This window comes from Pinus tabuliformis, chromosome J, assembly GCF_031772625.1.
Source record: "Pinus tabuliformis cultivar Carrire ecotype Pingquan chromosome J, CPIR1, whole genome shotgun sequence".
Classification (NCBI taxonomy): domain Eukaryota; kingdom Viridiplantae; phylum Streptophyta; class Pinopsida; order Pinales; family Pinaceae; genus Pinus; species Pinus tabuliformis.
In genome coordinates this window covers 541,169,991-541,242,079 of record NC_142295.1, presented here as the reverse complement: position 1 = coordinate 541,242,079, position 72,089 = coordinate 541,169,991, and the positions used below count along the sequence as shown (strand labels likewise).

The window sequence follows — 72,089 nt, the reverse complement described above, 5'->3', positions numbered from 1 at the left end:
AAAAAACGGGTATAAGTTCACTTTCTCGTTTGATCAGTAACAGGCTGAGGACCTTGATTTTCCTGTTACAATGGGGGCACTGGAAGGCACACTGAAATGGTTTAAGAAGGACAAAAGCCTTGAACCGGATGGTTGGCTTATTCAATTTTATCTTGCATTTTTCGATGTATTGGCAAATGATCTCCTTCAGGTCATTGAAGAATGCAGGATGGGGGGGGAATGTATTATGCATTTAACTCTACCTTTATTTCTCTTATCCCCAAAACAGAAGATCCTCAAACTTTCAACGATTTCTAGCCTATTTCACTCTGCAATTGCATATACAAGATCATTGAAAAGAGCATTGCAAATATCCTCAAGCCCATCTTATCTGAGTTTATATCTCCGGAACAATTTGCTTTTCTCGACCATAGGAAGATCCATGAAGCAGTTGGCACTGCACAGGAGGTCCTACACTCCATCGAAACAAAGAGGCTAAAAGGTATGATCCTCAAGATTGATCTGGCTAAGGCATTTGACAGCACTAGTTGGCTCTATCTGAGGATGTTATTGACTCGTCTAGGCTTTCCTTTATCTTTCATTCAATGGATTATTTAATGTATTACTAATGTCTCTTACATTGTTATTATCAATGGTTTTGCCTCATATTTTTCCATGCTAAGCAAGGCCTCAGACAAGGTTGCCCCCTCTCACCTCTTCTCTTCTTACTTGTCATGGAAGGGATGAATCGATATATATCATAGTAAAAAAGACAAGGAAGATTGATGGGCATTAAGATCACAAATACTTGCATCCTTACCCACCTCCTATTTTTTGACGATGTACTCATGTTTCTGAATGGATTGATTAGAGATATTACTGCAATCTCCTATGTCTTCCAATCATTTTGCTTCGCCACAGGCATGGAATGCAGTCATCTCAAATCTACATTGACTAGTATTGGATGCACTCAAAATGAAATCCACTTTGCGTAACACCGATTCCCGTACACCTTTATCCCCTTTGATGAAGGGCTCCAGTATTTGGGATTTCGGCTCAAGCCTGCAAAATATAAGATTATTGATTGGGTTTGGCTTGTGGCTAAGATCGAAAGGCAACTGAATATTTGGCATCATAGATGGCTTTCTAGGGTGGGCAGACTTGTCCTCATCACTGGAAGCTACTCCAGTATACTGTATGTCACTTATTTGGATTCCAAGAGGTATATTACACAGAATACAATAGTTGTGCAGTAGATTCATATGGAATGGCAAACAAGAAGGGCATATTTTTTCTTTGGCTAGATGGTATATACTTGTCCTCCCCAAAAAATGGGGAGGATGGGGCATGAAAAAATTAGAAGTTTTTTCTAATTGTCTAGCAGCTAAATTGGGGTGGAATGTTCTTACCTCCAGGAATCTCTGGGAAGAGGTAGTCTCCCAGAAGTATATATCCTCACTCCATCCCCTTGATTGGATTCGAAAACCTACTTGGGACAGATCAAACATTTCTATGGTTTGGAGGGCGGTCCTTAACTCGCTTGCATATATCAGAGATGGACTGACTTGGAAGATTTGCAATGGAAATTTGGTTCGTATTGGTTTGGACCCATGGACTGGATGCAGGAATGCTTATCAATTACCCTAGGAACTGCTACACTATCTCACCAATGATGGTTTTACTAGACTTTCCCATATTGTTGATCAGGGAAACTCTTCTATCTTCAAACAAGCCTGGAAATCTTTTGAATTGTTAGGCATCCCCCCATATGGCATAACAACTGACAATATTAAACAAATTCTCTTTCAAAATCTCATGTCCGGATCACTAAGGGGGAGGATGAGCTTATATGGGTTCACTCTTTGAAGGAAAATACTCTCCAAAGTATGGTTACCTTCATATTTTTTCAGATCACAAGCCCCATGTCCTTGCTTGGTGGTGGAAGGTTCTCTGGAAATTTAAGGCACCACCTAGAGAAAAGTTATTTATGCGGTGCATTCTCTGAAATAAGGTTCCTACTGGGGATAATATCCAAAAGAAAACCTATCATGGCCCATCCCAGTGTTCTTTATGCAAACAGGACTCGGAAATTGTTGATCACCTATTTCTTACTTGCCCTATTACTACTGCTTTCTGGAAAGAAGTACTTACACTTATTCATCTTCAATTTAGATGGCAAGGGGAGGATATCTTGGAGGCCTGGCAATTGTGGTGGTCGACAGCAAAAACACGCATGATCTGAAATCTTCCCATACTGATCTGCGAGAGTATTTGGCTACAAAGGAATAAAATCATTTTCTCTGGCACCTTACCTTGTTGGCCACATGTTTCTGCTCACCTTATCTCTTTATATCATTGCATCCCAGAGGAATACCGACCCCCCATAGCGTGCAACATCTATGCTAAGATTATTGACAGGAATACATCATGGGCATATTTTGATGGCTCGTCTCAGCACCATGGTTGTGGCGAGGGCATCCTTTTTCACATCACTAGTAATCACTACTATAAGATATAAATGGGTTTGGGGGATGGGACAAATAATTTTGTTGAAATTATTTCTTTCCGTCATTTATTATATTTTGCACTTGAGAAAGGATGTCACCCATTATAGATCTTTGGTGACTCTAAACTAATCATAAAATGGTTTAATCATCAATCTACATGTCACATTCACACACTCTCGCATATTTTGACTATATCTCTTGTCATCATATATACAGGGAATGCAATCAAATTTGTGATCAACTATCCAAAGAGGCCTCGCACCAGCCACGGGGGCTCAGTTTGATACAGGAAAAGTCAGATCAGGACTACTACAGCTACTACCATCAGCCATATGAGGATCAACAGCAGAATGGAGCCAACAGGCCCTGATTTTATTGTCTTATCTAAATTTTTTATGTATTTAATCTTTTTTCTATGTACATCTCATGTCTATATTTTTACAAGAACATATCATATGTAATTATTTAACAGTATCCCAACCATGGGATAGATATATTTTTTGGATAGAACATCATAGACAGAGCCCACTCATACAGCATATGCTTCTAACATCTATAGCATGTAATTTTCAAATATCAATGAAAATTACGATTTTTCCTCGGGGGAAAAAAAAACTTACGTTTGGCAATGAAATCTCAACATTTCTAAGCTACTCTCATTAATGTGATATCAAGTTCAATGGGAGTAATAGATTGTCCATGTGTACTAATACAACACTTGTGTATCCCATTTGAGGAAATAACTTGGAACCAATATCTTTAATATATTTCTCAAATTCAAGAGAATACAACTCCTCAAATCACTAATAGTGCATGAAAAGATGTTTCATCAAAAGAGGATTAAATAACCCTTTGTAAGGTGTCAAGCACCTTTTCCTTCTCCCCTAATTCATTCATAGCCTTTTGAGATTAAGATGTAAATTCTCTTTTAACTTTTGTATAATGTTTTAACTAAGGTCACACTTTTAATGGACTTGTTATTTTCACTCCAAACTATTGAAGCAAGGATCATGCTCATTTTTTGGGTCACGTTCCCATGAAAGAGTGATAGTGTCACACCATAAAATAAACTAACCACAACACAATGCCAAATAATATAGTCATGCAATGTATTGACCTCATCATATAGTTGAATAATGACTTTAGGGATTGACTTATTCATTAAGATTATCATTAAATCCATACAAAGGAAAAACACATTCATTAAATCTTGTACTAAATTCCACAACTAGGAAATAGTATCATAAAATGAAGCAATAAGGATATGAATGAGTAAACTTTAGTAGTTCCATAAAAATCTTTATCATAATCTCAAGAGCGATTCAGTTGTTGAATAGCCAATGTTCTTTGATTTTTTATAAAGGTTCACTAACAACTTAAAACATCTCTTCATACTTCTCTAGTTTGTTGTAGTGTCTACAAGTTTCTTTTCAAAGCATTTAATTTCTTTCTACTTTGATTATGCTTGACATTGGGATTTATTTAGACTTTAAAATCCAATTTTATTTTTATTTTCCAATGTCTATTTGAGAATTTTCTTCAGAGCCTATCTTATCCAAATTTATTAATTTGTTGTCTTCTTCAATTGATGTATTCTAGAAGGTATCAAAATCCCTAGTAGAATAAACTATACTAGACAAGTTATTTATAACGTAAGAAATGGAAATAAAAAAAAATAAAAAAAAATCCATATAGAGCATGCCATTTTTGGAGGATGATTTCAATCACTAAGATGTATTTTTCTTTTTTAATTTTATACCACACCTCCAATTGTAGTAGCCACACCTTGATTCAGGCTATGTAATCATCATATTGGCAAATTACTTAAGGATCTAATTACATAGATTCATTTTCAAGAAAGCCCCATTATGTTTTAGGAATAACCTCAAAAATGTGTTTCATACATTTGTTGTTTTTTTATTCTTGGCATGGAACTGTACCTATTTCAATACATTCTTACATATGAGTCCACAAGCTTCAACCCTTCTTTTAAAAAAGCTTCCTTTTTATTATCAACTTTTGAGTTCCTTCTCATCTCTAACAATAATTTCCCATCATTTGTGCATATGGACCTCTATCATGTCTTCCCTCCATATATTATAGTTCGAGTTTGTAAATATATGCCATAGGTTGTGGGCCCCATGATGAAATTTGCACCAATACCAAATGTATATATCTTGCTAAGAAAAGAAAATGTGCTTGGAAAAAAAACTCCCTTGCTTGATGGTTTTTCTTTGAAAAAAGTACTTTAATCTTTTTTTTCTTCCCTAGCCCTCATTTCATTTTTTTTCCATTTTTATTATTTTAATCTCCCTAAAAATTACCTTCTCTAAAGAGGTAGGTGAAAAGGATTAAAACATAACCTCACCCCTATCATTTCTACACAAATCCATCTAGAAATTCCATCTAAACTATTAAAAAATATGAAAGCGGTGAATATATCCTTCCAAACATTTGTTCGCTATCTTAGTTTTCCCATCAAATTGAGGATGATAAGATGAGTTATGAGCTAATTGATTACCAAGACAAGAAAATAATTATGTACAAAAAATCACAGTGAAAATGGGATCTCTATCACTTACAATAATCTTTGGGTTTCCATGTAGCTTTCGAAATGTTTTCACAAATGCAGTAGTTAATATATTGGATTTGAAATGATGAGATAGTGCACAAAAGTGTACATACTTGGTAACTCTATCAACTACCACCATGATGACACTCTTTCCTTCAGACTTGGGTAGACCTGTGATAAAATCCTCGGAGATCTCCTCCCAATGCTAACCTGGAATGATTAATGGTTGTAAAATACGTGGGGTCTTAATTGTCTTTACTTTATTTTGTTGGCAAAACAAACATTCTACCACAAACTTCTAAATATCATATTTAAGGTCATCACAAAAAAAAAATCTTCTTGACCTTGTGGTGAGTTTTTAAAAATCCCGAGTTCCCTCCTGTAGTAGAGGTGTGCAATTCCAAAATAATATTTTCGTTTGATTTGGGAGTTCTTACATAGATATAGTGATCTTTATACCATAGTGAATCATTTTTCCAAATGAATGTATTAGATGCATTAGGATCTTGCTACAACTTTTGAATGATTGTCCACACCATTTTGTAATTCTTCCATTCATCCCTTGCTTCAGTTATCCAATCAAGTTAGATAATAGAAATGGCACAGAGAAATGCCTCCACATCATCATCCCTTCTTGAGAGTGCAACTGCAACAACATTTTGCTTCACTTTTTTGTAGATTATTTCAAAGTCATAACCCAACATCTTTGTGACCCATTTTTGTTGCTCTTCTAAAGATAATCTTTGTTCCAAGAAGTATTTAATACTATCATGACCTATTTTTAACTTGAAGTATCTTCCCATTAAGTAAGGGCGTCATTTCTTCAGGGCTTGTAGTATCACCAACATTTCCTTTTCATAAATAGGTTTGTGTAAATTATTTCTCGTTATTGGACGACTTTCAAAAGAAAATTTTCTTTCTTCTTGAATTAAAACAACACTAATGTCATTTCCTAAGGCATCACATTCCACAATAAAGGTTTTTGTGAAAACTAGCGTAGCTAAGACCGGAGCTTAGCACATTGCCTCTTGGAGTTAAAAAAAAAAATGCATCTTTCTTCAGTAATGTTGTTAGAGGGGTTGTTATTTTCCCATAATTCTTAACTAACTTGTGATAATACCCTGTCAACCCAAGAAATCCTCGAAGATGCCTTAAGGTTGTATGGATTTTCCATTCCTTGATGGTTTTAATTTTATTAGGGTCTACCTTAACACCCTCATGAGATACAGTATGACCCAAATATTCCACCTCATGTACCCCAAAGAAACATTTGGATGGTTTTGCATACAATTGTTTATCCTCCAATAGTTTGAGCACCCTGTCAACATGTTGAACATGATCTTTCCATGACTTGTTGTAGATTATTATATCATCAAAAAATACTAGCACAAATTTTTTAAGGTTGGGTTTGAAAGTGGAATTCATCAAACCTTGAAATTTGGAAGGTGCATTAGTAAGGCCAAAAAGGCATGACCAATAATTCATAATGACCTTCATCAGTTCTGGATGTTGTTTTAGGAATGTCTTTTGTCTTCATTCTCGTTGACACTTAATCTTTGGGATTAAGAAAATCTATGTAAATATTGTAAATAGAAAAATAAAGGAAGTTGGAAGACGAAGAGACATTGGGAGATGAAAGCCAATAGTCTCCCTCTCCTTGTATATATTTATATTCTCTGTTAATGCAAAACACAATTTCATTCGTGGAGTTACTCCTGGCTTGACATGGTATCAGATCCAGGGCCCAAAATTAGTTTTTCTGCCCTTGTAACTCCTATTTCTTGTCGTTAAAACTCTGCTCTTCCCTCTATCCATTCAAATTTAGTTTCATATTCCTTTTGAATCTCAAATCCATGTGTGTTATGTCTCTTTAACGAAAAATGGTTTTAGGGATTCTGAAAAAGGGCTTAAAAGAGGACTCCATTGTTTCGCTTTTCGTAATTTTTTAAGAGCATGGAAAGTGATAAAAATCTGCTCATAGTCAAAATGAATCATTTTCACACTGTAACCTATTCTGCACATTAAACTCAAATAAATTATCATAACTACTCGATATTTGGGTAGCAACAATGAATTTTTTTACTTTTAAAAGGTCCTAGTTATAAAAATAATATTTTAATCACCTAAAAAAATTATAAAAGTTAAATCCAAATTATTGGATCATTCCAGGGATGAAAGCTCAAGTAGATCTTCTGACTTGGTTGGCATGGACATGGGATGTCCAGGACCAATGCTTTGTGATCAAGGATCATCGCGTCACCATTGATGTTGATGACATCTACTTTTTGACTGGGCTTTCTCGTAGAGGAGCTAAGATTTCTTTGTTCGGGTAGAGGCAGGGTGGAGACACTACTACTAGATACCTACGTCATTTCTATGGGAATGCACAACTCACAGATGGAAGGATTGATATCAAGACTATTGGGGACCTGGATTTGAGGACCATTTCTTTCACGGTTAGCAAACTATGTGGCAGTTTCGCCCTTCACTTGGCCACGAAGGCCCAGATGCAGACTGTCATGGAGTGTTGGGAGTCCACGATTTTTAACTGGTGCGAGGCAATGGTTGTCAACATGAAAGGACAACTGACTAGAGTAAAAAATGGCAGACTGAAGAACTTCAGCTATGGGGCCATTTTTATTTATTTTTCTCTAGAGAGGATTCCACTCCTCAAGCCACAACAGGTTCTAGTGGATGAGGCAGGACCTCAGGATCCATGAATGCTTAGGTGGGTCTCTCTTATGGCTCATCACGGGAACAATGGTCCAGTGGTATGATATGTCCCTGAGTTCTTTGTATGGTTAAGTCAGCAAATCATCTCAATCGAAGAATTTCCATATGCGGGGATGGATTACAGAGGCGACCCAAATATCCCTCTTCCAATGGGGACACAGTGGGGTGACCTAGGTGAGAATGTCTCATTTTGATGTTTTCAATTTTTTTATTTTTTATGTGTTTTTTGTCTTTCAAGGCTAATTATTTGAAATGCCTATGCAGATGTGGGCCTAGTTTGACCAGCAGGACTGCGGCGTTTTGACAGGCGCGATGACCACCCTATAGCAGTTGTAGCACCCAACCCAGAGTTGGCAGAGGCACTGGCGGAGTTAGAGCACAACCTAGAGAGGTTGACCATTGACATTCCAGAGACTAGGATGGATGATCTTCCTCTCCAATACCAGAGACATGTGACTGGGGTTCCAGGACCACTCAGGCGACTTTTATGCCGAGTTTCTCGTGCCATAGTCTTCTATCATGATCATCATCATGCTTAGTTGTTTAGTCTTTTAGGGCTACATTTTTTATTTTTGTATCGGCATATTCAGATAATAAAGGCCATGGGGCCTTATGTCCTTGGATGACATATTTTTTTGTGAAACATACTATCTACAAACTTTATCTAATGGAAAACTACTACTTTTGATTTCAGCTTATTTTTTTCAATATGTGGATGAATATTGCTTTTACTTACAAATGTTGCAAATGTCTATTTAACACATGGTTGGCTAATGCATCGGTTAATGTGTTTAAATTTCTTGGAATGTGTTGATATTCAATATAATCAAACTGCCTTTCCAAAAGACAAACTCGTAAAAACATTCTTAACATTGATGGACTTCTTACCGTATAGACACTATTTAAATGTAATACTACGAGTTGTGAATCTAACCTAACAATCAAACATCGAATGCCAAATGAGATGGCATCAAATAATAGTTCAATAACTGCACTATATTTTTCTATGTTATTCATTGTTTGACCAAGGCATATCCCATGAATGGAAACTAACTCATCGTTGGGTGAATAAATAACCCAAGTTGTGGAAGACAAATTCTGAGTACTACGGCTAGCACCATCAGCAAAGCCAATGTAAGTTTGAGGAGACGTCGACATCTGCAAATCAAGTGTAAAATAAGATAAGCACGATAAGTAGTAGTGATAAATTCGACATGCCACATGGGCTTGAATTTACCTGCACCTAGTTTATCATGAGCTTGATCATAGACCAAGACTAGGTCACCTTCTGCATACGAACGAGGGTTCACGCTTTGATCAAATTGAGCCTTAACTCATTTTTTATGAGCCTCGCTAGCCAGAGCGGCCTCACGGCAGGTTTCATCTAGACATGTTAAGTGTAAAAAACACTCTTCCTCTGCAGAGGTAGCTGGTAATAATTCGATGGCTAGTTTTAAAGATGGAATTTCACATTCAATCGGAAAAACTACCTCCAAACCATAAACAAGTTGGAAGGGAGTAAAACCTGTGGATGTTTTTGCAGTAGTACGGTATGCCCACAAGGTTGGGAAAAGCATGGTATGTCAGTTTTCTTTATGAATACCAACTATCTATTTGATCATGTTTGTCAAAAATTTATTGACAGCTTCGACTTGGCCATTTTCTTGTGGATAATAAGGTGTATAGCTATCGTGGCGAAGGTCGATTTGTGCAGATATTTCAGTCATCATAAAATTGCGAAAATGGATACCATGGTCTATAACTATGGCTTGTGGTACACCAAACCGAGCAATTACAAGATTGGAAATGGAAATTTTTGTAGTTTCATCGTCGTCCTTGTATGTATGCGTCGCCTAGGCCCATTTCGTAAAATAATCAACTGCAAGAATAATATACCCATGCCCCCCGATCGAGTGAGGGTTACATGTAACAAAATATGTGCCCCATTTTGCAAAAATACCAACAACTATAATAGGGTGAAGTGGAGTTGGGGGCGCTCACATCTTGTGACCATAAACCTACATCATAAGCCTACGTCTAATGAAAATTTATTTCAAATGTGATGGATAATCCTATCGTTTCATCGAATAAGCCGGTAGGTCATCTAGGTAAGGTTGAACAATATGTTTGATATCATGAAACACATAAGACATTGCTCTTTGAAAATTTGTGCCAACATTGTTCAAACCAAATGGAAGTTTGTGATAAGACAGGGAGTATTTTATTTTATTGTAACCGGAGAATCCGTCCATAAAAAAGAAAATCTCATTTCCGGCACAATCATCAACGATTTGATCGATATATGAGGTCGGGAAATTTTTCTTTGGACAGGCTTTGTTAATATCCCTGTAATCGACACATACTCTAATGGTTCCTTGTTTTTTATTGACTAGTACAATGTTTGATACCCAATCAATTAATGGAACAGGGTAAATGAAACCTGCTTTTAACAGTTTTTAACCTCATTTTTTACAGTAGCATCTTTTTGTGGATGAATCGGACACAATCTTTGCCTAACATGTCTGGCATCTAGATAAGTCTTGATTTCATGGACTACAATACTAGGGTCAATTCCTGGTATTTCTTCATAAGACCAGGCAAAAATGTCGCGAAATTCCTGAAATAGGGCTTTATATGTTGAAATTTCTTCCAAAGAACAAGAAGCACCTATATGAATATTTTTAGTAATCCTTGGTTTGACTGAGATGTTGATGGGCACTGTTGCTGATATATTTCCTAAATTCTTTTCAGATTCGGAATAAAGGATAGAAATCAAACATTCAGGATCATTAACAATCTCAGGTGAAAATATAGATGAAAAATCATTCTCGATTTTGTCAAGGAAAGGTAGGAAAGATGAGTGATGATGGTAATCGTCCCATGGCATTTCATCTAACGTCATTACCTCCATAATCCCTTCATCAGTTATAAAGTTTCCATCAAAAGGATCGGGCATTGATATTGGTTCTAAACGAGACAAATGAGAATAATCATCGATGATCGTATTCACTCGATCATTTTTAGATGTTACGTTGGAAAAGGACTGAACTGCTTGATAAGCCAATTCAAAAGGGCTAAGAGGCATCTCACTGCCATATAAGGTTAATTCTGACTCTAAAGGCACTTTCCAAGGATCAGAAGACTTGGAAGTGCTTGATGTAATCATATTGACCTGGGCAACATTATGAGGAAAATTTGGTGGAGGGAATGTGAAAGTTCCCATAAGTGATGAGTCTTTAAGAAGATCAACATCAACATATTCATATGGAGTAGTCGATTTTCCAACAAAAGGAATGCTACCGGCAGAGTTAGGGTCTGAAGTATAATAGGACAGCTGGTCTACTTTTACAATTTTTCCTTTATGAGGAAACATAATCATTTGAAAAAACGAGGAGACCACTGTAGACATGGCATAAGTCCAACTTCGGCCAAGTAAAATGTTATAATCAAGTTGAGAATCAACAACATCAACTTCAATCGCAATTGTTTTACCCTCTAATTCTATAGGTAGATCGTTCAAAATTCCATAAGGTCGAAAACATCTTCCATCAAAGGCCTTCAAAGTCGTGGGAGACTGATTGATTGTTGGAGAACCTAAATCTTTCCAACAAGCAATAGACATAATGCATGTAGATGCTCCTTCGTCAATTACTATTCGAAAAACTCGTCTAGCTTTGACAAAAACTGGTAACTGAATTGCCAGTTGATGTGGGAGTCGTGGTACATGATTTTCAAGATAAAAAATAATTAGATTCAAGTCCTGAGGATCTACTACTCCTATAGCTGATAATAGTAATTTCCTTTGTGTTGAACAAGTCTGAAGCACTTCAAGAGCCGACATTGTTGAAGGTGACATAGCCAGATCTTCAACAATGTTGTAATTCTAAGCAGCTCTAGCATGAGGATTAAAAGCTGACTTTCAAAGAACACCTTTAGCAGGTGGTCAAATTATCATATCAGGATTAGATTTCTCAATACGCAAAGGTTCAGAAGCAGGAGGAGTGGATGTGGAGTTTAGATCAGGTAAACTAGAATCATCTCCATCTACAATAGGACTTTTTGATCCATAGTCTTTGGATCTCGTAGCTACCATAATTGGTGAAGACATCATCATGATGTCCGCCGATGTGGAAGAGGAAGATGGTATATGGGAGACCATCTTACTATCTGAAGGAGGAAAAGGATCCTTCAAAACAACGGGAGTGGGTGAACCCTTAACGAATTTAGAAACTTCGGTGCGATGAGGGCACTCCTTGGTGTAATGATCTTCATCACAGATTAAACAAGGATAACGAGGTTTCTTCTTTTCATCAAAGGGTTCTTTCTTGTTTGATTTCTCCTTAGGGGCAATGTTTTATTTCATTTTACCTTTTCCTTTCTTTTTACCTCCAGCTTTCTTGTTCTTTCCAATAGATGAATCTATGGCATTAATTTCAGAAGTAATTTTAGGAGAAGGATCTTCTTCAGGTGAATCAGGTAAAGCCAAAATCTGAGTTTTCTTAGAATTTTTATTTTTAGGCTTAGATTGTTGGCTAACATAACCAATCACACCATCAGCGGTGTGTGATCCTGTAAAGGTTGGATTGGTTTGACCTGGACGAGGCAAATCTGGATTTTTTTCATACAAAGTGCCAGATTGAGTATAAACGAGATCTAAGTACTGGGCACGAGCGATAACTTGTTCTTCATTTACAACACCACCCTTGGCAACATCTTCAGTAATTACTGGTAAAAGTGATTTTATGAACCATTCGGCCAAAATCTGGTCTGGAATATAAACTTTAACCAAACGACGTCTCCGCCTCCATTCATGAATATGATCTGAAATATGGGTTGACGTTGATTGTTTTAAAGAAGTTAAAAGTTCGGTACCATTATCATAATGAATGGGTAACTGAAAATGTGTCAAAAAGGCAGTGGCTATGGCATTGAAAGTACTAAAAGAACCTCGCGGTAACTCAACATACCACTTGGCTTCTGAACCGGTTAAGGTTCGTTGGAAAAGATGTAATCTAATGGAATCATCGATTAACAAGTTCGACGTGCACCAAAGATGATAAGTCATGACATGGTTTGATGGGTCTTCTCCCGATTTACCTTTAAATTTTGGAATGTCACTGGGTAACTTTGTAGGGATTGGCGGCCAAAATGGTAGATAAAAAATGGGATCATTTGTTAATCGAGATAGGTCCGGTAAATCCAAAGTTGCAATGAATGGTAACTGACGGTTAGGATCTTGTTGCGGGTATTGATACCCAGGATGTCCTGGAATAGCCTGAGCAGTTGGAATTTGCATACCTCCCAGATATCCAAGATGAGCCATACCATATTGTAGTTGAATAGGTACTTGAAAAGTATGACCGGGGTACAATTGATTCTGGAAAGGAGGACCCTGACCCATTTGACCCTGGATAAATTGTCCTTGAAAGGGTTGATTCTGGTACGGTTGACCCTGGAAGAATTGAGTTTGAAAAGGTTGGCCTTGTAAAGGCTAGCCTTGAAAAAATTGACTCTGAGGTTGACCTTGCAGAACCTGCCCTTGAAACGGCATTTGCACATACAGTATACTAGACTGCACCATAGGTATTTGGGGTATAGACTAAATTGTAGAAAGAGTTTGATAAGCAGATACCTGAGGAATAGTCTAAGTAGTTGGTTGTACCGTTACTTGAGAAGTAATGGGAACAGTTACCTGTGATACTCTTGGGATGGGAGTTTGTGGTGAACTCGTAACTAGATTCTGAACAGATGTTTGCACAGCAGACTGAATTGGGGTTTGTGGAGTACTCGGGACAGGTTGTTGCAATGGTTGTTGAACAGGTGTCGATGGATTACCTTGAAAAGGTTGTTGAACAGGAATGCCTTGAACATGCATTTTATGGATAGGTTGTCCGACTGGCTGAACAAGTTGATAATTGAGCACTTGAGGAGCAATTGGCAAAGGTTGTTGGTTATATGACGAATTCCAGATAGTTTTCATCCTAGGGAACAGAGTACCAACAACGGTTTGATATACAACAGGTTGACCCAAACCGGCTTGACGAACTTGACCATAAAGTGGATAATTTCTGGTAGGAGGTTGCCCTCCACCTATAGGATAAGTTCCAACTAAAGGTTGTCCTCCTAGGGGAGGATATGATGGTTTCCCCCCAGGTGGGTAATAACTGCATGTTGGGTTTGTTTGAGGATTACCTACATTGCCGGAAATCATGTTTATATATTGATCAGATGTCAAGCCCTGAAGTGTAGGATCAGTTAACCCAGTTGACATAGTTAAAGGTTGATTTGAGGGAGAAGCTCTTGAATATGTCCCAGAAAGAGATTGATATCCAAGGGGCACTGATGGGCCACCATATAAAGTTGATTATGGAGGAGTAGAAAACATAGAAGTATCTAACAGCATGGCTCCAGAAATCATTCTAGAATAATCAAAACCTGGTACAATAGAATAAGGAGTAGTGTATCATGGAATGCCTTGACCTAAAAAGTTCAAAGGCGTAAAATACCAAGGGTTGGGTCGAAAAGAGGAAAAGAGAAGTTCTTGAAAATCAGTTTGGTCACTAAAAACTGGTGTATTAGGCGATTCTTCCTCTTCGTCAGAAGCAAGTTATTTGATACTAATAAGACCAGGAGGTAGACTATCGATAATAAGGATTTTTACTCACGGTGATCGTGGAGGAGTATGGGCTAAAGCAGCTGAAGGTGATTCAACTTTAGAAACGTCAAACATAGGTTCTTCAATATCTGGTTCGGTTAATTGAGAGTTTGTAGTTTCGCCAGTATCTGATTTTGATTGAATAATTTCGGTAACTATTGGATCAGTTACTTCTGAGTGTGATTCTAGTGTTTGAGGTTGATTGTATTCAGATTCTATTACTTCATGTCCTAGAATAATAGATGTTCTTGGTTGATTTACTTCATATCCTAAAATAGTAGATGTTTCTAGTTGATTTACTTCAGTTCTTGTTACATTGGATTCTATAATAGTAGAAGTTTCATGTTCATTTGTAGTCTCGGATCCTCTTGATTTTGATTTTTCAGTTTTAATCTTTTCTAACTGACTTGGAATATATTCAGGGGGTTGACCCAAGATTCTACGTGATTGTCTCGGTAATTCAACCACGATGAATTTTTGAATTAATAATTGACACAATATCAAAATTACACCTAAAGTCTCTAGAAAGTGAAAAACAAACAAAGTAACATGCGCTAATAAATCTAGGAATTCAAACCATACAAACTCACCTTTCACAGAGATCAATATTTACTAGTTGGTGATGAAATCCAACGTTGTAGAGATCAAAGTGAAAATTTTTATAGATATGAGCGTTTGGAACTGTCAGGCCAGGCAGTAACTCCACAAAACAAATAATTGATTCGTCTATTATTCCATAGGTAGTTCATTGTTATATACAATAGGAGTGATTGTTCAGTTCATCTCCCGATGACTGTTCACATTCCTAATTTATTTATTTACACAAAATTCCCCCAGTCATGAAGATTAGGAGTCAACATTCCCCCCATAATCTGAAGGGATGTTGGTGAGTCCAAGCATCATTCTGAATCGTTCAAGCTTTTCCCTTCCAAGTGCTTTGGTGAAGATGTCTGCAATTTGCTCATTTGTGGAACAATGACAGAGATGGATTGTTTTGGCCTCAACATGATGTCGAATCAGATGATATTTAGTATTGATATGCTTTGTTCGATCATGGAACTTTGGGTTCTTGGCCAACTTTATTGCAGAGGTGTTGTCAATCATGAGTGGAGTTGATTGTACTTGTTTTACCTACAAATCTTCAAGAATTTTCCTGAGCCACACAATTTCTTTCGTTGCTTCAGCTGCTGCCAAGTATTCTGCTTCTGTTGTGGAATCTGCTGGAACTGATTGTTTGTGTGATCTCCAGGAGACAGCTCCTGATCCAAGACTCATAGCATATCCTGAAGTAGATACCCCAGTTTCTTTGTCTCCTTCGAAGTTTGAATCAGAGTATCCAATCAAGCTGAAGTCGTCCAACTGTGTATACTTGATTCCAAGGTCTTGAGTTCCCTTCAAGTACCTTAGAACTCTTTTTGCAGCAGACCAATGTCCCTCACAAGGCTTTTGCATAAACCTGGAGAGGATTCCAACAGCAAATGAAATGTCTGGTCTGGTAGTAGTGAGGTAGATGAGACTTCCTACAAGTTGTCTATACTTTGTTGCATCCTCAAATTCCTTTCCTTCAATAGATGTGAGCTTTAAGTTTTGTTCCATTGGAGTAGAAAGAGGATTGCACTCTGTCATGCCAAATCTGTTTAACAAATCTCCAATGTATTTCTTTTGAGAAAGAAATATGGATTTTGGATGTTGGGTTACTTCAATGCCAAGATAGTAATGAACATAGCCCAAATCAGTCATTTCAAAACTTTTCCCCAATTCCTTCTTTATGGATGCAATGTAGCTTTCATTGTTCCCTGTCATTAAAAGAACATCTACATATACCACAAGATATACAACCGTTTTGCCAACTTTCTTGACAAATAAAGTTGCATCATCAAGATCAAAATGATTGAAGTTGAGTTTCAGAAGATGCTCAGTTAGTTTTTCATACCAGGCTCGCGGTGCTTGTTTGAGGCCATACAAGGACTTCACAAGTTTGCATACTTTATGTTCATATCCTTTCATAGCAAATCCTTCAGGCTGTGACATAAAAACATTCTCTTTTAGATCTCCATTCAAGAAGGCAGTTTTTACATCCATTTGATGGACTTTCCAACCGTTCTGAGCTGCTAGTGAAAAGAGTGTCCGGATGGTGGCCCATTTTGCTATGGGGGCAAAAGTTTCCTCATAATCGACCCCTTCCTTCTGTGCAAAACCTTTTGCCACAAGCCTAGCTTTGTGCTTGTCAAGTGAGCCATCATCTTTGTACTTGTTCTTGTATACCCACTTGCAGCCAATTGGTTTGGTTCCAAATGGAGGATCAACCAGCTTCCAAGTGCCGTTATTTATGAGGGCATCATACTCCTTTTGCATCGCTTCTTTCCATTCATCATGAGAAGTAGCTTCTTTGAAGGAAGTTGGTTCAAAATCTGTAGACAAGTTCAATTCACAATCATAAGTAACATCCATATCAACGGGTGAATTAGAGTCATCTACATCACCTCCATTTTGTTGGTTTGAGTTTCTGGTTCCTGTTTTTCCAATTTCATCAGGATGAACAATTTCAAGTGTCTTTGTCAGCCACTTCGGGGGACCTTTCTGAGATGGTCCAGGCTGCTCTGTTGATTGAGTTGGGACTGAATCAAGATTGAGTCTCCCAATTCTATCAATTACATCACTTAAAGCATCATCCGTTGTTGGAGTTTCATGCAGGGGAGATTGCTCTTTAGAAGAATATTCCACATTTTGATCTAGTATAGGAATCCCCCCTTCAAGATGTGGAATCTGATTATCAAATTCTTGAAATGATTTCGTTTTTGCGAATCTATCCAAGCGATCAAGTTGCCGCTCAACAACATTGTCAGATTTGGATGATTCAAGAAAAATTACATCTCTAGATACAACAAACTTTTTATTTACTTCATCATAGAGGCGGTATTCTTTGGAGGTGTTTGAATACCCCAGGAAGAAACACTTACGACTTCTAGCACCAAGTTTGTTCCTATGTACCTTTGGTATCAAAGCATAACAGGTGGAACCAAAGATCCTGAGATGTTTTACCAAAGGAACATGTCCATACCATAATTCATAAGGAGTCTTGTTTCTTATAGCATTAGATGGACATCTATTCTTCATATATGCAGCACACAGAACAGCATCAGCCCAAAACATTATCTTTACATTTTTTAAGAAAAGCATGGATCGTGCCATATTCAAGATTGTTCTATTCATTCTTTCAGCTACACCATTCTGGTGGGGATTATAAGGCATAGTTGTTTGATGTTTGATCCCATGTTGGCGAAGATAGTTTTTAAATTCATTTGATGTATATTCTTTTCCATTATTAGTGCGAATGACCCAATATGAGATTGTGCATCATTTTCAATCCATTTATGAAAATTCTTGAATGTTTGAAAGGCATCAGATTTGTTCTTCAATAAATAAACCCAACACATTCTGGTGTAATCATCAATAAATGTCATGATATATTTATTTCCATTTGCAGAAGGAACAGGCATTGGACCACATAAATCTGAATGAATGAGTTCAAGCTTCCTATGTTCTCTTGAATGTGAATCGTGAAAATATTGTTTGCTATGCTTTCCTAGAATGCAAGCATCACATTGCTTATGTTTCCTAGGAATTGTAGGCAAACCAGCAACACCATTTTTCTTCAATAAGCGGAGACTGTCATAGTTTAAATGTCCAAATCTAGCATGCCATAATAAACTTGATGGAAGTGTACCTTCTTCATGATGAGAAATATATGAGAAATGTTGTGCATGAGCAGAGGTTCCTTGCAGTTTGAGAAGCCTTTCTTCTTCTATTCCCCTCATGACAAGTGAGTGGTCAGAAGCTTTTCTTACCTCAAGCTTGCCATCAAACATATGAATGGAGTGACCTTGTTGGTGGATGTGGACCAAGGACAGCAAGTTTCTCTTGAGTTGTGGGAGATATAGAACATGATCCAGAAGAAAGTCTGGAAGAACAGGCAATTTACGCCTGATTGTGCCAAGCCCTTATGGCTTGATTTTTGACTGATCTGCAAAGTATACTGCTCCATCAACATTATCAGTGAAATCTCAAAAAAATCTTTTCTATGAGTCATATGACAGGTTGCTCCTAAATCAAGCAACCAATCACTTTTCGAAGAAGCAAGTGAAGCATTAAACAAATCTTCATTTACTCCAATGTTACATTGTGCCTCAATATAGTGAGCAGATTCAGGTGCTTTACCTTTGTCTGTATCATCAGTTTTACCTTTCTGTTGGTTTCTTTTCTGGTCAATTTTGTCCCATGGTAGCTTGCATGTAGAGGCATCATGTGATCCATTTCTTTTGCAGTGAATGCAATGTAAGTCTGCCTTTTCTCCTTGAGAATGTCTGCCCCCCCTGCCTCTGAAATATCTTCCTCTTCCTCTTCGTCCACCTCTTCCTCTTGTAGAATCTTGAGCAGGATGCTTTTATTTATGAGCAAGGCACACAGTCTCTTCAGAAGATTCAGGGGTTGTCTTCTTTCCAAAGGCTTTTTCTCTTTCAGTAAACTTTTTCACCAGAGAGTCAAAGGTTATATCTTTAAGATTTCCATTTGCTTGTAAAGTCTCAAGATAATTGGAGTAAGTAGGATAGAGTGCCTTGAGAAAAGCAATAAGAGGGATATCCAGCTCAACCTTAGTAGATTTGATATCATGCATTATAGACTTTACTTCAGATGCAAGAGCAAGAGGATCATTATTTTCCAGTTCAAGAGTGAAGAGTTTAATCATGAGCTGAACAACTTCAAGTGCAGAATGTGAGTCATAGAGTTCTTTCAGCTTTTGTAAAGCTTCAAAGGCAGTTGAATATGATGAAATATGGCGACTCACCTCTTCATTTACAGATGTTGCAATTAATGCATATGCTTTGTTGTTCTTGCTTTCCCAAATGACGAGCTCTTTGTCTGAGGTAGGCTGTATTGGGTCATTGTCTCCTTCTCCGACACACACTCCTTTCCACAACTCATTGAAGATGAGGGTGTGTTTTATCATCCGGGACCATTCAGGATAGTTCTCCTTGCCAGTGAGAACTATTCCTACCATAGAGATGATTGAATGCATTCTGTAAAAGAAACTTCTGCTGATATACAGTGAAATTGTACTCAAAAGGGCAAAAAGATTTCAAATACTTTTATGTACTATGTTTCTTTAAATCCCTCCAATGTTTATAAAAGGATCCTCATATAATACATCCACCATATTCCATTCTACACACTCAGTTCATATTCCATTCAACGCATTCAAATATCTACAAACTATTCAATATATATACGCTGGTCAATATATATCATTCAATATATATGTTGGTCAATATATACCATTCTATGCATAAACCCACAGCGCACATATAAACCCACAGCGCACAGCTTTAATATCATACAACGTTTCAAATACCATATAAACAGTGTTAATATTCCAGATTAAAAGAGACGTGGAATAGTGAGTAAACCCACAACATTAATACGCATTCAACGTAGTTCAATATATACATTCAACGCAGTTAAACAGGAAAACTGGACAGCGTTAAAACCACTGGATTATTAGACAGCGCATACCATGAGACAGCACATTCAAACGTCCCACTCGTATATCCTGGAACCATATGAAATGAGCAACTTGTATAGAGAAGGAACGTTGTGTTAAAAATGGCTTGAACGTTGTGTTAAAATCCATTCAACGCAGTTTAATGGGACAGTTCAATATACCATTCCTCAACGTTATACCATTCAGCAACGCAGATACCATAGTCGTTTTAACTGATGTGTTATTTGTTAAAAAAATTGGACAGCGTTAAAACAGTACAGGTATCTCATTCGCATACCATTCAACAACGCATACCGGAACTGGTGGCGTATCTCTGCAGTGGCACCGTCAGGTCTCAGTATGGACAAATGTGCAGTGCGGCAGAGGCAGATTATTTCATAACAGAAGGGAATAAAGCAGAGGAAGAGGCAGAGGCCAGGACAGAGGAGTTACAAGGAGCATAATAGCTAAAACAAGGCGTTGGCTCTGATACCATGTTAGGCCAGGCAGTAACTCCACAAAACAAATAATTGATTCGTCTATTATTCCATAGGTAGGTCATTGTTATATACAATAGGAGTGATTGTTCAGTTCATCTCCCGATGACTGTTCACATTCCTAATTTATTTATTTACACAAAATTCCCCCAATCATGAAGCTTAGGTGTCAACAGGAACCAATTACCTTGACAACCTACTTAATGAAACAGTTTTATGCAAGTAACTTTGCTTACGCCATCTCGAGAAAAGATTACCCTCCAAAAAGTCCAAGTGAGTCTAGTCAATGTTTGTTCCATGTACAACAGGACCTTCCCTCTGTCGTCACCTTAGGTAGATCCCTAGGATTATGGTCACTAATTTTACCAACTACAACAATCTAACCTGGGGGGACAATCTTAAATCGGACGTACATGTAAGGGCAGAGTAACAAAGTTCAATCCCCTTGAAATCTCCTCAACATGGTTAATTGGAGGTTTACTTTCAAGTGATCCTGAGTACCTTTAGACACTGTTGTAATATGTGCAAATCGCTTTATCATAGCCAATGAAGTGGGTATGATCACTTCACCATATCCAACATGAACTCGTGCTTAACTCATGTATAAGAAGAGCTTCCTATAGCAAAACAAAAATAATTGGATTTCTCTTCCTAGCTCAAGATACTATTATTTGTTTGTAGCTTTGGAAAGTTTACTTCCTTCCCTATTCCAAAGCCCTACACTTAAGCTATTGTAGGTGGTAAGAGCCCTAAAAATGTAAAATACTAATTGATTTTATTTAACGTTGTGTTATTAAGTTGTTATTTACTCAATAGGTAATGAGAGTGAAACTAATGATATTATGACTCGACTCGAAATTCTAATGCAATTGAACATGCAATTTGTAATCTATTGTTCAATGAAATCCTATATACGAAAAAGTGAGAGTTTATTTGATTTTTATTTCAAATAAAAAATGCAAAACTCAAAACTTAACTTAAAAAAAAATTCACCAGCAAGCCAATTCCTCTTTGAATGCAATCCAGATGCATAAATAAACTATGATTTCAAGAGAGGTCTCCCTAGATCCTATAGGAAACTAGAAACAAACAAACAATTGAATAGCTCTTTCACTAAACTTACTTTGAATTATGAGTATAAAAGATGGTGAATAATCCTCTCACCTATTTGTGAAATGCTTGATGAAGATCCCCACTTGTCTTGATGTAGCTTCTCAATGCTTGAAAAGACCTGCAACCACAAGGTAAGAAAGATCAAATGCATATGCAACATAACAATTCAAACAAACTTAATCTAATGATCAAGGAGATTAAAAATTGAAATTGCCTTAATGAATATACAAAGAACTATAAACCATTCATCATTTCAATAAGACAATACAATGGAAAAAAGGATTCATTTGTATTAATTCAAGGATAAATAAGAGCCTTACAACATTTGCCTTGATGTTATGAGGTTCCTCTCAAATGCCTCCAATCCTTTCCTTAGATGATAAACCTTCCAATCTCAATTCGACATCATAAGTCTATCTTTTCTGACCCCCCCTATCCCTCTACCCTCTGGTCAATTTATAGGCCAAGAGGAAGAAGTTTCATATCCAAAAGAGGATGATGAGATCCCCTAATTGGGGGATTAGGGTTCCTTGAGGAAAGGGAATTAGGTCCGTCATTTGAGGGTTTGGGCTCGAATAGATATGACCTGAAAGCTTTCAGTTGGGATATATTCGCCCAACAATGCTTCTAGATCTCACTTTTTATTTTTACTTTTCTTTGATTCACCTACGTGATCTATAGTGGCAAACAGTGTGCAGTTCTGCACTTTTCTCAGGGATAAGTACAGCGAATGTGCAGAAACTTCTAGGAAAAGTGCGCAAGTCATACTTAACAAGGTATGCAAGCCATTTTTCCCAAAATTCTCATCTTCTTCAAGGGATTTTTGATTTTTTGACCTCTAAGGGAGTTCAATGGAACATGTTCACGGATGGCAAGAAATCCATTTATATCGATCAAGTGTCATGGTGACAAAATGATGTGTAACAAATTCATTCTTCAATGACTTAGGTTCCCAAAGAAAACCTAATGTTGGATGTTATCCTCTAAATCCCTATGAAGACATCAGTCAAATGCTCATGTGGAATATCATTTACTTTGATCTTCAATCTTTGGAAGTCCTCAATGTGCTCCACTATTGAACCCTTTTGTTTGAAATTTATCAATTGGCTAAAGAAGGTATTGCTCTTTGTATCATCATAATTTGTTATCAAGTCATTCATAAAAATTGTTTGAGTGATAAGTGATTTACAATAACAAAGCCATCAATACCATACAAATTGACTGGATTCTCAATATAAAGATGCAATGTGTATCTTTTGTGTGTATTGCACATCATGTAGATCAAATAATTGTTACATATGTAGTATACATGTTACCTTATCCTTGCCATCAAACTTTTTCATATCGATCTTTAGAATATCGTTGGTCTTCAAACCAAAGTTAGAGTCTAAAACCATGATTCACATTCCTTTTGTTCTTATCATGAGTTTCATGAAATGCCTTGTCACCACTAGGAAGTATTTGTTGTAGAAACTTTTTCAAACCTTCCTTCTAACCTTCCATGTCTACTTTTAAACCTTCCATGTCTCTTTTTATGTTTGTTTTTAAGTCCTTCATCGTTTCAAATTCATCTTTGGTTGATCTTTATGAGAACGAAATTTGTTGCACTTGGTCTCGTAACTGTAATATATCATGTTCCATTTCTTCCTCTTCTTCATGCGTCATAGTAGACTTTTTTGCGGGCTTAATGGGTGTAGCATTTTTTTGTTTGGAAAACATTTTGGAGCCAATTAATGATATATATGCTTCAATATTCCCTTATATCACTTCAAGTTTGAAATTGTTGTATCTCTATGATTTCAGCCTCCCAAGGTCCGAAATTTCAGCGAAAAAAGGTCACTTTTTTAACCTTCATCCCTGAAACTAGTATTTGAAAAACTACAATCCGTACACTTTCAATCACTTTTTACGAAATTCAAATCTGATCCTCGAAGAGAAAGTTATGACAATTTTCCTCGGAACACCTATTAGACATTGAATTATGAATCATACAAAATCCCTAATTTCTTTGGACCATATCTCCTAAAATATAGTGAACCAAGGTCTGAATTTCAACCAAATGTTCATCAATATTTCGCCTCCACATTGTAAAAATTTCATGGTCTGACATTTCACAGAGAAAAAAAAAGTTATAATGAAAATGCCATGATGACCCATTTGAAGTAACAAAACCCTAGGATCAAGAACTATGATATCAAATGTTATGTATCCATATCAAAATAACATAGAAACATAAGAAATGATAAATCAGCGACTTGATAATAAACCACTTTGATGGAGCAACCTCCTTTTACATCTCATAAAATGAACAGTTCTTGGATGATTCAAATGACAAAACCTCATTAACATATATAGGAGTCTAAAGGGCCAAAATATAATTACTGCCTACATAACAATAATAATATAGAAGCACAACAATAACAGTGGTGGGGCTACACTAGTATTATAAGGAGCTAACATTAATCCTTGTGTGTGTGTGTGTGTGTGTGAGGGGGAGAGAGAGAGATAGAAAGATTACAGTAGCTATATAGATCACCTAACCATTAGCGTACAATTGTCTTATGGAAATTTTAGTTACGAGTGGTATTTTCATTGTGTCTCCATGTTGACCTAATCAATCCATGTGAAAAGCGCCCATATTAAGTATAGATTTTCTTAACAAGTTTACTCATTATAATTGAACAGACAAAATACTCAAATTTATGTTACTCTTCCCCACATCACCCTCTAGTCTCATCTTCAACCTTGCCACATGTTAATCCACACCAACTCTGAACCCATATGGAACTGCACAAAACTATATCATGGTTTATAAAGCCAATCTTCCATCCACTTTTCATAAACAGTGAATGCCCCTAGATCTATCTAACGATATTGTCCTTGCTTAAATTAGTCCATGAATCCTTGAAATACTTAGTTACCTCATCATTACTCATGCCCCTGTAATTTGACCTCCTTAATCAATTAATAAATAAAAACTAACCAACCACAAAACAAAACTTGAAATTAGATCAGTAATTGAAACATAATTCAATACTTTCAACAACTTCCATTCCTAACATTTCTAGCTTTCTCATGTGGACTTTTCATATGGGCATCCTACATTATACAACAAATCCACAAGATTACAAGTAAATAGAATCCTAATTACCATAAAATCACCACAATGCACTAACCCTCACTTGATTTAAGTGAATTGAACCCAAAATACTTATGAAATTGTCAATTATATTTTTTTTTGTAAGTTTTTTAATATTTTACTTAGATATGAAGTATTCTATATGCGTGAATATGTGTGTTTGCAAAGGAAATATGAGAGTTGCATCACACATTGAAGTCCTTTAGCATCCAAAAAATACATATGTAAGACCTCTTGGAGTGTTTGGTCTCTTGGATGTTTTTATTTCACATTTAATTCTCTATCAATCATATAACATTGATAAAATGAAATTTGTTTAATGTAGACAAAAGAAAACCAAAATATGATTAATAGAATGTTCACCATGGCCATTAAATAGATATTGAGCAATAAATAAACATTAAGCATGTATGTTAGATCGAAGACTTTTGTGATCCATAATGTAGATATGTCTTTCGGATTAATCACATTATTAGGATTTTGTTGACATTTCGAACCAACTAATGTGGTTCGTCCTCATGACAAGGTGAGAAATCAATCGATCTTTAGGAATAAACAGCATGGATGTGTCATTGTCGAGATTTAGCCATTGGTAAATTAGTTGATAAGGTAAGTAAAATATTATTTAAAAATTAGTTGTGAGTTGTGTATTAAAATATTATATATTTAGTTAAAAACTCGTTGTTAGGAATAAATAAATATATAATATATTTGAATACATTTAATAATTATTTATTGATATTATCAGTTTATATAATATTATTTGTTAGGGGTTGACCTATTCCCATTAAATAAAAATATAGCTATGTTGACTTATACAAAACTAGAGTTATAGGTTAAGAATTGGTACTAGAAATAATAATAATTTATCATAATATATCAAATGAAAAAAGAGGTTATAGGTTCAAGAATTTTCTCAGGTGGAAGCAACCGGGGAGTGAAAAAATGGAGCAAACCGGAGCTAAGGTTACATTGTGCGAAAATGAAGTTTTGGGAGCGGCTGCCAGGATCTATACGTAGGGTGGCTCGCATCGCGAACAAGGAACAACTGGTCGATGGAGGGCTACGTATCCTAAGACAAAAATGAATACGCTCTGCCTCCCTTGGCTCTGATTGCTCCATGGAGACATTAGTGCCAGTTCACACTAGTTGGGTGGGTCCCAATGGGCTCCCTGGCTTTCATTAAAGTGGTCTAGTTTGGCGTCTAGGCGGCAGGCGGTGACTGCACATTATTCTGAGAATCGAACACACAAAGTCTGCAAAACATGCATCTCGGATCCCTGCGGCGGCTTCTATTTGGCGTATGGCTCCAATTTCAAATGAGGCACACTCTCGAGTGGCTCACTGCAAGAGCACAGTTGGAATAATGGCGCAGTGGAGGGAGAAGGACGACTGCTTCAGTTTCTCCTGTGCTTTGTCACTTTGGGCGATGGGCAAATAATTTTCTTGGCTTCTCCGGCTCCAGATAACATCAAGGCTACTAGCATACTGTCTTCTTGCCCCCATTTTCTATTGTGCCTCATCAACATAAGTTCCCCCGTGACTCAGTCGGCCCGTGTGTCGTTATTGGGCACTGATGCAATGGACCTGGCTCCATTTTATGCCATCATTCGCTCCATCCGGCCCCCTATGGCTCACGGGCTTCCCATTGTCGAGCGGCATTTGGGCAAAAAGTGGGAGTATGGCACCCGGTACCTGGTAACTCCCAACCGTTTTCAAATTTTTATTAAAACACCTGTTGGGATTTCCTTATTAATATGGGTAAATAAAGTAGACAGTGTGAATCAACTGAAGCACAACATCATGCTAAAGGTTGGATACCCTGCACAAATGCAAAATCTGATATATGGAGGTAGAGCATTATAGGATATTCGATTTTTTCAATATTACCATATTCAATCAGCATCCTCCATAACCCTCAACCTGAGATTAAGAGGTGGTGTTGGTTCAGCCAATAAAACATTTAATGTCAGAAATGGCTATGGGTGTAGCACTTTGAAAAACACAGAGGTCAAACTAAAGCAAATGAATGGAGGACCCTCTTTTAAGAATATCCATCAAGGGAAAAGAACAGCCACAGAACCAAAAAATAGGTTGGTACATCCCCTAACCCATACATTGTGGAGCTACTAAACTCCATCCCATAACTTAATATAGATAATTCAGAAACAGATGAGCATTGTGCTTCTTTCGAATCACAAGCAATTATTTGTCATTTTAACTGTTTCTGGCCAAAACCTGTGGAGCTATTTCATTGGATTTTGACCAATTGGTCACTAGATTGTGAAATACACCTATGCTCTAAAGGGTTCTTCATTGTAAAATTCCCTTCATCGGAGGCCAGAGACAGTATTATACAGGATGGACCATGGTTCTGGGGATCGACAGGCCTATTCATCACACCATGGTTCCCAAAATTTGATGCAAACACCATGGTTGTCACCAGAATGTCGGTGTGGATCCGACTGCACAATCTCCCTCTTCATTTCTGGGATGAGTACTCACAAGTATCAAGAACATCATTGAGAAATATATCAAGACGAATACCTAAAGATTGGAAGTAAGGATCTCCACACACGCCTGGATATGTGTGGAAGTAGACCGCAGCAAAGGATTACCAAACTGCATACAACTGATCCATAAGCATATGAATTGGACTCAGACTCTAGAATATGAGAACACATCTTTCAAATGTAGAATCTGTAGACAAACAGGGCATCTTCAAAACATGTGCCCTGAAGCCAAGAAAGACACTGGCATAAAGAAGAATGGGAGACAGCCCAAAGGATGGGATTTCCCTCCACCCCAGCAGGACAAGGAGGAAGACAAAGCAGAGGAAACCACACAAACCGGGAACAACCAAACATCACAGGTACCAGAAAATCAAGGGGAAATCACTCAGGACCCCAATGAAATACAAGACAATCAGGTACAAACAGAGAAAAAAAAACATTCCAGAAGCTATGGAAACTAGTGGTATAAACGTACCCATTCATCAGACAATTCAGATTCAAACAACGACAATGCAAGACCTGAACCTGGAAATCAACTTGCACTTGTCTCTTCTACGTCATCCCAAGGGGAATGGCGCAAGGTCGAAAAAAAAGGGAGAAAAGCCTAGCTTTTTCTCCTAATTGTATATTAATTTGATTTTTGTATGTTTCTGCCTATCATCAATCATGGACTTGATGATGCTATGGTTCTTAGAAAATAAAACATGTAATTTTGTTTTCACTAATACAATTACTCTTTTTTCCTAGGAAAAAAAAAAGAGGTTACATCTTATTATTTAAATATAAAGGAGAATGAGTTCACATGGGGTAGCTCAAGCGGCAAGGGCCATGGAAATGAAGTCTCACCGAACCGGAAGTCTTGGGTTCAAATCTTGGGCTACCCTTCCCCCGTAGAGGGGTACATAATGGACATGTAAATCGGAGAGTCCCACCCTAGCTTACAAAAATATATATATATATAAAGGAGAATGCATATTTTAGTTATATTAACTAACTTAATAATATTGTAAAAAATAAATGGTAGTGAAGGACTTAACAATTATATATACTTAGAACGATGAATGGTCAAAAGGGGAAACAAAATAATAATTAATATCTAAAGGGTTAAAAAATAATATAAATAATTTAAAAGAAGGATGCTAAAGAAATAAGAATAATTGCTAAAAAATAATACTATGAGGCTTATAAATAGGGGCTTATAAATGATGAAAAAAAAAATTATAGGAGTCAGATAGAAATAAAGAGGAGAAAGGAGAAGAAAGAGAAAGAATCATGAAGAGAGAGTCGGAATCCAAATCTTACTCAATTTCCAACCATCATCCATATTAATATTTTTGGCATGCCTTTCAATCTCAGTTGCTTCTCTAAGCTTCTTGTGGTCGAAGTGATCAACCCTAGCAATGACTTTGGATTCTTCAATGCAAACATGGTGTTTCAATTTCTCTACATGCTCTGTTAGGGCTGATGAGCAGGAGCGAGAGCAATTGTGTCTAATATCTGTAGCATGCTCATGGATTCTTTGTTTAATAGACCTACATCTTTCTCCAATATAGGGAATACCGCAGGAGCAGGGAACAAGTAGACCCCCTTCATGTCCTTAGGGTCAATAGGGTCTTTAATAGATCTAAGAGAATTTTTAATGGTATTGAGAGGCTTGAACAAAGAAGAGACATTAATATTTTAAAGATATGGGCAATCGTGTTCGTGGTTCCTTGGATAATAATAATAATAATAACAACAACGATTCTTCCATTAATATAAATAAATCTAATAACAATATTATTATTAATGGTAATAATACCTTGTGTCCCTCTCATCTTAGGAATAGTAAGAGACATTATAACAAAATTATGAATAAGATTAATAAGAATAAAAATTATAATTACAATAAAAATTCCATTAATAAGGTTAAATATAAAAAGCCCCAAGGGATAGCTCAAATGGTCGAGTTCCCGTTGCTAAGTACTTTCCGAGTTGGGAGGTCACGGGGTCAAATCTCCTCTACGTCCTCGGGGTTAGGCCTGTTATGGCCGACGGGCAGATCCCTTCGGGTGGAACTGTCCCGCTTCTCTACCATGGATGTAGCGGCCACTCAATGACCGTGAACCACAGCTTAAAAAAATAAGGTTAAATATAAAAATAAGAGGATTATTAATAATAGTAATAACATGACTTCCTCCCTCTTCCCATATTAATAATAATAACATAATTTCCTCTTCTTTGTTTTATAATAATAATAATAATAACAACAACAATAATAATAATGCCCACGGGACTTTGGATTGACGGTGAATGGGTGCACTGTTAAGGCACTCCTTGTGATAGGGCACTAGTTCAAATCCCCCATGGGTGCTTACCTACCCAAAAAAAACTACAATAATAATAGTTATTCTCTGTTGAGTTTTAAGAATGTTATTAATCTCTCCAACGGAAATTTTGATCCCTCTATCTTTAGTCTCCTTAATAAAGGGCTCAATTTTGTGCTTGCCCCTAATAAGATTCCTACCGATGACATTATTTGTAACATTGAGTATGGTATTAAGGACCTTCCAAATAATGTGAAGGAAACTATTAGGCAAGATTGTGTTGTTGTTCTTAATAACGCTAAGCCTCCCAAGAAAAACCTAAGCAAAGCAAATTTTCTTGGCCTTAAGTCCCTAAGGGACAGCCCTAGACAATGATTTCGGGAAAGAGGATTAAGAGACAAATTCAATTTAATAGCGATTGCTATTAAATTGAATTTGTCTCTTAATCCTCTTTCCCGAAATCTCATCGAGAGCAATCCCATTACCCCTAAAATTTATTGCCTTCCAAAGATTCATAAATTTGGGGCTCCCTTAAGACCTATTGTTAACACAATAGGTGGACCTACCTATCTTCTTGCTAAGTTCTTAGCTCAAAAGCTTAAACCTCTTGTTGGTTGCTCTGATTCTTTTGTTAAAGACTTTGCCTCCTATGTTCAAGAGTGGAAAGATATCAAGTTGGATTCTGGAGATTTATTGGTTAGTTTTGACTTGTATGTTGATATCATAAATTGCATCACTGACAAATGTTAGTTGGCCTCTGCCTCACCTTGACTTTCTTCGAAGGTGAGTTCTATGAGCAAACATTGTTGTGATGATTGCTAACTTGTTTATGGAAGATCATTAGCTCAATTTCGCCTAAAAAGTGGAAGAGGTTTGTTGATGATACTTTTGTCATCTAGCCTCATGGTCGTGAGAAGTTGGATTTGTCTCTTAACCACCTTAATTCTCAATCAAACTCCATCAAGTTCACACTGGAAGTTGAGATGAATGGTTACCTTCCCTTTCTATACATTCTCCTTTCGAGGATGGATGATGGTTCCATTTGTCACCAAATTTTTTGTAAGAAAACTCACACAGAATAGTCTCTCCATGCTAGTTCTCATCATTTTCCGGCGCGGAAATTCGGTGTTCTCAACACTCTTGCTACCCATGCTTTAAGAATCTTTGATGATAGCCACCTTGAACAGGAGAAATATCATCTTCTTGAGGTTTTTAAAAATAATGGGTATAGCGATCTCAAAGCCTCAAGGCCTTTCATAGGGCTTGCAAAGTGCCAAGAGTTAAACCAGCTCGCGTTGATCCTATCCCTAAGGTTCATCACTCGTATATTCAAGGAACCACAGACAAGATTGCACATATCCTTAGGAAGATTAATGTCTCTTCTTTGTTCAAGCCTCTCAATACCATTAAAAAATCTCGTAGAAATATTAAAGACCCTATTGACCCTAAGGACACGAAGGAGGTCTACCTTGTTCCCTACTCCTATGGTATTCCCTATATTGGAGAAACAAGTAGGTCTATTAAAATGGGGTAGCAAGCTAAGTGGGCTTGATTGTGGCAAAACTCCACAGTTGAGCGCGCTTGAGCTAGAGGCAATCTGAGATGGGTGACCTCCCGGAAGTCCTGGTTACCGGGTGCAAAAGCCCCGAAAGTGATGATTGATGCTATGTGATTTATTTCACTAGCTTCAATCCCACTTCTTCACCCCTGGGAGCATCACCCAATGAAATCAGTTCTAAGTGGACTATTGAAAAATCATGAGAAATTAGTGAGTTATGACTACCTCCCATGGAAATGGTCATAGATGAATGACTTACTTAACGCAGTTAAATCCCAAAAATTGATATCTAATATAATGCACTGCGAAAACCCCCAATACTTAATCCATGAGCATGCTGCAGATATTAGACATAATCTCTCTTGCTCTCATTCATCAACCCTAGCAGAACATGCAGAGAAATCGGAACACCATATATGCATTGAAGAATCCAAAGTCATTGCTAGGGTTGATCACTTCCACCACAAGAAGCTTAGAGAAGCAATTGAGATTGAGAAGTATGCCAAAAATCTTAATAGGGATGGTTGGAAATTGAGTAAAAGCTGAATTTTGGCTCTCTTCATGATTCTTCCTCCCTTTCTTCTCCTTTCTTCTCTTTATTTCTAACTCTTAATATATATATATATATATATATATATATATATATATATATTACTTTCTTCTAAGCCCTTATTTTTCTTATTAAGATTCTTTAATTTTGTTCGTTTATCATAGTATTATTTTTTAGCAATTATTCTTATTTCTTTAGCATCTTTCTTTTAAATTATTTATATTATTTCTTAACCCTTTAGATATTAATTATTATTTTGTTCCCCCTCTTGACCATTCATCGTTCTGAGTATATATAATTGTTCAGTCTTTCACTAACATTTATTTTTTACAATATTATTAAGTTATTTAATATAACTAAGATATATATTCTCTTTTATCTTGTCCTCAAGATGAACTATATTACTTAGTTCGAAACGTCGAACAAATCTTAATAATGTGATTAATCTGAAAGACATATATCTACATTAAACATGTATTTCACTTTGTATAAAAATACAATACTTATGATCACAACTCAACTCTCAATACCCATGACATAGAACTTTAAAAGGCATCAAAGCTTAGGAATATTCATCTAAATGTTGTCGGGGGACTCTTTACACCAAAAGAACTCCACAAAATATAATTTTAGCTAAGTTCGAACCTCTTCGTTCCCCTTCAACTATATTTCATATGGACATTATTTTCCATAGTGTCCAATGTATGCCAAACATATGCCTATCAAATCAAATCCTCTCAATCTTCCCCGATGCTAGCCAGCCAGCCAAGGGTGCATATGGGTTATGATACTCAAAAGGCTTTGATGCATGGCAAAAACATGCTAACCAAATTTTATCCATTTTTACTTGGCCGATGCTAGCAAGCCAAGGGTTCATATAGGTTCCCCAGCTTGGAGACGAAGACTTTCCACTACATTTTCGATCAACGCATAGTATTAGCAAAAAGAGACAAATGTGGTTAGAGAATTCTCCGGATTCATCTCGCATAAGATTATTAAAATCGACATTTCAGACGAAGCTATTGTGGTCCACCATCAAGATGAATGAGACAAATAATGCAGGCATACTTAAAACTTGTTAACATAAACACATGAAGGAGCAATCCCATCTCCAACTTGTTAACATAAACATATGAAGGACCATCCCATCTCCAAATGCTTAGCCTCATACAATATCTAACAAAACGAGGTAGATGCCATTATTTATACATGTGATCATTCATTATTTGGGCACATTTCAGTAATAGACACCATTATTCATACAGTAATTCATTATATGGGTGCATTTACCAGATCTAACGCAGATATCGTTGCTTGCTTAAAGATACGCGAGGTTCTTTATTAGCTATAATACACTTTAGCATCCAAGCCTTGTAGCATTTCATTATCAGAGTTTACCCAACAAGAGAAATTTGCTCAATAAGAGATCAACCCAAGCACCGTATAACCAACTTTCTGATAGTAACTTGGACCAAGAATAGAGCACACGAGCTGTTCCCATTAGTTGCTTATTTTAGACCTAAGATGAAGGTATAATGTTAGCTTACTAGCCATCAGTCTCTTCTTCCGTTCTCTTCCGTTGTTTTAATTGTCTTATTTGAATCAAGGGTGCTTAAACAATTGTACAAAGTTTAACTGAAAACAGTCCAGAATGTACAAGTTTACTTATTAAAAAATTCTTGAAAATGTCTTTAGGAGAAATAAGATACAAATTGATCACACAATAATAAAAGAAGAACGTTCATAGATTTAGTTTTAGGCTTCATGGGCGAATGAATATAATGCTATATTGAAAGAGCATATTCAACTAGAACAGTTGATTTAAAGACACCAAACACGTTGCAGGTAAGCTCCACTGAAGCAACTTAAGAGTCCAGGTCGTCTCATACAATCAAGTAGTTATTGTACTGAATCATGAATCCAGAACAGTATTTACTAATTCCCCTAAGCAATAGAATTTTCAGTAAAATTCCTCTAGAGAGCATCATTCTACTTGCAACCATATAAGAAAAACAATTAAATAATATGTTAAAGAATGACAGAATTACAAATATATAAGATTTACCCTATCACAATATGGAATAAACCCAAATCTGATACTGCTTAGCTCACTGGCAGTTTCAAGTTATAAATATAGCTTTTCCTATTCAACCTTAGAATTATCTTTGGTCAGTCAATCTTATGTAAGTTGAAACAAAAATGCAATTGAACTTGTAACGTTCACAGATCAGCTCTCCCTGGATATCTAGGGAAGGGGATGGCATCTCTTATATTTTCCAGACCAGTCGCAAAAAGTACCATACGTTCAAACCCTAGGCCAAATCCAGCATGCTTTACAGTTCCATATCGACGCAGATCCAAGTACCAATCATAAGGCTCTCTTGGCAAGCCCATCTCTTGTATCCTGCATTTACAAATATGAATCATAAGGGAATCAATTGTTGACAACCGGAACATAAGTAATAAACAGTATGATATCACATGAGCCTGGTAAGTGGCTGGATGCAAAAACAGGAATAACCTAGGTCCTCTTCTTATCCTTGAGGCATAATTAACCAGGATAAAACAGAGAATTATATGTTTTTGTATTTTATATTGGTATTCATGTTATAGACTGTGCGGAGAACCAGACCTTTTTACCACAAGCATTTGAAAGGGAAACAGGTAAATGCCAAGAAACTTGTGAAGTTTCCCATGTCAGAAACTGGTGAGAAATTTCTGTGATGGTTTTTGGACCTTTTTTAAATTTTTGGTGGCGTCAACAATGTATAAGAGACAATTATATATTTTTTTTGTTTTCACTCTTGGCTTTCATGCTATTGCTTGCAGAGAACTGAACCATTTTACCCCATGGCAAAAGCTGCTGAGAAACTTATGGAAGTTTACAACAGTTTCTTGTGGTTTTCAGCCCCTATATTTTATTTTCCTTAGTATCTATCATACCTTGTGGGTTGTCTCTGCCTTGTGGTCATTATCTATGTAATGTAGTTACAAGCTATAACTAGAGTGGAATATCCTATGATCTGATTCCATTCCACATTAATAATTACTCTACTATGCAATGTTATTAGAACTGGACCAGTCATCAACCCAGTCGACCCCAAAAAATGTGAACAGGATCGGAACCACAAAGAAACCAGAGCATAAAACCATTCAACCAAAAAATACATAAAATATTCAAATTTTGAAAAGACATATCCATATGTATCCATATGAATTTAAACCATTATACACAAATATGCAAAGTTTCTAATATATATAGCAAGGGTGTATATAACCAAAATAGCATCAAGTGCAATCCATCTCTGAACGAAAAATACATCAACAAAGAGGGCTCTAAATGGCTGAGTCCAAAAAAATTCATGCTACAACAAATAATTAGATATCCTCAAAATCATTGCCTATTATGGGATCCTCATCATCGGTGTCACCCTTTAAGCATAAAATAAGATAGAAAAAGCTTAGCATGCCAAATCCGTGATTTTGCTTGAGTGAAGGTATATTTTTACTTGGGTCATGACAGTGAAGCTCAGCAATCAATGCCACCAACATTGAGGTACATAGAGGGATTGGGGTTTTTGATTAAATGTTAATTCCACATTGAGGTACATAGAGGGATCGAGGTTCATATGGATACATATGGAACAGGATCAGAACCACAAAGAAACCAGAGCATAAAACCATTCAACCAAAAAATGCATAAAATATTCAAATTTTGAAAAGACATATCCATATGTATCCATATGAATTCAAACCATTATACACAAATATGCAAAGTTTCTAATATATATAGCAAGGGTGTATATAACCAAAATAGCATCAAGTGCAATCCATCTCTGAACGAAAAATACATCAACAAAGAGGGCTCTAAATGGCTGAGTCCAAAAAAATTCATGCTACAACAAATAATTAGATATCCTCAAAATCATTGCCTATTATGGGATCCTCATCATCAGTATCACCCTTTAAGCATAAAATAAGATAGAAAAAGCTTAGCATGCCAAATCCGTGATTTTGCTTGAGTGAAGGTATATTTTTACTTGGGTCATGACAGTGAAGCTCAGCAATCAATGCCACCAACATTGAGCTACATAGAGGGATTGGGGTTTTTGATTAAATGTTAATTCCATACCCTCATACATGACAGAATCCAATGGAAACATTGCAATCCTGCAATTTTAAACAAGATCTAAAATTCTACTTTCTCAATGTGAAACCCAACGAGGTTGGAACCACTTGCAAGCATCCTAAAAGAATTAACGGTAATGTTAAAAAATTGAGTAAAAATGGCATTAACATTACCCTTAATTACATAGCATTAGTAGAGCCCTAGAGTTGAATATTAGGCTGCCATACTAAAAAAAATTGGACTAATTTACCAGCTGGGCCAACCAGTTCCACTGGTTCTGATAACACTGCTACTATATCCTGTGTGTGTTGGGTGTGTGGTGAATAAATCCCGCATGGATAACAATTGTAAAACAAAGGTGGTTTATGAAGCATTACCTGCACGAAAAGCATGGCCAAACCAGATGCTGTTTTTGGAGTTCAAGTCCTTGGGTTGATGTAATGGTATACTCCCTCACTCCAGTACTATCATCGCTGGCATTATCTATGCCATGCCTAGAGGGATCTCTCTGTGTTGTGGTTGTTGTCTATTGGATATAATTACAAGCTCTTGCCACAGTGGCATATTCCTATGGTGGGATTTTGTTCAGTATTAATACTTACTCTTCACCTTCAGAGAAATGGAGGAAAAAAATAGTTAAACCTCACTCTCAGCTAGGCTGACTCATTACTAACTCTCGAGTCACTAGAGAACCCTAAACTACTAACTGTTAACAGCCAACACAAAATTAAAAAACATTGTAGGAAGAAGTTTGGTTTTTCATTGACAGATGCATGAGAGCAGCAACATAAGAGAGGAGCAGCCTTACTGAATCTGGATCATGATGTCATTGCTGGCTATATTTGAAACTTGATATGAAGAATCTACAGATTACCATCTATTACTGAAATTGCATTTGTTGATAAGTAATATTTTTTATGTATTTTCTTTTTTATTTAAATTTTCTTTCCTGTTTCTGCCATTCCTGCTGTTTCCTACACATATCTATTCCAACTTTCTGGCAATATCTGACCCCAGCTGTTTCTATTTCTGGAGAACCATTTTCTGTTTCCAATTGTTGGTGACAAATAGCAGATCAAAGAAAAAAGACTGTATTTTCAAATGCATACTTAACAAAGAATGAAAGAAGGCATGGTGCTTTTACCTATTTACAATGACTTCATATCGCTCCTCTCTTTGACTCCCACCAATCAATTCCCCAACCTGTGAAGAATACACCAGCTTAAATTTTGTCCAAACAATGAGGATAAAGCTGCAACCATATGCTTAGTCTTATTATCATTAACCAGCTTCAATGTGCTCCGTGGAGAAACCAATTCCGCTCATACACAGTTTATATCCAGAAACAAACAAGCAAAACCAATTCATGTTATAATGAATGACAAGAAAGAAGCATACCTTAGGCACAAGTACATCCATGGCAGCAACAGTCTTTCCATCATCATTGACCCGCATGTAAAATGCCTTGATGCCTTTTGGATAGTTGTACACAATTACTGGCTTTTTAAATATCTCCTCTGTTAAATATCTGCATCAATTTAGACAGTAAAACATCAACACAATTTCCCATCTTTTCACCTTCCCCAAAACCTGGATGCAACAACTTAAAAAATGTAAATGGTATAAGCAAAACAATATTTGGCATTTTGATTTTAACATAATGCCAAAGTGATCTTTTTGTCTTACACACCTCTCATGCTCCGATGCTAAATCAATGCCCCACTCCACCTCATTGTCAAACTTCTTATCTGTAACCTGTTTGTTTTCAACCACATGCCACAATTCTCAAGCCTTTCTTGTGTCTGAAAACTTAGAAATCCCAGAAACTCAAAATTGTAAGCATCTATGCATACACCCAAGCTACAAAAAATTCTTAACCTTCTCTAGAAGTTGAATTGCTTCTGTGTACGTAATACGCGCAAATGAAGTATTCGCCACAGAACGAAGTCGATCTATAGCAGTCTTATCAAACATCTTTGACATGAATTCCATATCATCAAGGCAGTTATCAAGCAACCATTGACACAAGAACTTCACATAGTCTTCTGCACAATTCATGTCATCCTGCAAGTTAAAGTACAGCCAATCATATAGTCAAACCAGGAAATTGAGAATTTGTCAGTTCCCACCAATCTTGTAGAAAGCAAATGCAAGTTCCATTGAAAATGGATTGCTAAGTTAGAAAATACCTAACAAAATATAAATGCATTATTGGAGGATTTCGAAAGAGGTCCTACCTGTAAATCTGCAAAGGCAATTTCAGGCTCAACCATCCAAAACTCCGCAAGATGCCTTGATGTATGAGAATTTTCAGCACGGAATGTTGGACCAAATGTGTACACACTACTAAGTGCACAAGCATAGGTCTCAACCTGGAGCTGACCAGAGACAGTCAAGAATGCTTGGCGGGTAAAGAAGTCCTGGGAAAAGTCGATCTTCCCATCTTTTTGTGGAATGCCAGGTTTCAATCTAGACCTTTCTTCCATTTTTAAGAGCTGATCTTTAGACTTCCGAAGCTCAGATACTGCAGCAACAATTGCTGATTTATCAGCTTGGTTGGCCTTCAGATCTGACACCCTGTCACCTTTCTCTTTAACAAGGAACTTAGTAGCTTCTAAATCAGCTTCAGAAGGTGGGGGGTTTTCCTTCAATTCACGCTCTAACCTATCTGCCTCACTAAATAGTGTTGTAACTTGAAACATCTCCCCAGCACCCTCGCAATCACTTGTTGTAATAATAGGTGTATGGATATAATTAAACCCATGATTCTGAAAAAATGTATGTGTCGCATATGCAAGGGCGTTACGAATTCGAGCAACTGCAGAAATCTGCAATACATACACACAAGATAACCACCATAACAGTAAATACATGTGACTATAAAGGGTATTAGATCAAAGAAAAGGAAAGCAACTCATATTGCAACTTGTGAGGCCATTGCAGCACCACAATTATCAAATTTTAGAAATATCGACAACAGAATGTTATCACATATTACTGGTCGATGCAATTATAACTCTGCAAGACGAAAATAATTTTTAACGGGCTTTTATTTTGTGCTATATCTAAATCACACAGACCAAAGACCTGGTACAATTCTATACGCAAAATGTTATATGTAAAACAAGCCATGCTATTGCTAAAACTTGTACGAAATAAGCTGCTGCTCAGTGGGTTTATACATGACAAATAGAACTTGTTGCATAATACAGAAGTGTGTGCCAAACAATCTATGGAGCCTTCTGCACAATAAATCAAATAAGTTACAAGTTACAAAGCAACAAAACGTCTATCTGGCATAAAGTGAAGTGTTTCTCTAGTAACACGCTGTTATAGATTTAATCCATGAAACCATTTAAATCCTGAGTGCCTAATTTTGGGAGGTCAGGGTAGAAAGGAAAACAAACAAAAGAAGTGCACACTGCACAGACATATTTTATAACCCACCGTCTTACAAACTTAAGAATTGAACTAAAGAGTACTGGACATGATCATTAGAATAAATCCAAAATACAAGCAGGATATTGCTACACAACCAAAGAAAACATGCACCATGAAGGATGAAATAAATCATAATATTAGAATCTACTTATTTGAATATTATTTAAGGCCAACCAAGCTTGCCCTAAAAATTCAGGGCTTCTAGACATTAGCCATCCAATTTTCAGTCCTATTGAAATCAACATGCCAAAAAGCCAAACTAATTTTGCAGCAGAAAAGAGCCCAATCAAGAAATAACAAACAACTCTGTATTTCCTGATGTCATGTCCTGGCATCCACTCCACCCAACTATAGAAATTGTAAGTCCCAACCTCACCACTGCACCCTGGCATTACTGCACCTGCTGTGGCTTAAATCTCCTTCAAAGACAATTTCAATGCTGAACACAACCAAAGCTTGGCTCAAAGATGAAAATAGCAGAAGCCCATTCTAAATGTAAGGAAAGGATCTGGGTTGTCAATGACTTAACCACCAATTTTGCAAGGATAAGGCAGCTTAAACTCGCTCAGACATCCCTGCACCAGTTAACCATTTATAGCATATGAATCCTATCCCTCACCTACTTAACCAAAAAAACAACGGATCCCAAAACTCTCAGCAAGGTGGGTAATTAATTTTACACTGATATGGCCACGAAGAAACCAATTATAGCACTGATTGCATAGCTCACTCTACTCACTCTAGGTCAAGTATGTCAATAGCAGCACTCTACCTATTAATCCATCAAAACCACAAGCGCAACTCTGATCTCAATGAGGATATCCTCTGGCAACACATAGGCCCCATCTCAGTGGTAGATACCAGATCTGGAGCTTTCCCATGCTACAATGGTATCTTCACCCTTTGTAGATCCCAAGGCTGCATCTTCTCCTTCTTCATCTCCTGCTTTTGTTTCTACTTTTATTTTGATTATGAAGCAGGCCACTCTCACAATGTAATGAAGAATTGGTCATTTACTTTTACTTTGAATGTTTCTATTATGTGTCTCTCAGAATGGGGTGACACAAGACATGACAATGGGAGAAGTGAGACATATGTCCCAACGGACAATGAAAGGCAAGGACGTGCCACATCATCCCTCCCCCACTTGAATATACATTCTACACTTTGCAGTCAATCTGGTTATGCCCATCATCAATTACAGGGACTGCCTCTTCATGCAAGGAGGACAAGGCAATAATGTTTCAATCGGTATAATGATTTTGTTGTGTTTCCTCCTTGCCACTGCTCTAATGGTCATATCCTCTTCCTATTCACTGTCCTCGGGCAGAGAGGATTATCTGCATTCAAAGTCACCCCCCCTCCCTTTTGCTCGGCAGGTCTGTTGTTTCCTTTTTCCACAATTTCTTGTGGAAAGATATTTGTTCTGGTGTCCGGCTTTCACACATCTCCTTCCCCTCAAAAGGTTTACCCCAGCACTGCAGGAGCTGTTTGAATGGGTTCTATGCTTGCCTTTCCATGATTGGCTTCCTTTTGCCTTTTAGGTGATTCCTGTCATCCATTCCTCTACGTGAACCATTCCCTATTGCTGTTCCAATTTCCTTCTTTAGATATGACCTAGCAGCGAGGTAGGAGCAAAAGAGGAGCCGACATTCATGGATCCAAAGGATGTTTGCATGCCAGATTTCGGGCAGTCTTCAGCCATGCAGTTTCCAGCTCAAATTCCTATGGGTATTCAAAAAGCTTCAAGAGACCAAATGAGAAGTTGCTGAAAAGAGAGAATGTCTTTCAGATTCTGAAACTGCCTCAAAGATTGCTACATGGATTCCAGAGTCCAGGCACAATGCATGCCAGAGGAAGACAGAACCAGTATCTGCATACTATAAACCTCTCCTGGCAAATAAAGACGCTATTAGGCAAGATACTCCTGGATCATAACAATGCCAAGGACGAAATTATGTTCATGCTGGATGAGATGCAGCTCCAGATGAAAGATATGGCCAGTAGAATGGACTTCACCCCATCATCTGGACCATGGAACACCAATAAAACTATTGAAGACCATTACTGAGGTGGATCCTTCTGTTTCTTCATAGATAGCTTTTTGGTTTTTTAGTTTTTATAGTTACCATACAATTTGCCAACCTAGGCATATTAGTCTGCTAGACAATTTCATTTTTGAACAGAAACTCTATATTTTGTATAAATCTTGATTTTAAACTTCTCACAGCAAAGAGACTTTTGCATTGCCACAAGTCTGGTTTCCCTAGTGGCATACTAGAGGCTTGCAGTAACTCTCTTGATATGTAATTTTAAACAATATCAATAGAACTTAGCTTACAAAATAAAATGTTGCTATTATGTGTCTTCTTTCTTTACTCTTGACTTGTAGGAGTAGCATTTGCACTTCCACCCCTTATCGCCACTCAAATACTTTTGAATCCCATTGACCTACTTTTCTGGTTATTTGTGGACATTTATTAAAATTAAATTATCTATATTATCGTATCTCTAGAAAAATTAACCAATGCTAGCAGCATTACCCTAACTCTCTAGCATAAAAGATCAAACAAATAGCATAACCCTGCACCCCTATCAAGGTCTAACCAACATAACTCTGCTATCGATATCATGATCTCCAAATCCCAATGGCAATGAAAGAATATATCTCTCATAGGTTACTCTTAACATGCCCATTCAAAGCAAGGTGTCATGGGGAACCAAGGCCAAGACCCTAGGTGCTAATGACCATTGGAATCACCGCAAGGTTACATTGGGAACCAGATGGGGCTTAAGCAAATTAATGGCCAAGTTTCTATATATATATATATATATATATATATATATATATATATGGACTCACTTTTATCCCATCCCTAACATGCCCCACTCATCACCATGCCTAATGTTTCTCAGCTAGTATCAGACATAATCATAATTATCACCATTGCATGACAAATAGCTACATCACATTTACCATCTTTGTTGCAAGGGGATCCCAGCTATGCTAGTGTTCACTGAGATTTCTGATGTGGGATACTTGTTGAAGTTACGAACCATGCACAAGTAACAGTGCAACCAGGAACAGGTAAACGGTGGAACCAAGCAAGGCTTCCCTTCTTCATAGAGGGTGGTAATTCCTCTCTTCAATCACAACACACCAGTATTAAGACAGAAGACCACAAAATTGTGAAAGTGTCTAGAACACTCCTAGATCCCAAAACTTTATCCATATAAGATACAAAAGACACCACCAGGAGGAAAAGAGCATGAGCTAGGTAAAGCAAAAGTGCAAAGCCCTAAGAGGCTCAGGGCCCAAGCTCAACATCAACATCTTAACTAGATAAAAGAAGAGTTGGAGGAGGGACATGTGGCATCCCCATGTCCACCTCTCACTATGAAGGAAACAACATAGACCCTGATGATGTCCTCTAGAGAGTGCCCAACACTAAGAGGACCTAGCTGTACAATGCTAAAACGAATAAAGAAGCAAATATGTTTATCCCTACTGAACCCCAAGATTGATGAGAAAAATTTCACAATGGATGTTTGGCTTACTCAAGCCAACCTGCGGAGACCATACTTTGGACTAGGCAAATCAAGCTCTAAAATCGCATAGAGGTGATTTGCCTACTAACCATGTGGGAAAAGTTCATTGTCTCACAAATCTATGCCATCTAACTCCAAGGCAAAGGAGTCCACCTAGGATTCACACCACCAAGAACCCAAATAGACTGGAATAGACAAGCAATGCACCTAGTGGTACTGAGTCTAGAGAGGCCATCCAAAGTCTCTTGTATAGAGAGAATCAACTCTTGAACAGGTGGTAGGAGAAAAACCCACAATTAGTCAAGCAGGATATTAAGACCATGGACCCAATGACATCAAATGTAACCAAGATGGACAATAAGATTGTCCTCCAAATGCATGAAATGCTCATTAAAAAGGGCCATCTTTGGGTCAAGAGTTTGAGGAGAGAGTACCCAAATGCTCCAAATGTATCTTTAATAGATGTCATCCCTAACTACCCTGTTGATCTCTCTTTTAGTGGGGAAAAGGGATACACTATAGAAATGCCAATGGACTAAAGAAGTGAGGTGGCCTCCAAGAACCAGCCTAAAGAATTTCACACACCATTATAGGTTATAACTTATTATCTTGTAAGTTGTAGGATACTCCAAAGAAAGGATGCATCAAAATAGCACAAGATATAAGTGAAGACATGCATTTACGAGTGATAGGAAGCTATGAGAAAGCCAACTGCAATCTTTCCTAAAAAAGATCTTCAAAACAAAATAAGTTACTGCAAGTTGCACAGACTCTTCTTATTCAAAATCAGCTACTCTGTGCATTGCATACCATTTCTCCTTACTATTGTAGAAAACAAATGATTACTGAGTATCATATATCACTTCATCAACATTTCTGAGCAAGAAAAGGATATCCCCAAGTGTGTATTAGAGAACCTGGGCTGCATGCTTGCTTAGATTGATGGTTGAAAAGGTGTAAGAAAACAGATTACAACGGACCACTGTATTGATGTAGCTCCAATTGTGATGTCAATATAAGGGAGTGCAACAAGAGTGTATAGGTTTTGTAGTGGACTACACATATAGAGTATCAAGGATGAAAGTTATAAATAAGACATCAAGAAATGAGCAGAGATCTTTCGAATATTAAACAATCTGAAAAGGTAACAACTTCTCAGGGACAAGCAGACTTTCTAATGCAAAATACTTCCAGAATCTCATAAATTTACGACCAACTAATATAGACAGCTTCTATCTGCTGCAATGTTATCCCAGGAGAAAAAAGCAAAAATAAAGAGAAACCAACTATGACAAGTTCGCTGCTTTGACTTCCAATAAAAGTCCTAGGCTTGTCATAAGTCCATGGTGGTAGCATCTTTACAAATATATTGCAGAAAGTTATAGCATAACGTACCGTGTTTGTTCTAGGTCGAAGGTGCATAAAACCCCTCAAATATTCCATAGACAATTTTGCTTTTGCAATTGGATATTTAGGCTCAACAGCCCCCACTTCCAGAATCTTCTCAACCTTTAACTCAACCTTTTGCTTTGTCCCTTCAGGTGGTTGCTTGAGCTCCCCTTCTACCATAATGCACGTCCCTGTTGCTGTGAGATGAATGTCAGAAGCAACTGAACAGTCCACCAATACCTGCACCCACCACACAATCCCAAAATATGGATGTGAACAGCAAGTAACCGTAACGTTCTAGAGTGGGAAGAACGAAAAGGATGTCATTCCTTCAGTAAACTGGAAAAGAATCTCCAAACCACAGATGTTTGGAGGATGGGGACTCAATTTTCAGATATTTGGACAATTAACAGCGACCAAGAGCATTTGGAGACTTTCCACAGGTACAAGTTTATGTCAGCAAGTTATAAGAGAAAAATATATCGACCCTGTGCCACTGAAAGATTGGATTAGGAAATCTCAAAAAGCTACAAAAAAGTACCTATTAACTGTGAGGCAATGGTCATCTCTTTTCCTATTGTAGGTTACGAGGTTCGTGGCCAGCTAGGTAAGTGCTTGATAGCAGCAGGCTAAGAATTGAATTGGATCACTGAATTGATTGCAAAGGCTCATACAGACTTTGTAAGAGGCTTGGTAGAGATACCAACCGGGCAGACTTTAGTGCCCTTGCTGCCCTGCTATTGCAATTTAACTATGTAAGAATAGGTTAGCGGCTCTTGGGGATTCTAAAATTGTCATAGGATGAATGACTGATCAGAACAGATTTCAGAACATGGATCTTCAGATAGTAATGGAGCAGGTCTAGTATTGGCAAAGTGGGAAAGGAAGTTTCTTTTTACCTCCTTCAAGCATGTTTTCCATGGACAAAACACTATTGCGAACCAGCAATCCAAATCTGGAGTGTCCTTTCAGCCTGACATTCTAAAATGGTAAAAGAAAAGGAAAAATTTGTTTCAGACAACAAAATCAAATCCCTCCTGTGAAGCGAGACTGGGTTCCTAGAAGATTTGTCGTGTACATACATACCTGAAGATTTGTTGGGCAAGAGCCATCATTGACCTCCAGAAATACAAAGTTTTTGCCCTGCTCTCTACCAGTCTTGACCCATCCTCCCACAACCACCCTCTGTCCAACCAATCCATGGCCGCCATCAGGGCGCCCTACAATCTTTTTGATGAGAACCCTCTTTGAGTATTTCGCCCATTCAACCCCCGACGTGTCTTCCCCGCTCGCGACAGCCATGCACTCCATTTGAGTGGCCAGCGACTCCCCCTGCGTACCCATTCCAATTTCAACCCACCTCCTGTTATTCAATACAACACTACTTATCGGATCTTCCGGCCCTGGAAGAAACAACTTCACAGAGCTTCTACTTATTTCCTTTCCTTCGTGAAATCACAAGGATCTGAGGTAAAGCTTTCGAAAACACCTTTGCTTGGCCACCACGCACACTACGTGGTTTCAAAATCCCTAGAGAGACCTGGATACAGTCGTTAACCCTCCTTGTTAAACCCTGACTCCGATTCACAACATTGTCGTTCAAGTCAGCCTCAAAGGGTAAAAGTCAGCCAGCACGGACACCTCACATTTTTTAAGATCTTATACTAAATGTTGAAGCGAGAATAACCAAATAACCCTGTCATGTATAGGGGTCGGTAGTACGCGCTGACCAATCCACTTCATGGCATTGACGCTATAAAGGAACAAACAATTTTTTATTCGAAAGGATGCGATGGAATATCACCCAACACTTTTGGAAATACTAGGGTTTAGGGTGCCAAGGCTCTCCGAGCGGGGTTTATAAGCATGTACGTGGTGAATCTACGTTGGAGCGTTTTCAAGTAGTGACTACAAGCATGTAGTTCTTGGTTACTATTGACTATGAAATTTTTTATTAACTAAAAGTTATGTCTTGATGATGAACCACATTTGTTGGTTCGAAACGCGTCGACAAATGGTATTCTATGTGATTTTCGCCCAAAAATCTCTCTAAATTGATATGGATCACAGAAGCCTGAAATCTATTAAAAGTTATGTATTGTAAAATCGGAAGGGTGAGTTGAAGTGGTTTAGAGGTGAAATTATTTGATAATGTTGTTAGTTGTCGCTGATTAGGATTCCATTCTTCTCGATTTTTTTGGAGTGAGCTCTAGTAGTCAAAGTTGATGGTTTCTCTGATTTAACATCCATAAAATGTGGCCTAGGATTTCTCATGCTTTCATTCAAGTAACAAAAAATGGGGTAAGTACTTAAAGTTTAAGTAAGATATTGTGTTTTGATTCCCTTTAACTTGGTTGTTATTATATTTGAGATGTAATGTTTTGTTATTATATTTGAGATGTAATGTTTTGTTTTGAGGATTTTTATTTAGGGGAAAATTATCTTGTTGCTTCATCTTTTATTTCTAATGTCATTTATGTAATGCAAATGAGTTGGATATGTGTTAAGCATTTCTTTTGATTTTTCATATGGCATGAATAGTTCATAAGGTTTTGTAAATAGAGTGGCAAGCTAAGTAGGTTTGACTGTGGGGGGAACTCCATGGTTAAGTTAACTTGAACCATAGGAGTTTCGGGATGAGCGACCGTTCCAAAAAGCCCTAGTTATCCAATGCAAGCCCAAAAGGTGGTGCTTGATGTTATGTGATTCATCTCACTAATTTAAATCTCTCTTCTTCACCCCTATAAGCATCATCCAATGGAATAAAAGCTAAGTGGATGATTCAAAATCATGAGGAAATGGTGAGTTGTGACTAATTCCCATGGCATATGGTCATGGATACTCTGTGTAGATAATCCTAAAAATGATACCTCTTATGTTGCACTACGAAAACCCCTCAATGCTTAACTAAAAGAGTGAAGAGAGCTCTAAATGAATAGTTCATAAGGCATGATACTCGTTGAGGTTTTGCAAATGGAGTAGTAAACTAAGTGGGCTTAATTTGTGGGGGTGGAGATTCATAGTTAAGCATGGTTGAACCGCAAAGGGGCCTTCTAGTGGGTGACCTTAGAGTGCAAGGGCCAATGGTGATGATTGATGTTATGTGATTCATATTGCTAGTTTCAGTACCACTTGAGCATCACCCAATGTAATGAATGCTAAGTAAATTATTCAAAACCAAGAGAAATTTGTCCACTACCACTGATTATTATGGGATATGGTTCAAGGATTAATGAATTACTTTAAGCATATATTCCCAAAAATTATATATCAAGTGTTAAAAAGCAAAAAGAGAGGATGGAGAGAGTCGTTGTGGATGCCCGCGCGCAACCCTAGCTGTAGCAACACCCAATGCGAAGCAGCCCCTGCTGCTGAGGTCCGATCCTCAGACCACGGAAGGAGAGTTTGTAGCACCAACCAGCATTTTCTGCTCCCAGCACGCAGCATTTCGTAGCTACCCTCAGCAGCCTTCTGTTGCTGAGGTTCGAGCAACATGGACCCATTAGAGGATGAAGATCATCATTCAGATCACCAGCAAGAAACTGAAGTAACAGCAAAAGCCTTTGCCCCTCTTATTTCTGCAATAGGTCTGGCAAAGAGCAGACCATCAATTTCAAAGTTTGTTAAAAGAATGGAAGAAATACCAGAAATATCTCTCCCTCTTGCACTCCCAAGAAAAGCAGCACTCTCCCTGGCAGAACGAGGATTAGTAGGGCAGTTTACTGGGTTGTGGCCATCACCCAAGACTGTCCAAAAATGGGTAGAAAGAAACTGGTTTGCATCAATAAATGGGAAAATCTCAATCAGGTTTTGTGGTAGAGGGTACTACACCTCATTTCGAAACCAAAGAGGACCGAGATCTGATATTCAGGAATGGTCCGTATTTTATGGATACAAGGGGACTGTATTTGAACAGATGGACACCGGACTTTGATCCAGAAATGGATGTTCCAAATGTTGTACCTGTATGGGTTAGATTGCCGCACCTTCCCCTCCACTACTGGGAGATGATTCAGTTAAAGCCATAGGAAACGTAGTTAGGAAATACATAGACAGATGCAAGCCAAAAGAAAACATGAACAAATCCCCTTCAAATGCAAGGTATGTCATGAATATGGTCATTTTGCAAATAGATGTACAAAAGAAAACAAAAATGAAAGTGAAAAGATTGAGGATCTGGAAAATAAATGGGAACAGGTCAAACAAAAGAAGGCAACTAATAAATAATCAACCCAGCCTTCTTCGCAGCCCACAACATCCACTGAAGCCCTCCCACTCTCGCCAAAAATAGCCTTCGCCAGCCTTAATCCCTTTGATCCCTTGGACCCTTTAGCCCCCCCGTCCCCCGGCCCTAAATCTAGATCTAGATCTAGAACCCCTCACTCTCCCAACCCCCCCCCCCAATCTCCTCATTCCCCCAGAGTTTCAATCACTCACCTCTCTCCTCCTCCCTCAGTAGACAGAATTCTAACTAGAAAGTAATCAAAGGAAGCATTCTGAAATGTAGAAAACCAAAAAAAAGTTGGAAGAAAGACAAATAAAGAGCTAAGCGATGAAGTAGCAGCAAAAGAAATGGCTTTAGGAACGTAGCAACCTATGGATACTTTCCTAGGGAAAAGCACAGGAAACATCGAGAAAAGCCAGCAAAAGGGGAAAGGAACCATGCACCACCCAACAAGTAAATAATGATAATGGTCTCTTGGAATTGCAGAGGAATGGGGACACCTTTTAAAGAAAATTCAACAAGAGATATACTGACAAAATAAAACCCAGATATCCTTATGATTCAGGAGACAAAAGCAAACAACCAAGAATCTAAAAATACAGATCAGCATTGGATATTAACGGATCTAAGGCAAATTAGTACAAAAGAGAGATACAAGGCCATAAATATATATGCCCCCAATCACTATAAGGAGAAAGAACAGTGTTGGGCCACATTGAAGGAAGCATGAAAAGAAACACAAACCGAGAAAATAATTCTAGGAGGAGATTTAAATCTGGTAAGAAGTATAGAGGAAAAATTTGGAGGAAACTATCAAGCGGATCCATCCAGGAATTCTTTAGAAGAAATAATGGAGCAGCATAGTCTTTTGGACATCCCTCCAAATAATGGGAAATATACCTTGAATAACAAGAGAGTGGGTAAAAGCAATATAAAAGAAAGGTTGGATAGAATTTTGATTCAAGAAAACATAGTAGCAGTGTACAGCTCTATCAAATCAAAAATCATTCACACCACAGCTTCTGATCATAAACCGGTTGTAATAGCATTGGGCAAAATGGAAAACCAAGGCCCACTCCCTTTTAGATACAGCTCAACCTGGGACAGCAACACAAAAATCAGTGAATTAATTAAAATAGCATGGGAACCAAGAATATCAGGCTCACCACAGTACATTTGGGAGACAAAATTAAAAAATGTAAGATCCAAGCTAAAGGAATGGGCAAGACTAAAAAAAAAAAAAGAGCTACAACAGAAAATGGACAACTTGCAGGCCGAAAAATAAGGTAAAGAAGAAAGCAAGCAAGATTACCTAAAAGAGAAGGAAATCTTTTGGGAAATATACAGGGAAAACAACAAAGAAGAAGAAGAAGTCAAACTAAAATCCAGAAGCCTATGGCTCAAGGCAGGGGACAAGAACACTTCATTTTTTCACAACACTATGAAAATCAGAAGAGCAAGAAACCAGATAGAAAAATACAAGTGGAAAACCAAGAAGTCAAAGGAGTGGAAGAAATAAAAAAAGCAGCTTACAAGCACTTCAAAAACTTACTTTCAGCCACAGAAGAAACGGCTGAATATGAAGAAATTTTGCAGCACACAAAAAGGAAAATAAAAAAAGAACAAAACAAAGATATGTGCAAGGATCTCACAGAAGAAGAGATAGTGGAGGCCATATGGAGCCTGCATCCAGATAAAGCACCCAAGCCAGACGGATTTACAATAGCTTTCTTTAGAAATCATTGGCATACAATCAAAAAGGACTTCTTAAGAATGGCGAAGAATGTATTTAAAAAAAAAATGGGAAGTCACACAAAATCCTCCTATCTTGCTCTAGTCCCAAAGGAGTCAAACCCCTCCACCTTCAACAAGTTCCGGCCCATCTCTCTCTGCAATTCCTCTTATAAGATAATAACAAAAATAGTGGCAAATAGAATCAAGAAAGTGTTGCACCTAATTATATCAGAAAACCAAGGAGGGTTTGTCCCAAACAGACAAATCATAGACAATGTTATAATAGTTCAAGAAGTTGTCCACTCCAGTATTCTAAAGCAAGAAAAAGGTATGATAATCAAATTAGATATGGCAAATGCTTTCGATAGAGTCAGCCACCCATACCTAATGGCTGTCCTCCAAAAACTAGGCTTCTCAAAAGAAATAATAGAAGTCATACAGGAATGCATCTCTACCCCCTGGATCGCTCCCCTCATAAATGGAAGACCCAGTGAATTTTTCCAAAGCACAAGAGGCCTCAGGCAAGGCTGCCCTCTCTCCCCATTTCTCTACATAATAATGGTAGAAACCTTAAGCAGAGCATTGGAAACTCAGAGAAAAGAAAGAACTATCACAGGGCTTAGAATAGCAAAAGGAATAAAAACCATAAACCATTCCTTGTTTGCAGATGACACATTGTTGTTGGGAGGAGCATCAACAATAATAGCAAGAAGATTCAAAAAAATTCTTGATGAATTTCTACAGGTGTCAGGTGGGCTATTAAATAATACAAAATGCAGGATCTATGGGTGGAATATTCCGCCTAGAACCATGCAAAGGATTTCACAAATCATGGAAATCCCAACACAGGAAAAATGGAATCATTTCTTTTACCTGGGACTACCAATATCAAAAGAGAGCATGAAGGCAGAAATATGGACAAAACAGATTGAAAAAATGCAAAACAGGATAAAGAATTGGGGAATGATGTGGCTAAATATGGCTGGAAGGGTGATATTAATCAAAGCTCTCCTTGTTGCATTACCAATCTATCAATATGCAATAATCATGGCACCAGCAAGTGCCCACAAACAGATGGAATTAATCCTAAGAAGCTTCTTATGGCAGGGTGGGAAGCAAGAAAACAAAAAGTTCAGCTTGGTTAGGTGGGAACAAGTAGTGCTACCATATGAACAAGGAGGCCTATCCATTTGATTACTTGGGCTCATGAATGCAGCTCTGGGAATGAAAATAGTTTGGAGACTCATTACAGGGAAAGAGAGCTGGTGGAAAAAAACCCTCATCAATAAATACATGGATGGTTCCAAGGAAAAACTTCTAAATGGAAACATACCAATAAGACAAAGCACCCAAGTATGGAAGCTAGTTAAAAGAGTAATCCCTCTAATGAATAGCCACATTTAAAAAATTCAAGGTAATGGAAAAACAATATCAATTTGAGAGGACAGAATCATGGGAAAAGACCCAATACAGAATCACCCGGAAATTGAAGGCATCCAAGAATGGATGAAAGGAAAGGGCTTCAACACTTTACATTCAATCTCCTTGTGGAATCAAAAGGAATGGCAGGAATAGAAAATCCCAGCAATCCTAGCAAACCTGGAAGGACAATGGAACAAAATCAGGCAGCATTTAAAAGGGGCAGCACCAATCCACTATGATGAGGAAGATAATTACCTTTGGGATCCAAGTAATGGGCAATACACAGTCAAAACTGGATATAAAATCCTCCAAGATCAAACCAATCAACAAGACTGGGACGCTTGGAAAATAGCATGGAAATCTGAAAGTTTGCCAAAGATAAAAATATTCATTTGGACTCTTTTAAAAGGGAAGATCCTGACCAGTGAAAATTTAAAAAAAAGAGGCTTCCAAGGGCCTTCACGATGCCCCTTATGTTAGCAGGCTGAAGAAAATATTCAACACTTATTCCAAGAGTGTAAATTCTCAAGAGAGTGCTGGGAGCAACTTATGAGCCCACTGGAAATGAATATAAACTTTGAAAAACCATTGCCGAAATTTCTTAGAACACTAGAGAAAGCCTACCCATATGCAACAAAGAAGAAAGTCACAATTCTAAGAATATGGAAATGTATCCCAACAGTACTATGTTGGAAAATTTGGCTAACTCGAAATAAGTGCATCTTCAAAAATCAAAATCCAAGAATTGGGAAAACATTATCAAAAACCTGGGGACTAACTTCTAAAATCCTCAATGAAAAAGGAACTGCATCACCGGGCTATAGTATTCTCCAACAAGAAGAAAGAGACTGGCTCAGCAAAGCCATAATAAACAATAATGGCCAAAAAGGACAGAGAAAAGAAAACTCAGGAAAAAATTGGAAATTAAGAATGACTGAAGAGGAAATTGAAAACTGGAAAAAAAACTCCAGAATAGACATTGTCTACATTTTGATAGAGCCTCTAAGAATAATCCGGGAAAGGCAGGAGCAGGGGGAATAATTCACGATCCGAATGGGAAAAAAATTGTCACCTATGAATGGGGACTGGGACAAATCTCAAATAACAAGGTTGAAGCTTACAGCTTGCTGATGGGGACAAGAATGATTAAAAAAAGAGGAATCCAAAATCCAATAATTTTAGGAGATTCAGCCATCATAATCGAGGCAATGGTTCGAAACAAAAATCCAAGCAATGAGTTTATGAGTAGAATCATCAAAAGAATCAGAAGGAACTTAGAAGGCTCTGGCAATGTAACCTTCAAACATGTATTGAGAATACATAACCAGCAGGCGGATCACCACACAAACCAAGCAGTGGAAAAAAAGGAAGGAAGAGTCCGTGAGAACCAAGATGAATACTACCATTCAGTGCCATAATTTTCATCTAAAATGATAAGTTTAAAGTTCTGTAAAATCAAGGGACAAAGCAGGTTGAATAAAGAAAAAAATCAAAAATCGAAAAGCACAGCACATCAAAGGACACACAGCCCAAATGAAAATCAGAAAATCACGGGTAGACAGTGGAAAAATCATGACAACAGGGATCTTCGCATGAGCAATATCAGAGAAGGCAATCCTGTTCACAAGGCTCATGAGATAGAATATCGCTGCACTGGAGAAAAACGTGATAGAAAATCCAAGAAGGACGATAGCACTCAAGTGGCAGCCTCCAAATGCAGTTCCCGGGATGATCGAATGGGCTATAAGAGCAATGGTAAGCTAATAACCAATAAGCAAGATTGTGTTAACAGAGAGTCCCCTGTCAAGCGCAGAGTGAATTCGCCTGATCTAAGTTCCTCTTCGCCACTCATCTCAGCCTCAGATAATCACTCCAAGAGCCCTGCGATCACTAGCTCTTGGCTCACTGCCTTATTTCAACTCATCCAGAAACCTCTCAACGCAGCTGATCTCTGTCTCTTATCATCCCCTTCATATCTGCAAGTTCTCTCCCAGTCCCATAGTCACCTTGGCCACATCTCTTGCTTTCTGCTCTCTACCTCATTTCAACTCGTCATCCAGCAATCATCGCAGCAAGTCAAAACTTCATTACAGATCGCAGTCTATTACCAACCCCTCCTTATCCGCAGGTCCCCACCCAGTCCCATATACACCTTGGCCACATCTTATATAGCCACTCAAAAGATACAGGACAATGGTCAGCAAAACAGGGTTGCACAGGACCAAAGGATTGCAGTCAGCAGTAGCAAAAAAATTATTCCAGGTAAAACAAGAATCAGGGAGAACAGCAAAGCAAGAGGAAGGAACAATCAAATGGAGTTCAACCCCATTGAAAAGGCAGCTAGGAATGATTCATGCCCAGCATGCAAAGGGAACAAGATCATGATTCACTAGCTGCAAGAGTCACTCAAGGATCTAAGAAGCGAAATGGGGATGGAATACAGCTTTCAGAAGCAAAATATGGTAGTGCAAAAAGAGGAGATAATGGCACTGAAAACTAAATGTAAGCATATAGAAGAAGCAGTGGAATACTACAAAAACAAAACTATGAGCAGCGAAGGGGATAACTCGGTCAACAACAACAACATGAATCAAGCAGCTCAACAATACTCAGTTTATAAGCCATAAATCCCAGAGAATACATGTTATGTAAATTTACTTTCTTAGTAGGTCAATTTGTCAGGCAGTACTCTAGAATAGTTAAAATAATTTTTGAAGTTTTGAAATCAAGCACAGGAGAGGGGACTGTGCTCCTATCTCACTACTTAGTTTATTATCACAATATAGCTTAATGTAGTAGGAGCTTGCTCCACGACTTTTTTTGGTAATATATAAACTAACCGATCTTGTTAAAAAAAAATGATATATCAAGTGTTGGACTGTGAAAGCCCCTCAATGCTTGAATAAAAGAGTGAAGAGAGCTCTAATTAAACAATTCATAAGGCACAATATTTCTTGTGGTTTTGCAAATGGGGTGGCTAGCTAAGTGGGCTTGAATATGGGGGGTGGGGGGGGGGGGAGAGAGAGAGAACTCCACAGTTAGGCTTGCTTTAGCTAGAGGAGTCTGGGGTTAACTGAATTTTCCACGAGGCCCTAGTTATTGGGTGCAAGCCCCATAAGTGATGATTGATGCTATGTGATTCATCTTGCTAATTTCAATCTCACTTCTCCACCCCTGTGAACATCAACCAATGCAATGAGTGCTAAGTGCATTGTTCAAAATCATGAGAAATTGCTCAGTTGCAACTACTAGTTATGAGATTAGAATGTGGATTATCAACTTACTCTATGCTAATAATCCCAAAAATGATATCACATGCATTGAGTTTTGTTAAGTAATGGGATGAAGTTCCTACATTCTTAGTCAAAATATAGTATATAGTTTTGTGTATTAACCTTGTGGGAAAATTCATGTGATCATGGACATCACCTAGCACCCTCGAAGTATGGATCTAGCACACCTAGGGATTACTTCTTAAAGAATCAATATCTTCCACATCTTATGGAAGAGGGTATTTTGTGGTGATTGTTTTCTACAAAAGAAAACATAAACCAAATCTTGAGGGAGGGCCATGTTTTATAGGAACTAGAGGCCTCTATATAAATCATTGGTCTTTAAAATTTGTTCCCTCATAAAATTTTCATGGTCCTAGTCCATGTTCATCTAACATTCCTAGCTTTACACTTTTGGGATAAAGTAATTGATCCAAGCTCACACACCTTGTAGAAATTGTGCATCCATGATAACATTTTCAATGACTTTCTCTTGCATGCACAATCAAGTAGTTGTTACAATATAGCTATTAAGCAAAAATGCATTCTACAATGAATCATCAATACAACATAACCAATCACCATGAATTTGTGGATGATATCAACTTTGAATTCTCATTGAAAAAAGAAGTATGTATAATAATGATATGGACAATATTAAGCTTTACAATGCACAACTATTTAACTATTAACCAACAATGACTAACACCAATCAAATTTCATCATAAATTTGGGTTACCAATGAATATCTTTGTAAAGATGGTAGTTCAAAACAATATGGGTTTAGATTTGGATCTGAAGTTATTCTTGGTGCTCTCATAAATGAAGCCCTTAGTTATAGAAATAAACCCATTTTCAAGTAAAAAAACAAAGTGACCTTATAAAAGAAAGTTTCAAAGTAATCGTAGGTATTGTATTTGTTGTATTCATGCATCACTAGATATTCCCTAATCTTTACTAGTCTCAACCCATCCACACATAACCACCCCGTGTCCAACAAATCATTAGTTGTGACCAAGGTGCCCTACAATCGTTCTCGTGAGAGTCCCCTCTGAGTATTTCACTTATTCAACCTTCGTCGTGTCTTGTCCATTCCCAATCGCAATGTTATCCACTTGTGTGGCCAACAATTCCTCATATGTACTATTTCAATTCTAGACCCACCTTCTATTATTCAATACAATAATACTAACAGGATCTTTGGGTCTTGGAAGAAACAATGTTCTCACTACATCAACTTCACAAAGTTGTTATTTATTTCTTTCATTGGTGAAATCACAAGGATTATATGTAGAGCTTTCAAAAATACTCTTGCTTTCCCATCAAGCACACTATGCGGCTTTCGAAATCCCTAGAAAACACTAAGTATAATTATTATTCTCATCATCATAGTTAGAATTAGAGTAGAATAAAGTCAATTAAAAAGAAAGCCTAGTATTTTGTACGAAACATCGAGGAAAATAATAAATGAATAAAAAATATCCCCTTAATGTAGAGGTGTTAGTAATGCTCATATACTAGATTCACTTCTTGACATTGGAGTAGCAAAGAAGTTAACACATTTTCTTTCTAAGGAAGTGATGGATGTTATGATCCTTGACCCTTAAAATTGAATCACAAATAATGTAGCAAAAATGCCCAATTCTTTATTCAATATCCAAAACCCTTGAGATAGGGAAACACCGCAAAATCATCATTTTATTGACGTAATCCACTCATGTTCACTTACCCCTTTGAGGAGGCAACCTCCTAATGAGCTAATCTGCAATATACTCCAACACATGATTCATAAGGAGGACTCCATCCTTCTTTATAGCAAGCTATAAAACTTAATTCCAACTACCTTGTGAACATTCTTTAATGAGGCTAAATTACATCAATTTCATGCTAACTACCTAGTGGGTCTTATTTAACAATAACAACCATAATGGAACAAATCCACTTTACATGATTGACCACCATGACTACCTATTATTACTCTTATGATCCCTTTACCCCCCCTCATTACACCCCTAAGGAGGATCCAACCAACAGAAGATCGCTTTTGAGAACCAAATGTTGGAAAATCAAGAGACTTGTAGATTATAAATGATTTTCCTTAACTTGATGTTGAGATTGCAACAAGATGATGGAGCTTAGTGAAAAGAGTCGCCTTCACTAAGTGGGCCCGCAGGCTATTTTTGGCGCAAGTCTATTTTTAGACTATGTCTATTTTTAGACATATGGATCATGTCTATGTTTATGGATGATTGATCAAGTTGGGAAAATAGATGGACTTCTATTTTTGATGAAAGTGTGAGTGATCACAGTGTGAGTGATCAAGTCTATTTTTAGACTGGCTGTCAAAAATAGAAAAGTCAAATATTATTATCTCACAATAATATTTGGACTATAAACTTAATCTTATTCTCTTGGAGCACTTCAGTTTGAGCTACGGAAGTGGCACATGCAGCTGTCAGAAGGAAATTCGTTTTTCTTATGAGTCAGTTGAGTTGTTGCATGCATGACTTCAGTTAGAACTCAAGTGAGTTGAGTTTAGTGGACTGGAGGTACAGTTGATGGAGTTGTGTTCAGTTTAACTTAGTTAAACTGGTTGTAGTTAGTCTAACTGCAGATAGACTAATGATGAGTTGTTAAACTAATTATTAACTCATAATACAACTAAAGAATACATCAGTTAACTCAGTTGCATGTCAGTGCATGTTCAGTTCAACAGGGACAGGTGGTAGAGAATCAGATTGCTATCAGTTGTGACTATAGTTGTGCACCAGATCTTGCACAATCAAAGGATTGAGTATGCCAATAAGTTTGCTCACGTATTTGGCCCACATTTTAGCCTTTGCTCACGTCCACAAAGAGTTAGTGACTATTTTGCAGGTGAAAATCGAGTTTGGGAAGCAATTCTCATCAGTTCTTGAGCAGGTATTGAGCAGTGGAGGCAGGCAAGCAGTGGAAGAGATTTGGAGATCAGATCTGAGCTGTATTGTGTGTAACAGAGGTGGAGATACTTGTGAGAAGTATTATGCTGTGTAATGTTACATGACTCAATCATTAATATACAGATAGTGTGGGGTTTTTAGCGAGATGCTTTCCCCGTGATACATACTGTGTTAATGTGTGAATGCTCTTGATGTTTTATTGTTATTGATGCTGCTATATTCTTGATCAACGTAGAGGAGCTTATGTATTGTGTATGTTTTCCGCATTAGTACATGATCAGGATAATCTCCATTGAATATGTGTTAAATTATTCAAAATTTCTACATGGTATCAGAGCGAGATAATTGTAGAAAAAGTTTCTACATGGTATCGGAGCAGCTTGATTTGTAGAAGAGATTTTTACAGGATATCAAGCGAGGGTTGATCGGAAGCAGTTGAGTTGGTGCTGGTGGAATTCGAATTTTGCAACAGTGTTGTTGAAATGTCTTTCAACGGATTGCGAATGTTATTCCAAAGCAAGAGCGACCTGGCGCTCAAATATAAACTCAGAAACAATAAAGGTGAGAATGGATCTTCATCAAAGGTATCTGATGAAGAGAATTGCGCTTTGGTTGCCAAAGCAAAGAAGGGGAAGAACGAGAAAGCTTCTCAGTCTGGTGCGAAAGGCAAGAAGCAGGATATGTCCAAGGTGAAGTGTTTTCACTGTCACCAGCATGGACACTATGCCACAAATTGTCCGCAGAAGAAGAAGAACAAGCAAGCTGCTGGATCTGCAGGGGGAGAGGCTTTAGCTTCTCAGTTTGAGCTTGATTTTTCATTGATCGCATGCTTGGTTTCAAGTGTGATGGGATCAGTGTGGTTTCTGGACAGTGGTGCGTCTTTTCACATGACGGGAGATAGAGATTTGTTCTCTGATCTGGAGGACAAAGATCTTGGAGTGCACATCGAGATGGGCGATGATGGTAGATACAGTGCGACCGGTATCGGTACCATTTCCTTTGAGAGGGAGTCTGGTAAACCCTTTGTATTGAAGGAAGTCATGCATGTTCCAGGATTGAAGAAGAATCTCATCTCAGTGGCGATGTTAGAAGACAAGGGGTATGATGTTGTTTTCAGCGAGGGAAAGGCCTTCCTGCGTAGCAAGACAACTGGTGAGACCCGGAAGATAGGGGTTCGAGTGAGGAACCTTTATCAGTTGCATGTAGATGGATGCGCAGCAATGGCAGGCAAGGCAGAAGGATTGGTGAGCCGGGATGATGGCGAGTTGTGGCACAGGAGATTGGGTCACCTTCACCATGGAGCCTTGAAGATACTGCAACAGATCACTACAGGGCTTCCTAAAGGCACACTTGCGCAGTCAGATCAATGCAAGGGGTGTACTTTGGGGAAGTTTGTGAAAGCCACCTTTCACGAGAAGGATAGTCGCGCCACGACGATCCTTGAGAGAATTCACACAGACGTGTGTGGACCTTTCTCAGTTGCTTCGACAGCAAAACACAGGTATTATGTGATTTTTGTTGATGATTTCTCTCGTAAGTGCTGGATCTTCTTCATGCAGAAGAAGAGCGAGACATATTCAAAGTTCTGTGAATTCAAAGCACTGGTCGAGAAGGAGTCGGGGAAGAAGGTGAAGGCTCTTAGGAGCGATAATGGTGGTGAATACATCTCGGACGAGTTCAAGGATTTCTGCAAGGCAGAAGGGATTCGTAGAGAGCTCATAGCTCCCCATAACCCACAGCAGAACGAGGTAGCTGAGCGGAAGAACAGAACGATTGTGGGTGCTGCACGGGCAATGTTGCATGATCAGGGCCTACCCCTTCACTTGTGGGCGGAAGCATGCAATACAACAGTTTATGTGCAGAACCGTTGTCCTCATAGGATACTTGGCATGAGTACACCCGAGGAGGCTTATTCTGGTAAGAAGCCTGATCTTTCTCATTTGAGGATTTTTGGTGCTAACGTTTACATGCATGTGACGAAGGATGCCAGAAAGAAGTTGGAGCCGACTGCAGAGGTTGGGATATTTGTGGGGTACACTGATACGCCCCACAACTATCGTGTGTATTTGCCAGACAGTGGTAAAACTGTTGTGCGACGGGATATAAAATTTCAGGAGGAGAAAGCCATGAAGTGTTCGCTTGAGAGGGAGCTACACTTGCATGCAGATGAGGAGCTATTAGTTCCTAAGGATGAGCTTCAGGACGTGGATCAGCCACAGGACGAGGTTCATGGAGTGGAAGAGACCACTCATGCAGCGCCAACCATCAGAGGGCGAAAGCGCTTGACAGAAGCTGAGCGACTGGCTCAAGATGCAGAGAAAGTTGTAGGACCACCTACAGCCCAACGCAGGCAGAGACAGTCACCTGATCGGTACACTGGATACATGGCTCTTATGAGAAAGTGTGTTGTGACTGAGCCATCCTCTTTCGAGGAAGCTGTGGAGGATCCCGCATGGGTAGACGCCATGGTGGAAGAGTATGATTCTATTGTCAGAAACAGTGCATGGGAGATTGTTCCTAGACCGGAAGGGAAATCAGTGGTGGGTTCGAGATGGATCTACAAAGTTAAGCAGGCAGCTGACGGGAGTGTGGAGAAGTACAAGGCAAGATTTGTTGCCCGAGGCTTTTCACAGATTGAGGGGATCGATTATGAGGAGACCTTTGCACCTGTCGCAAGGTATTCTTCCATACGGACGATTCTTGCTCTCTCAGCGCAGATGGGATGGCACATTCATCAGATGGATGTGAAGACTGCGTTCCTCAACGGAGTCATTGAGGAGGAGGTGTACATTGAGCAACCCGAAGGCTTTGAAGTCTTCAGCAGCGAGTCGCATGTGTGCAGGCTCAAGAGAGCGCTGTATGGGTTGAAGCAAGCACCACGTGCTTGGTACACACGGATAGACAGCTATTTCACAGGACTTGGATTCTCCAAGAGCGAGGCGGATCCGAACCTATACCAGATTGTGGTGGAGGGTAAGTTGCTTATCATTGTACTGTATGTTGATGATTTGATTCTAACGGGTGATGAGTTGTTGATACTGTCATGCAAGAAGGATCTTGCTACAGAGTTTGAGATGAAGGATTTGGGCCTCCTTCACTATTTCCTAGGATTGGAAATATGGCAGCGCAGTGGTGGACTGTTTGTTTCTCAGGGCAAGTATGCTCGGGAGATACTGGAGAAGTTCAACATGCATGGCTGCAAGCCTGTTGATACTCCTCTTCCTGGAGGTTGGAGGAAGGAGGATGCCACTTCGGGAGAAGAAGTGGATGCCACTGTTTATCGACAGTTGGTGGGGTCGCTGATGTATTTGGTCAATACACGACCTGATATATGCTATGCAGTTAACCAGCTTTCACAAGCTATGGTTAAGCCTACCAAGCTCTTCTGGAAGGCGGGCAAGCATGTATTGCGCTACTTGAGAGGCACATCGGGATATGGTTTGTGGTACAGACAGGAGGATGAGGTGAAGCTATGTGGCTTCACGGATGCAGATTGGGCAGGGAGCCCAACAGACAGAAAGAGCACATCAGGAGGGGTCTTCAGTATCGGATCGACAGCAGTTTCTTGGTACAGCAGGAAGCAAAGATCTGTGGCACTCAGTTCAGCGGAGGCCGAGTATATGGCAGCAAGTTTGGCTGCATGCGAGGCTATATGGATGAGGAAGATCCTGGTTGGTTTGTTCGGTTCTCATTTGGATCCTACTGTGATTTACTGTGATAACCAGAGTTGCATTAAACTCTCGGCTAATCCTGTATTTCATGATAGATCTAAACATATTGACATCAGGTACCATCATATCAGAGATTGTGTGCAGCGGAGGATCATGTTACTTTCGTACATTCCAACGGAGGATCAGGATGCTGATATTCTGACGAAGGCTCTCACCAGGAGCAAATTCGAGTACCACCGAGGTAGGATAGGGGTTGCTGATAATCCATATCTTGTCGAGAGGGAGTGTTGAGATTGCAACAAGATGATGGAGCTTAGTGAAAAGAGTCGCCTTCACTAAGTGGGCCCGCAGGCTATTTTTGGCGCAAGTCTATTTTTAGACTATGTCTATTTTTAGACATATGGATCATGTCTATGTTTATGGATGATTGATCAAGTTGGGAAAATAGATGGACTTCTATTTTTGATGAAAGTGTGAGTGATCACAGTGTGAGTGATCAAGTCTATTTTTAGACTGGCTGTCAAAAATAGAAAAGTCAAATATTATTATCTCACAATAATATTTGGACTATAAACTTAATCTTGTTCTCTTGGAGCACTTCAGTTTGAGCTACGGAAGTGGCACATGCAGCTGTCAGAAGGAAATTCGTTTTTCTTATGAGTCAGTTGAGTTGTTGCATGCATGACTTCAGTTAGAACTCAAGTGAGTTGAGTTTAGTGGACTGGAGGTACAGTTGATGGAGTTGTGTTCAGTTTAACTTAGTTAAACTGGTTGTAGTTAGTCTAACTGCAGATAGACTAATGATGAGTTGTTAAACTAATTATTAACTCATAATACAACTAAAGAATACATCAGTTAACTCAGTTGCATGTCAGTGCATGTTCAGTTCAACAGGGACAGGTGGTAGAGAATCAGATTGCTATCAGTTGTGACTATAGTTGTGCACCAGATCTTGCACAATCAAAGGATTGAGTATGCCAATGAGTTTGCTCACGTATTTGGCCCGCATTTTAGCCTTTGCTCACGTCCACAAAGAGTGAGTGACTATTTTGCAGGTGAAAATCGAGTTTGGGAAGCAATTCTCATCAGTTCTTGAGCAGGTATTGAGCAGTGGAGGCAGGCAAGCAGTGGAAGAGATTTGGAGATCAGATCTGAGCTGTATTGTGTGTAACAGAGGTGGAGATACTTGTGAGAAGTATTATGCTGTGTAATGTTACATGACTCAATCATTAATATACAGATAGTGTGGGGTTTTTAGCGAGATGCTTTCCCCGTGATACATACTGTGTTAATGTGTGAATGCTCTTGATGTTTTATTGTTATTGATGCTGCTATATTCTTGATCAACGTAGAGGAGCTTATGTATTGTGTATGTTTTCCGCATTAGTACATGATCAGGATAATCTCCATTGAATATGTGTTAAATTATTCAAAATTTCTACACTTGAAAATTTATTGTGATGTTAGTTGCCCTTTTATTACTTCTTTAGTTCTTTTTCATCGTGCAATTGCTAAAACTATGAAGATCACAAAGAGACAAAGTACACAAGATATAGGCTTCAAGCCGAGGCAAAACCCCTCAAAGGGGAAAACCCATAAAGAACACTTCTCTTCTTATAGAATATTCTTACATGAGACTTACAAGACCCGAAGACCAAAACCCAAAATCCTCCCAAGCACCAAGTTAGCCCCCCAACAAGATCTTCTTCAAGGCAGCTTCAAGACTTCGACCTTTTATAGCTTTGCTCTAGAATTTCAGCCTTGCAACTTCTTTTCAGAATTTCAACCTTGCAATTTCGACCTCCTGCAATTGGCAGCTTCACAAAAACCCTAGTAGCTTCACAAGTGTTGATAGAAAAAGAGATAAATCCAAGAAATTTTGATTTCTTCTTCCTTCCTTCATCCTTCCAGCTCTTTCTTCTCCTTCACTATTGCAGATCGAAATTGCTTGAGTGTGTGTTCCAAGTGAGTCAAAGTCCCTCTTATTTATAGCCTACTTAAGGGGTTGAATAGCCCTCCTTTAGGTCGACTTCTCCTTAACTAGGGCCGACTTGGTCTTGGAGGAATAAATGGCTTTTTATTAACAAACTAAATATTTTTCTTTGTTACAATGAGTCCAAATGGGACTATAATACATGACATAAATTATTCTTTGCCCTAGAAAGACCTAGAAGCACGAAGAACATGCTTTTGACTTGCTTTTGAGCATGAAACCCATGCTTTAAATACAATAATATTATTTTTCTTTCTTTATACAAAATATACAATGTCATGTTTACAAAAGGTCATTATGAAGACCGAACCTAGTTACAATTTCCAACACTCCCTCTTAACTAGGGAGGTATTCATAATCCCATCATGAAGTACAAGGAATCTCATTCTTGAAGCATTCTCATAAGAATATTCGGATTGATAAGCCATCTTTGTCAAGCATTTATACCATAACCAACATTGTCATTGAAGGCCTTAACTAGACATCATGCTAGGAGGCTTTACGTGAGTTGCCACACTACCTCTAAGGCACATACCCCTTTCGGTTGTTCACTGGGTATGTCCTTTTAGGAGTATTCTTATCTTGGATTTCTAATCTTGAATCCTCAAATAATATCGGTCCTCTTCGACTGCTCTTATCTTGGAGGCCCTACCTCATCCTCAACGAGTATCGATCTATTACTTCTTTTTCTTAGATTCTACAATCCATAAGAAGTTCTAATCTCAGATGCTTATCTAATCCTCCAAACTCCATTCTTTCTTTATGGCCTTCACTAAGACTTACGGTTATTAGTCTTGATCTAGTGCATGACCCATAAATACAAGAACTATCCAACATCACTCCCTCTCAATTAGGGAGGAGATGTCTACCAAACCAAGCTTACCTCTTACAGGAATGCAACAAATTACAGATATAGCCATACACACAGAGATGTAGCAGAAATAAAACTTCATTTCATTAATATCAAAGAATTGAAATATGCTTACATACAAAATGGAAATAAACTAGCTCGGGCGATGGTAGCTTATCTATGAGAAGAGATGTGGCGGCTATATGCCTCTGAACTGTGTTACAATGAGGCTTGAAGGCCTATTTATTATTGAGAAACAATGTAAAACCCTAAACATCCAAAAACCTAACCCTAGGAGATGAAATGCCAAACTATGGGCCCCGTTGGGGTAAGTTGGTACATCAACTTCCCAGGGTCGTAAAGTTGGCATACGATCTTTGTTTGACGCACATGATACCTCGTTAGAAAGATATATCCGAGGACTACAACTAATGATAGCAAATACTAGGCTAAAAACTTGTCTTCGTCGCTGGTGGTTTTCCCAAAAAAATGTCATTTAGGGCCTCAAAACGGCTTCAGAAGTTAAGGACCCAAAAAACTACCAAAAATAGTAAAAAATTGTGCTACAATTAAGGAAACTGGAAAAATGAAAGAAACAATGGTGGGGTCTAAGTGGAATAGGTGGGTGGCCACCAATATCCACCTGGATCATCAAGCTTCTTGTTTTGTAATGCTTTAGTCATAATTTATGTTACATGTTCAATTGTAGATAAATAGTGCAGCTCCACAACCCCATCTCATACCAATCTTATGATGTAGTAGTACTTATTATTTATATGCTTTGTCCTAGCATGGAACACCAAGTCTTCAGTCAACCTTATGTAACTTTCATTATCATAATATATGTGTGTAGGGGTAACTAGTCCTTCAAACAAATCTGATAATAACTTCCTGAGCCAAACAACTTCTCGACTGACCTTGCTTACAACAACATACTCAGCTTCAACGCTACTCAAATCAATTGTATCCTCCTTTCTAGTCATCCATGAGACCATGGAAGATCCTAAGTTGAAGCATCTACCTGTTGTGCTTCTTTAATCTGTCTCACTGCCACCCCAATCAGAATCTATATAACCCATGAATTGAATCTCATTACCATTATAACAAAGGCAATGATGTATAGTTCCACATAAATATCTTAGGATGTGCTTGGTTACAATCCAATGATCATGTTTTGGCTCCCTCTGAAACTGACTGAGGGCATTTAGTGTAAAACAAACGTCTAGTCTAGTATTTACTAAATACATCAAGGACCCAATCAATTATCTGTTGCAAGTAGGATCCACTGGACTAGATTTTGAACTCCTAAACTTCTTTAGATTAGTAATCATAGGAGTCATCATAGGCTTGTTATCCATCATGCCAAATTTATGAAGAATCTTGATCACATATTTCCCTTGAACAATATATATTTCACATGAATTCTACCAAACTTCTAGTCCTAAGTAGCTTGTAATGCATAATCCCAAGATCCTTCATATCAAACTCGACTACTAGCTACTTCTTACTTTCCTAAATTCGATGCTCTACACCTGTAACAAGTATATCATCCACATACAATATTATGATGATTGGTTTGCCCTAGACCACCTTCATGTATAAGTTAGGATCTGTAGAACTCTTGGTAAAACTAAGCCTCAATAGGTATGCATCCATTATTGCATACCAAGATCTAGGTGCTTGCTTTAAGCCATATAGAACTTTCTTCAATCTATAGACATGATTCTCCCTTTGATTTATTTCAAATCCTTGAGGTTGCTCAATGTAAACCTCTTCATAAATAGTCCCATTCAAAAAAGTTGTCTTGACATCCATTTTATGGATGTTCCATCCCATGGTAGTAGCCAACGATCTAATTGTTGTATATCTAGCTATAGAGCATTGATTTCTTCGTAATCAATGCCTTCTTTCTATGAGAAGCCTCTTGCTACAAACCTTGCTTTGTATTTATCAATGCGCCCATCCATATCATGATTGATCTTATATATCCATTTTGAAGTGACTATCGATATGTCACTTAGCCTAGGAACAATTTCCCATAGATCATTCTTTGTAATTGATTGGTATTCTTCCTACATTGCATTCCTCCATTATTGATGTTTAGTTGCATCTTGATAGGAGGACGACTTAGCTTCAATGAGCTTTCGCATATATGTTGCATATCCATAATACGTTTTCAGTCTTTTACTTTCTCTAAAGGTCGCCTTCGCTGTGTGTTCTTCTGCTTCTTGTAGAGTAGTTCTCAACCAAGTAGGCATCTTCTTATTTTTCAGGAACAATCACTTGTTGCACAGGCTCACTAGGACCTTCAATGTCTTCTTAAGTCAGATCTTCATCATCATGGTCCCTCGAGATATCCTCAAAGATAGGTATCTCCTCTTCATCAGAATTGACCGAAACATATTTTGATTTGTTGTAGACTATACTTTCATCAAAGATGGCATCCCTGCTTACCTCGATCCAATGACCCTCCTTAATATAGATTATGTAAGCTTTCAATGAAGCACTATACCAAATAAAAATGCCCTTCATATTGGTAGGATCGCACTTCTTCCTTTTGTCCTTTGGTATATGAATATAAACAGGACACCCAAATATTCGAAGATGATCTACACTTGGCTGCTTTCCAGTAAATGCTTCTTCTAGAGTCATGTTGTTGAGAATATTGTGAGGACTTCGGTTCTGCAAATAAAAATTTGTCACACATGCTTCTCCCCATAGGAATTGAGGGATATATTGATCACGAGGCATGGCCCTGACACATTATTCAATTGTTTTTTTCTTCCTTTCGGCCACACCATTTTGTTCAGGATTGTAAGATACAATAAGCTCCCTCTTAATCCCTGCTTCCTTGCAAAAAGCTATGAGTTTTCTAGAGGTGTATTATCCACCATTGTCAAATCTTAGAATCCCGATCTTTCTTTCAGTTAAATTCTCCACCTCATTTTTGAATTCTTGGAACTACTTGAACACTTTGTCTTTGTTCTTGAGGAGGTACAACCAAGTTTTCCTTAAGAAATCGTCAATCAAGGTCACATAATGTTGATGCCCTCCAAGGTATTTTACTGTCATAGGATCACACACATCAAAGTGTATGAGATCCAAAACTTCTTAGATCTGGTATCACTTTTTGCAAATGGCTTCTTCACGTTCTTACCTAGAGCACAACCCTTATAGGCCCCTCCATGTTCTTCCTTCAATTTGGGGATGCCATTGACCATTTGATTTAGAGATGGAAAAATATTATAATGAAGGTGCCCACACCTTGTATGCCATAGTTCGGAAGGGTTCACATTCAAGTGAACTAGGGCTTGAGGTAGAGGTGTAAAAATTCTATATAATGTTCCTTCACGAATCCCAATCACCCTAGCATTATCAATACTAGAGCCCTTACCCCAAACCAAAACCTTTCCATCAACAAAAGCAAATATATTACCCTTATCCTCTAGACAAGAAATAGAAAGTAAGTTTTTCTTCAAACCTGGAACATATAAGATGTTTTTGAGGTGAATACTCCCACCAGATTCAAGCTCCAACGAAGTATATCCAATCCCTTTCACTGGATAGCTCTTCTTGTCTCCAAGTTCGATTGAATGAGAGGAGGTTCCTTTTGACAAAGTCTAAAGTTGGATACATTCTCCCGTCATATGTCTGGAAACACCACTATTGATAACCCATCGTTCTTGAAAGTACCAGACAAAGTAGAAAATAAACTTCCATCAATTACTTCTAGCTTGGAAATGATCTTCAAGACGAAATCTTTGATCGATGTAGCGAGATTTCCAACAAACTTGAAACCCTTATTTATAACCCTTGCCATAGTGCCAACTAGGATGTGATCACCAGCCTCCTTCTTTCACCTTAGCTCTGATACCATGTTGGAAAAATTAAGAGACTTGTAGATTATAGATGATTTTCCTTAAATTGATAATTACTTGTGATGTTAGTTGCCTTTTATTACTTATTTAGTTCTTGTTCATCAAGTAATTACCAAAATAATGAAGATCGTAGAGAGACAAAGTAAACAAGATATAGGTTCCAAGCTAGGCCAAAACCCCTCCAAGGGGAAAACCTAAAAAGAAAGTTTCTCCTCTTATAGAATCTTCTTACAATGAGACTTCCAAGACCAAAATACCAAAGCCCAAAATGATCCCAAGTACCAAGTCAGTCCCCCAGCAAGATCTTCTTCAAGACAGCTTCAAGACTTCGACCTTCTGCAACTTTAGTCTAGAATTTTGACCCTGTAACTTCTTCTCAGAATTTCAGCCTCCTACAACTGGCAACTTCATAGAAACCCTACCAGCTTCACATGTGTGGATAGAAAAAGAGATAAACCCAAGAAATTTCAATTTCTTCTTCCTTCCTTCACTCTTTTAGCTCTTTCTTCTCCTTCACTATTGTAGATTAAACTTGCTTGAGTGTGTGTTCCGAATGAGTCAAAGTCCCTCTTATTTATAGCCTTCTTGAGGGGTTGAATAACCCTCCTTTAGGGTGATTTCTCCTGTAGAAAATCTATGATAGGTTAACCCGATAATGCAATATAAATCAAAGCATAATACTATAACCTACTTCTAATATTAATTTGTGGAAGCTTAAAGATCGAGCTGAACAATATAACCAGAAGAAGAAGAATCAATGGCACAATACACATGAAAATACTTTGGGGAAAGTCTTAGAGAAAAACCCCACACTATTGTATTATCATACATGGTGGAAATACATAAGAATTATACAAAGCCTTAGCTCTCACAGCTAGTCAACTCTCAGTACAATCTTCACAGATGCTCACAGGAAATCTTGGCTTCTCTCCAGCCTTCTTATCTACTCTCCAAGATCCTATTTCCTTGCATTGTTCCTTGTGGATGATTAGCCTATTACCAAGTGGAAAAAGAAGCCTTCAAAACTATGCAATCCTCGAGGATGAATCCTTGATGGCATGCATGAGTTTTCTCCATGAGAAAACACATGCAACTGATAGTACACTGTCCTTGAACATTAATGTCAACTGGGTCTTTCTCAGAATAGACATGCATGAGTTTCTGATGAGGGAATCTTCAGTTAACTGGAGTAGCACTAGTTGAGTGCATTAATGCATCAACTAACTATTAACTCACTATTAGTTCCTCAAACAGTTTGGAACTAATTTAACTAGACTTAACTCAGTAAAATGAGTTAACTAATTACAACTCAAATATAACTCAATCTTATCTCCTTAATTTAAGGGATAACTCTTGCATGACTTCAAAAAGACTTCTAACTTGAATTTATCCAACTAATTAATTTAAAATAAATTAATTAATTATTTCCAAGTAGCTGTTAAGGCTAAATTCGATTTTAATTCACAATTTAATTCAAGGACAAATTAAATTGGAATATTCTTGTTTCCATATTTCAACACTCCCTCTCAACAAGAAAGGGATTATCTGCCACCTCAATCCTGTCTCTATGGAACTTGAATTTACACTTTGACAATGCCTTTGTCAAAATGTTAGCATCTTGCTCCTCTGTCGAAATATATTGCAGAAACATGATCCTCCTCGCTACACAGTCTTTGAGATGATGATATCGGATGTAGATGTGCTTCAACCTATCATGAAATACTGGATTCTTAGAGAGTTTAATACAACTCTGATTATCACAATAGATCACAGTTGGATCCATCCTCTGACCAAATAAACCAACTAGGATTTTCCGCATCCAGATGGCCTCACATGTTGCCTGACTTGCAGCCATGTATTCTTCCTCTGCCGAGTTGAGTGCAACCGACCTTTGTTTCCTGCTGTACCAAGAAACTGTTGCTGACCCAAGGTTGAAAATCCCTCCTGATGTGCTCTTTCAATCTGATGGACTCCCTGCCCAATTTGCATCAGTGAAGCCCTGTAGCTTCACTCCCTCTATCCATCTATACCATAATTCATATTGAGATGTGCCTATGAGGTATCTCAATACATGCTTTGCTGCGTTCGAAAACATCTTGGTAGGCTAAACCATCGCTTGACTCAGTTGCTTCACCGCATAGCACAAATCTGGTCGTGTGTTCATTAAGTACACCAATGAACCCACAAGCTGCCTATACACAGTAGCCTCTACCACTTCTCTTAAAGTAGCAACCTCCTTCCTCCAGTTACCTACTAGAGGAGTCTGCATGGGCTTGCACTTCTCCATGTGGAATCTCCTGAGTATCTCGTTGGCATACTTGCCCTGAGACACAAACAACTCCCCATCCTTCTGCCACACTTCCATGCCAAGGAAGTAATGCATGAGACCCATGTCTTTCATCTCGAATTCTCTTGCAAGGTCCTCCTTGCAAGACACGATCAACTGATCATCACCAGTCAATATGAGATCATCAACATAAAGTACGATGATCAACAACTTACCTTTCACCACGATGTGGTATAGGTTCGCATCTGCTTCACTCTTTGTGAAGCCCAACCCGGTGAAGTAGTTGTCTATCCTAGTGTACCAAGCATGAGGTGCTTGCTTCAACTCGTACAATGCTCTCTTGAGTCGACACACATGCGACTCACGATCGGAGGTCTCAAAACCTTCCGGCTGCTCTATGTGCATCTCTTCCTCAATTTGGCCATTGAAGAATGCAGTCTTCACATCCATCTGATGGATCTTCCAACCCATCTATGTTGATAGTGCCAACATAGATCTAATAGATGAGTACCTTGCGACAGGAGAAAAAGTCTCATCATAGTCAATCCCCTTGACCTGTGAAAAGCCACGAGCAACAAATCTTGCCTTATTCTTCTCCACACTACCATCAATAGCTTTCTTTACCTTGTAAAGCCAACGGGAACTCAGAACTGACTTGTTCTCCGGTCTCAGAACCACGTCCCAAACACTATTACGAACTATGGAGTCATACTTCTCCACCATAGCATCAACCCTAATCGGTTGATGCACTACTTCCTCAAAGGAAGATGGCTCGGTCTCAACACATTCCCCAACAAGGGCCATGTATCCAGCGTAACTCTCAGGTAACCTTTGTCTGCACTGAGAAGATGGTTCTCCCACATTTTCTCTTGCATCCTCCAACAATCTGTCAGCTTCTCTTGTGTGCTTCTGTCCATCTCTGGAAGACTCTGCTTGAGTGGATGTCTCCACTCCTGGAACCTCTGCATGCGGCTGCTCTGCATCAGTCTGAGGCCCCTCCTCCTTAGGAACCAACAGTTCCCCCACAACCTGTAGTTGGAGCTCCCTCTTAAGGGAAACTCGCAAGGCCTTCGCTCATCAAACTTGAGATCTCTGCGAACCACTATCCTCCGACTGGTAGGCAAGTACACCTGATAGTGTACCCCACAAATATCCCCAACTCTGTTGTCGGCTCAAGCTTCTTCTGTGCATCCATTGTCACATGGCAATATACCGATGAGCCAAAGATCTTGAAGTGACCCACATCTGGTCTCTTACCGGAGAAAGCTTCCTCTAGTGTCTTCATCCCAAGTATGCAATGCGGGCTTCTATTCTGCAAATAGAACATTGTGTTGCATGCCTTAGCCCACAAGTGAAGTGGTAGGCCTTGGTCATGCAACATTTCCCATGCTGCCCCTACAATAGTTCTGTTCTTCCTCTTGGCCACCCCATTCTGTTGTGGGTTATGAGGTGCCGTCAACTCTCGTTTAATTCCTTCCGCTGCACAGAAGTCCTTAAACTCTTGAGATACATATTCTCCACCATTGTTGCTTCTCAAGGCCTTGATCTTCTTCCCTGACTCTTTCTTGACCAAAGCTTTGAACTCACAAAACTTTGTGAAAGTTTGGTCCTTCTTCTGCATGAAATAAATCTAGCATTTACGAGAATAG

General features: G+C 38.2%; 1 protein-coding gene across 1 annotated transcript; it reads right to left on the bottom strand.

Annotated features, from left to right (window-relative positions):
* Positions 1 to 33,665: 33,665 nt before the first annotated feature.
* Positions 33,666 to 45,822, bottom strand: LOC149228154 (asparagine--tRNA ligase, cytoplasmic 1-like). The gene is made up of 8 exons (XM_089378060.1): positions 45,256 to 45,822; positions 44,176 to 44,409; positions 38,028 to 38,618; positions 37,669 to 37,854; positions 37,481 to 37,545; positions 37,189 to 37,318; positions 36,935 to 36,993; positions 33,666 to 34,065 (listed from the first exon to the last, which is right to left on the bottom strand). The coding sequence occupies exons 1-8, from the start codon at positions 45,511 to 45,513 to the stop codon at positions 33,882 to 33,884; spliced, it is 1,707 nt and encodes a 568-aa protein (XP_089234186.1). The 5' UTR covers positions 45,514 to 45,822; the 3' UTR covers positions 33,666 to 33,881.
* Between the last annotated feature and the right edge of the window lie 26,267 nt (positions 45,823 to 72,089).

Excerpts from the sequence above, each read along its gene's own strand:
- LOC149228154 (XM_089378060.1), bottom strand. The coding sequence starts at position 45,513 with ATGGGTACGCAGGGGGAGTCGCTGGCCACTCAAATGGAGTGCATGGCT. Across the intron at positions 37,855-38,027 it reads TTGCCTTTGCAGATTTACAG|GATGACATGAATTGTGCAGA; the intron begins GTAGGACCTCTT and ends TTTAACTTGCAG. Across the intron at positions 37,546-37,668 it reads CAATTCAACTTCTAGAGAAG|GTTACAGATAAGAAGTTTGA; the intron begins GTTAAGAATTTT and ends GAAAACAAACAG.